The 67,129-nt window shown below is 35.5% G+C and overlaps 11 protein-coding genes across 20 annotated transcripts in view; 4 read left to right on the top strand and 7 right to left on the bottom strand.

Moving 5' to 3' along the window:
* Positions 1 to 13: 13 nt before the first annotated feature.
* LOC117931272 (trafficking protein particle complex subunit 4-like) lies at positions 14 to 3,331 on the bottom strand. Its single transcript, XM_034852214.1, has 3 exons — positions 3,230 to 3,331; positions 2,816 to 2,984; positions 14 to 381 (listed from the first exon to the last, which is right to left on the bottom strand). Exons 1-3 carry the CDS (start codon positions 3,287 to 3,289, stop codon positions 185 to 187), a joined length of 426 nt encoding a protein of 141 aa, XP_034708105.1. The 5' UTR covers positions 3,290 to 3,331; the 3' UTR covers positions 14 to 184.
* Positions 3,332 to 5,223: 1,892 nt separating this feature from the next.
* LOC117930647 lies at positions 5,224 to 5,730 on the top strand. The gene has a single exon (XM_034851279.1). The coding sequence runs from the start codon at positions 5,224 to 5,226 to the stop codon at positions 5,728 to 5,730; it is 507 nt and encodes a 168-aa protein (XP_034707170.1).
* Positions 5,731 to 10,845: 5,115 nt separating this feature from the next.
* On the bottom strand, positions 10,846 to 14,476 carry LOC117931269 (ADP-ribosylation factor-like). The gene is made up of 7 exons (XM_034852211.1): positions 14,396 to 14,476; positions 13,466 to 13,622; positions 12,968 to 13,038; positions 11,930 to 12,049; positions 11,515 to 11,633; positions 11,313 to 11,394; positions 10,846 to 11,217 (listed from the first exon to the last, which is right to left on the bottom strand). Exons 2-7 carry the CDS (start codon positions 13,611 to 13,613, stop codon positions 11,212 to 11,214), a joined length of 546 nt encoding a protein of 181 aa, XP_034708102.1. The 5' UTR covers positions 13,614 to 13,622; positions 14,396 to 14,476; the 3' UTR covers positions 10,846 to 11,211.
* Positions 14,477 to 15,563: 1,087 nt separating this feature from the next.
* LOC117931259 (WAT1-related protein At1g09380-like) lies at positions 15,564 to 18,660 on the bottom strand. 3 transcript variants are annotated; one of them, XM_034852196.1, is made up of 8 exons: positions 18,548 to 18,660; positions 18,208 to 18,423; positions 17,660 to 17,722; positions 17,391 to 17,507; positions 17,047 to 17,296; positions 16,793 to 16,951; positions 16,048 to 16,199; positions 15,564 to 15,931 (listed from the first exon to the last, which is right to left on the bottom strand). In XM_034852196.1, the coding sequence occupies exons 2-8, from the start codon at positions 18,381 to 18,383 to the stop codon at positions 15,778 to 15,780; spliced, it is 1,071 nt and encodes a 356-aa protein (XP_034708087.1). In that variant the 5' UTR covers positions 18,384 to 18,423; positions 18,548 to 18,660; the 3' UTR covers positions 15,564 to 15,777. The 3 variants fall into 3 exon arrangements, with proteins under 3 accessions (XP_034708087.1, XP_034708086.1, XP_034708088.1); XM_034852195.1 differs by lacking the exon at positions 18,548 to 18,660 and having other exon boundaries at positions 18,208 to 18,523; XM_034852197.1 differs by lacking the exons at positions 18,208 to 18,423; positions 18,548 to 18,660 and having other exon boundaries at positions 17,391 to 17,517; positions 17,660 to 17,693.
* A 1,859-nt stretch (positions 18,661 to 20,519) lies between these two features.
* On the top strand, positions 20,520 to 23,753 carry LOC117931258 (GDSL esterase/lipase At1g09390-like). The gene is made up of 5 exons (XM_034852194.1): positions 20,520 to 20,811; positions 21,603 to 21,788; positions 22,358 to 22,518; positions 22,928 to 23,198; positions 23,281 to 23,753. The coding sequence occupies exons 1-5, from the start codon at positions 20,535 to 20,537 to the stop codon at positions 23,511 to 23,513; spliced, it is 1,128 nt and encodes a 375-aa protein (XP_034708085.1). The 5' UTR covers positions 20,520 to 20,534; the 3' UTR covers positions 23,514 to 23,753.
* A 725-nt stretch (positions 23,754 to 24,478) lies between these two features.
* On the top strand, positions 24,479 to 28,502 carry LOC117930108 (pentatricopeptide repeat-containing protein At1g56690, mitochondrial-like). 3 transcript variants are annotated; one of them, XM_034850575.1, is made up of 3 exons: positions 24,479 to 27,387; positions 27,473 to 27,507; positions 28,124 to 28,502. In XM_034850575.1, exon 1 carries the CDS (start codon positions 24,758 to 24,760, stop codon positions 26,894 to 26,896), a length of 2,139 nt encoding a protein of 712 aa, XP_034706466.1. In that variant the 5' UTR covers positions 24,479 to 24,757; the 3' UTR covers positions 26,897 to 27,387; positions 27,473 to 27,507; positions 28,124 to 28,502. The 3 variants fall into 3 exon arrangements, with proteins under 3 accessions (XP_034706466.1, XP_034706467.1, XP_034706465.1); XM_034850576.1 differs by lacking the exon at positions 28,124 to 28,502 and having other exon boundaries at positions 24,479 to 27,114; positions 27,223 to 27,387; positions 27,473 to 27,874; XM_034850574.1 differs by lacking the exon at positions 28,124 to 28,502 and having other exon boundaries at positions 27,473 to 27,874.
* A 3,197-nt stretch (positions 28,503 to 31,699) lies between these two features.
* Positions 31,700 to 37,398, bottom strand: LOC117930109 (inactive glucose-6-phosphate 1-dehydrogenase 4, chloroplastic-like). Its single transcript, XM_034850577.1, has 12 exons — positions 37,159 to 37,398; positions 36,086 to 36,353; positions 35,648 to 35,910; positions 35,035 to 35,129; positions 34,629 to 34,743; positions 34,283 to 34,488; positions 34,097 to 34,205; positions 33,971 to 34,008; positions 33,755 to 33,875; positions 33,471 to 33,673; positions 32,444 to 32,644; positions 31,700 to 32,351 (listed from the first exon to the last, which is right to left on the bottom strand). The coding sequence occupies exons 1-12, from the start codon at positions 37,279 to 37,281 to the stop codon at positions 32,114 to 32,116; spliced, it is 1,980 nt and encodes a 659-aa protein (XP_034706468.1). The 5' UTR covers positions 37,282 to 37,398; the 3' UTR covers positions 31,700 to 32,113.
* A 1,571-nt stretch (positions 37,399 to 38,969) lies between these two features.
* LOC117930907 (pyrrolidone-carboxylate peptidase-like) lies at positions 38,970 to 43,283 on the top strand. Of its 3 annotated transcripts, XM_034851695.1 has the most exons (6): positions 39,076 to 39,169; positions 40,037 to 40,367; positions 41,464 to 41,568; positions 41,669 to 41,716; positions 42,400 to 42,618; positions 42,895 to 43,283. In XM_034851695.1, exons 2-6 carry the CDS (start codon positions 40,101 to 40,103, stop codon positions 42,913 to 42,915), a joined length of 660 nt encoding a protein of 219 aa, XP_034707586.1. In that variant the 5' UTR covers positions 39,076 to 39,169; positions 40,037 to 40,100; the 3' UTR covers positions 42,916 to 43,283. The 3 variants fall into 3 exon arrangements, with proteins under 3 accessions (XP_034707585.1, XP_034707586.1, XP_034707584.1); XM_034851694.1 differs by lacking the exons at positions 39,076 to 39,169; positions 42,895 to 43,283 and adding an exon at positions 38,970 to 39,069 and having other exon boundaries at positions 42,400 to 42,887; XM_034851693.1 differs by lacking the exon at positions 42,895 to 43,283 and having other exon boundaries at positions 42,400 to 42,887.
* A 2,268-nt stretch (positions 43,284 to 45,551) lies between these two features.
* LOC117929844 (polygalacturonase At1g48100-like) lies at positions 45,552 to 48,314 on the bottom strand. Its single transcript, XM_034850265.1, has 6 exons — positions 47,364 to 48,314; positions 47,080 to 47,247; positions 46,959 to 47,003; positions 46,654 to 46,861; positions 46,483 to 46,564; positions 45,552 to 46,397 (listed from the first exon to the last, which is right to left on the bottom strand). The coding sequence occupies exons 1-6, from the start codon at positions 47,751 to 47,753 to the stop codon at positions 45,896 to 45,898; spliced, it is 1,395 nt and encodes a 464-aa protein (XP_034706156.1). The 5' UTR covers positions 47,754 to 48,314; the 3' UTR covers positions 45,552 to 45,895.
* A 6,289-nt stretch (positions 48,315 to 54,603) lies between these two features.
* Positions 54,604 to 63,228, bottom strand: LOC117929478 (zinc finger CCCH domain-containing protein 3). 3 transcript variants are annotated; one of them, XR_004653769.1, is made up of 7 exons: positions 63,000 to 63,228; positions 62,566 to 62,627; positions 62,362 to 62,443; positions 62,047 to 62,121; positions 61,652 to 61,779; positions 56,511 to 56,608; positions 54,604 to 54,938 (listed from the first exon to the last, which is right to left on the bottom strand). XR_004653769.1 is itself a non-coding variant. In XM_034849772.1 (6 exons), exons 1-5 carry the CDS (start codon positions 63,127 to 63,129, stop codon positions 61,670 to 61,672), a joined length of 459 nt encoding a protein of 152 aa, XP_034705663.1. In that variant the 5' UTR covers positions 63,130 to 63,228; the 3' UTR covers positions 54,604 to 54,938; positions 61,652 to 61,669. The 3 variants fall into 3 exon arrangements, 2 of the variants coding, with proteins under 2 accessions (XP_034705663.1, XP_034705665.1); XM_034849772.1 differs by lacking the exon at positions 56,511 to 56,608; XM_034849774.1 differs by lacking the exons at positions 56,511 to 56,608; positions 61,652 to 61,779.
* A 1,397-nt stretch (positions 63,229 to 64,625) lies between these two features.
* LOC117929477 (shaggy-related protein kinase alpha) overlaps positions 64,626 to 67,129 on the bottom strand; it is a 6,333-nt gene continuing 3,829 nt past the window's right edge. For both annotated transcript variants that reach the window (XM_034849770.1, XM_034849771.1), the window contains 5 exons: positions 67,096 to 67,129; positions 66,309 to 66,404; positions 66,140 to 66,223; positions 65,256 to 65,358; positions 64,626 to 65,157 (listed from right to left, as the gene is read on the bottom strand). The exon at positions 67,096 to 67,129 is cut by the window's right edge and continues 17 nt beyond it. In XM_034849770.1, the coding sequence (XP_034705661.1) occupies positions 65,075 to 65,157; positions 65,256 to 65,358; positions 66,140 to 66,223; positions 66,309 to 66,404; positions 67,096 to 67,129 (400 nt within the window). In that variant the 3' untranslated portion in view covers positions 64,626 to 65,074. The remainder of the gene's footprint in view (positions 65,158 to 65,255; positions 65,359 to 66,139; positions 66,224 to 66,308; positions 66,405 to 67,095) is intronic.

Consider the following 67,129-nt stretch of genomic DNA (forward strand, 5'->3'; position numbering starts at 1 on the left):
GAATAAATGAATATGAAATAAGTCAAGCCCCAAGAAAGCCATATCTCTTAAAGTTGTTAATAGCTGTAGTATTTCAATCATCCATAAAACTAGAATTAACAGATATCAAGTTTGAACAAACTTGGCAAAGGGATTGTTCTAAAAATTTACAGACAAAAATAACACATAGTAAGACAAGGGTGGGTCATCGCCCCAACAAGGCAACACGATCCTTCTGTACGGCTTGGGATAGGTTGATATCAAAAAGCTCACATCGTATGGGCATCTCCATTTCGTAGAAGGGATTCTTTAGTACATAATCAGTGTACAATTCATAGATGACTTTCAAAAGACCCTCCATGTGCTGTGTTCCAGGCTCACATACCACAAAGAACTTTGTCCCTGCACGAAAACCAATGGTTCTGGAATTTAGTGAGACAGTTCTTGTTGGGGGACTATTTGAACCCAATGGAAAAGATAATATATTCATATGGAAATAAGTTTCCTGGAAAATTCTGAGAGCAAAGCAACCAATGATTACATGAAAGCCAAACAGATTGATATATCAGCCTTTTAGTGGTTCAAACTTCACATCAACCAGCTGGTCTACACTAAAATATTTGTGGGCATGCACAACATACTTGGGATATACCACTGAATACTCAAATTCTAACTAGGTAAAAATCCATAGCCCAAGACAAATTCCACAATTTACACCAGTATCAATGCCATTAAGATCAGCATACATTAAAGAACTACAAAAGAAATTCAGAAGGGATGACCCATGTGTTGGAGTCGTTGAGTGTGGAGGGGAGAGATTTGCAAGTAAACTTTTAACATCTGAACTTGCAGAATCTGGGTTGCTAGTAAATTTCCAGCATTCTATTTAGTCAAATGTACTTACAAATGATAGTCATCTAATAGGTTACAATTAGACAACTTAGTGACAGATCTAGCAAATTTTTCAATAAGCATGAAATAGTTTAAAGGAGTTATAACATAACTCTAGAATGGTGTAAGAGTTTCGGAATCAGACATGCTTATAATAATCAGAAATTCAGCTTCAAAAGTCACCTACTGTACTCCTCTACCAAGAAATGCTATGTTACTAAGCAAAGACAACTCATAGTGACAAGATATTCTAATGTTTGTGCTCCTAGAGATAAGCTGTTTCGTGTGTATAGGTGTGCAGCAGAGGATATAGGCAATGGAAAGAAATTTATCGACAGACAAATAATAGTCCAACAGGAGGTTGGGATATCCCACTTTAATAAAAAATAAAACAATAAGAATAAACCATCCAACTTGCACAATTCTTGGGGGTTTATAATTTTATAGTTATCCTTGTACTAAACCAACCTACTAATTCCCAAATCTCATGGTCCGCCCAAGGCTTGCCTAATTTTCTTCATCCAAATCTTCTTGCTCTTTTCTTTCTTCCTTTGCCCATTCTACCACCTCTGCAATCCTTTGCAAGCACGTGGAACCCTTTCCTCAGACCCTCAAGCACACTCAAACAACTCCCTTCTAATAAAAAAGGATAGACCACCTTCTTTCATGGTCTATGAAAATACCTCCCGCTCCAATCTACACAAGGTTTCTTTTTTTTTCTTTTTTGATAGGTAAATGCAAATTATATTAAAACACCAAAAGAGGCGCACCAAAGTACACACGGTGTATACAAACAGCCGCCAAAAAGCGCTAAAAAGGATAGGGAAAACAAAAATACTCCCTCCCTCAATCCGACCCCAACCAATCAATGAAATCAACTAAGGACATAGATGGATGTTCTATAAACAAGTTAGCCCAAGATAATAAGTTGCACAAAAACAAAGACTTTAGCCAATCCGCCTAGTTTCTTGGGCAACCTGTTTGTATACTTCATGTGTATTGTTTTCACCGCTTCTAGGCACTTCTAATACAAGCTCTTATTTACCTATCAAAAAAGAAAAGACTTCAGCCAATGCACACAAGGTTTCTTAACAAGAACCCATAGGTTTTCAATGAATGATTTCTTTTCGGGTTATCACCTCTTTGGGCTTTGAATCTAGACCTCCACTTGATTTTATTAGCTTTCTAGGAAGGGATTAGGAAGTCAATTAGCTTGTGGTCTCCCTCTTTTCTTGCCCTTAGCACACTTTGTGTGTCTACTGTGTACTTGGTCTATTTATCTCAGGTGCCTATTTAGAAAATTATGTAGAAATCAATTTGAAGGTAAGAGACTGTAAGACATTACATCCAATCAAACTATCGAGTTGGATTTTGAATTTAAGAACATTGATCTAATTTCCATCTAAATACAAGTACTGCTATCCAGAAACCAAAAACAATCTATCCACACTACCAACTGAAGCCAAAAACACAACAGAGTCAACCAACATTTATTTTGGTCAGTCAGAAATTAAAATTTTGAACTTCAAACTTTCACTATTTATCACCTGAGGAAACTAACACTCAGCATTCTCTCCAACCAAACTACAACTAACAAAAGAATTCTCTCCATTAATATCTAATTAATGGAAAATGAAAAGCATAATTTAATCAAAGGAATTAAGCTCTTATCATCTGATTCCACTCGGTCACTGAGAAACAACAATCCCTAAGATTAGATCGACACTATTCAGAAACTGTTTCTCACTAAGAAAAAAAAAAGGAATGAAAACTCCATCGAATTAAACCTTATTACACAATCATTTCCTCTAGCTTAGTTGAGCTATTAATTCTCTTTCCTTCAGGTCTCTACTTTATCTCTGGATCCAAACAGAAAACCAAAAAAAAAACCTTCAATTTCAGTTTTCTTTTATTCTCATCAATTTAGGATAAAATCGTGATATACCAGTGAGCGATTGGAAGCAATGGAGGTCGAATGTATCAGCTTCAAGGAGCTCGATCCCCGAGCAACCCAAAGTTGGAGATAACTGCTGAGAAATCGCATGCATCGAATGCCACAAACTCGCTAATCGCAAGCTATCATTCGTGTCCATCCGTCCCGCCGATCCATAATCCTAAAATCCCCATACACAAGGTCAGACCCCGTTAGTTTACCTAGAAAAACAGCCTCCAAATTTTTTTTTCCAAATTGAACTCCAGATGTGAAGGCGTATTTTCATAAGCAAAAATCTCCCAGGGACTATCGATTTACTCTGAATAGTTTCCAAAAAAAAAAAAAGAATCTTTTCCCCCTTTTCATTTTCTCGATCAAAATTTTGGCGGAAAATGATTTCCGTAGAAATGGAAAGGAGATTCTCACCTTGTAGAAGATTAAGCCCCCGGATTTGTTGATAATGTAGAGACTGTAGATCGCGGCCATCGGAATTTGTTTTCCGGAAATTCCCAGAAATGAAGAAGAGAAACAAACCGTAATATGTACAATGGTTTATCTCGGTTCAAGAAAATGGGTCTAGATGTGTGGGCAGGCCCAAATTCTACTGGCCTTACCGAATTGGGCTGTCCAAATTGCTACTGTAGCCAAAGACAAAAAACCCACCCTAACTGGGCCTTTTATCAGAGTCCGCTTGCCCGGTGCTTTTGGAAAGTAATTGTATAAAAAGCATTTTTGAAGAAAAATATTCAGAAAACACTTTAAAAAAAGGTAAAAAATTATTTATAATGCTTCATAAAACACACTTGTTAGGTGATTTTCCAAAACACGCTACACTTTTAGTACAAGTGATTTGAATAAAAACATTGTGAAAAACACTTTTATTATAGTCTAATAAGCAATTCTTTTAAAAGACTCTTTATCAAAATTATTTTTAATGAAAGTGTTTTTTTTTTCTGATTATATTTTTAGAAAAATCATTTATTAAGTATTTTTTTCAAGAAGTACTATAAGTAATTTTTCAATTTTTTAAAAATTGTTTTCTAAATTTTATCAATTACCTTTTTTTTTTTAAAAAAAATACTTTTTATATCAAAAGTGCTTTTTAAAAACATTAACTCTTTAACTTTTCATTTATACCGTATTTTTCCCTTTGAGGTAAATTATTCCTCTTTGATCTTTATTAAGATTTACTTTGCCGAATTCCTCCCTCTTCTAAGGTAAAGATGATACATGAATATATTTTGAATGATAAAAATTTTGTATAGCAAAAATAAATAATTATAATTATTAATTATTATTAATAAGTACAAAAGTGCTTCTTATGTTAATTTTTCAATTTCAAATGTAAGAAAATTTGATAAATAAATTTTATTTTGCTCTATGTTCATTATTATAGCAAGATCATTTTCTTCCCACTATTCATGCCTAGTGGTTAAATTTATTTTTTTAAAAAAATCAAACAATAAGTAGGGAACACCAACAAATTAATTTAAATCAATCAAAATTGATCATATTGGTTTAATTTTTAATAATCATAAAGTTTGATTTGGTTTGAGATTTTAAAAATTGACCTTATCAGATTGGTTTTTGATTTCTTTGTCTTCTAATCCATAGAAAATACAAATCTATAATTGGGTTGAGAATTGAAAAAGATCATTTAGTTTACTCAAAACCAATTCACAAAAACTAAACCAAAACTACCTTAAAAAACATTGGTTCGGTTTGATTTTTGACTATAAATATGATCGATTCGGTTTTTATCACCTATAAACCCATTAGGTTAGTTCAATTCATTTTTTACTTAAAAAAATAAATAAAAAAGACATATCACCAACAAAAATGAATATGAACAAAAAAACATTTATCATCAATAAAAGGTTTGTATATGATGCAGGGTATATACTAATTGGATGATTCAAATTTTATCATACATAAAAAAAGAAGAAAAAGAATAGAATTGATATTGTAATATATATATAGGTAGTGTTTGTTATTTGGCTAAATAAAAAAATCAAAATATTTGAACATTTTTTATTCAGATAGAAATGATTTATTAGTATCAACAAATATAATTAAAGTTAATTTATTGATAATAAGTTTATTTTAATTATGTTGGTTGCTGTTAATAGGTCACTTTTATTTGGAAAAAAAATTAAAAGGAAAAAAGAAAAAAGAAAAAAGAAAAAAGAAAAAAGAAAAAACACCACCTTAATTATTACAAAATTTATATTTAATACGGTTACATTTTCCCTTAAATATTAATTTGCAGGAATATATAGCAATTAATTCTTTATCGTATGATAGAACAAAACCAATTAATTTTCCTCATATATATATATATATATATATATCAAGCCTTTTACCATCTCCTCCATTCATCTGCAACCATGAAAATGATCTTCCCTTTCCTTGTTCCTTCAATGGCGGTCCTTCTCCTTTCCTTCTCGTTCTTCCTCCCGGGCTTCAGCGCCCACCCAGAAACCGAGCGACTGATCCAAGACATCTGCCACCGAGTGGATAATTTTCAGTTCTGCAACGCCACCATGAAGGCCAACCTCCCAGCCGACATCGGCGACCTGGCTAAGTTATCCATCTCGGTGGCTCTGGACTACGCCACCAACACGAAGGGGTACGCGGAGGAGCTGAGGCGACACGCGACTGACAAGGCGCTGAAATTCTATCTGACGATATGCTCGAACGCTTACGGTGTGGTGAAAGACTCCTTCACGGCGGCGGAGAAGCAGTTTGGTAAAGCGGATTTCGCTGGTGCGGAGGAGAGTGAGAAGAAGGCAGTGCAACCCATCAAGGACTGCGATTTTATCTTCACCAGGCCACCCCAGCGGTCGAACCCATTGCAGGAGAGGAATGAGCAGATGAGGGAGATCATTCAGACAGCCATCACTGCTCTGCAAAGCTTTCTTCCTTGATCATCAATGAGGTGTCTCTGAGAAAGAATAACTCCTTGGGTCGTCTTCAACATCTGGATTCACTTCCTTTATATATATATATAAATCTTAATTACTTGATAATGATTAAGAATAAAGATAAGTTATTTTCCATTCCGTGCATTTTTTTCTCCTTTAAAATTTACAAATAGAAGCTAGTAATAAATTCTACATAAAAAGTAATAGAAGAAAATTGATATTTGTTATGAAATATGGTAACTTTTAAATAATTATGTTTATGTGAATTTCTCATAATAATTCATATTGATGTAAATACTACCATGACACTTTCTTATAAATCTTTTTATGACTTTCTATAAATGATGAACTAATGAAATGATATTCAATCTTTTTTTTTTTAAACATACAAATTTCTTCCTTCTTCCGATCCTTTTATTATACAACATACTATCAACATAAAACTCTAACCAACAGTTTCAAAAATATTTCGAGTTTTTCTTTTAAGACTTTTACATCAAATATTAGGAGAAGCTATAGCTAAAAACTACTTAGTTTAAAAATACCTTATCTCGTAGCCATTGGTGTCATTGGTGCGTTAATTTATATAGCGAATTGTATGTGATTGGATATAGTATTTTGTCAACACTAGATATTGCTTTGCATCAAGTAGACATTGGAATACAATCAAACACGAATTGGATATCTTGAAGATAAATCAAACAACAATAGTGGTCACTTTTTTGGTGCTCATTTTTTTCAAGTCATTTAAAATTACTCTTAATTGATGAAACAAGTCATGAACGAGTATGATTAGGGTTAATGATCAAATATATATAGGAACTATGTGAGTATCTTCCATCAACGATAATGCTACTAAGTTACAAAAAAATAATTTGTTTGTAAAAAGAGGATTTATAAAAGGTGATAGAATTAAACATATCTTTCATAAATTATTTTATAATCATGAACTACAAGAAAATGGTGAAATTAATGTTCAAGAGATTTGGTCATGTGATAATCTAGTAAATCTATTCCCAAAAATTGTTACCATCAAATATATTAAAAAAATTAAGATACAACATTGGAATACAAAGATTGAAAGATCTATTAATGAAAATATTGAAGAAAAAATAATCATATTTACATGAGGGGGAATAATACTAATCTATATGTATTATACTCATTTTTTTTTTTCTTCTTTCAGGTTTTGTCTTATTAGGTGTTCTCGGCAAAGTTTTTAATAGGACAATTCTAATGGTTAAATAATTTAAAGAACATATATATATATATATATATATATATATATATATATATTTCACTAGAGTTTTTCCTATTAGGTTTTTTTCCTTTATCAAGGTTTTTCCTATTGGGTTTTTCATAGTAAGGTTGTAAGGAGTGTTATAAAATATAAAAATTTACTTAGAAATGATACTATATTTTTCTCTAAGCATACCAATTTTTTAACATATTTTTATAACTAATATTTTTTTGACTTAAACATTTAAGAGTTTTTGTATCTTATATAGTATAATTTATTTATTTTAAAAAGAAAAATAAAAAAGTGTACAAAAAAAAAATTAGGTATCTGTTAGCCCAAGGGTTCTCCTAATCGGGTTTTGATGATAACAAATCATGGTTAAGTGACTAATTGATTTGAATGGTAAAGAATCTCAGGTATAAATTTGGAAATTCATCAAATGACCATATTGATACAAGATCGAGACTTTTGGAAGACTTTTGATCATAGGAAACGAATGTAAGATGAATGCATGAGTGCACTTAAGATTTTCATACCTTTTCATGCAGCTTTGAAAACTTGGTTTATCCTTTAAAATTTTGATTTCATTAAAACCCGAGTTTTATAAAATGTACCTTAGGCAAAACGTTTTAAAATTGACATATTAATTCACCTAAAGACCTTGCCTAAATGTTAGAAAAGAAAAAAATTGAAAAAGATAAGTTTTCGAGACCAAAAGGCTGAACCGGTCGAGACTCTGGTCAACCGACTCAACCAGTTGGGGAATTAGTCAACCGGTTGCCCTTGTCCGATCGAGGAGTGCCAAAAACACTCTCTCTCATCCAGTAGCTTCCTCTGCCCAGTTGAGGTTCATCCCTTCCCGGTCGAGGTCCGGTCGACCTCCAGTCGAGGCAACGGTAACCTGTCAAAGCATTAAATGCTCTAACGGCTAGTAAACCGGTCGACCCCTAGCTCGACCAGTCAAGGCTGTCTTTTGCTGTTTTTGGCTCCTGAGCTTAGAAACCTATAAATTAAGAGTTCCACTTCATTTATGAGATAGAGAACACTTGCAATCAATTGTCTACCTACCTGTTCTTGGCCTAAAAACTCTCATTTCTTTCTTAGTGCATTAAATCATGACTTGCATATCCTTTAGTGTACTTTTGTGAGTCATCCTAGTTTTGTTTTGTATTTGAGCTATCTTTGAGTTAGGTTGAGGAATTCATTCTTGTAAAAATTGAGTGTTAAAGCCTTCAAGAGGATTGAATCTTGAAGAGATTGTGTAAGAGACAATTGGAGCCGGAATCCAAGTGTAAGAAGATTGGAAGCTTGGTTGAAGCTTCAAGTTAGTGGAACCCTCACTCGGTTAGGAGATCGAGGAGAGTGGACGTAGGCAAGGAAGTGCCGAACCACTATAAAACCCGAGTTTGAATTCTCTAATTCTATCTCTTTATTTTTTTTATTATATTATGCTTGAACTTGTTGTGTTGAAAAAGTTTTTTTAAAAACCCAATTCAACACCCCCTTTGGGTATTTTTCTTAATTAAGCATAGTATTTATTTTCTCAGTACCTTTAGAAGTTGTTATTAAAGACATTTTTTTTTGTTTACTTTTAAAAAACACCTTTATTAAGGTAGGGTTAATACACTTTCAAAAATAAAAAATATAAACATAACCTAGATTTTTGACTCACAACAATATTTTAAGAATTTGTTTTGAAATTATATTTTAAAACAAATATGATATATTTTTAATTATTTTTTATATAGCATTTAAAAAACCAACTAAAAGTATGAACTCCTAATAGTATTTTATTCTTAATAAAGATTGATAACTATTTGCAAGTTAATTTTTTCTTAAGAACTATTTTTAAAAATATTTTCAAACATAATTTTAGTATTTTATAATAGCTCAAAGCAAGAATAAAATTTCATTTGAACAATCAAAATATGAAATCAATTTCTTTACCAATTATCTATTAAGATAATTAAAATATGTTTGATAGTATTTTTATTTGAACTACCTTTAGTCAAAGTGATTTTTCTAATAGTATTTTTGGGAATCACATATATTATAAATACTTGAAATAATAAGGGGCATTTATGTTAGATTATTTCATCCTTTTTAACTAATTAATTATACTTTTTAAAATATATTTTTTTCTAAAAAATAGTTGGACATTCTAAATAGGCATTGGGTTGATTAAAATGGAAGTATATATTGAAATCAATCTTCCTTCCTTCATATATAGAATTAATTAATTAATTAATTTTCTTTTTAGATTATTCATCCTTTAGATAACAATAAGCAAATTCTTGTGAAAATTAAACTAATAATGTTTTTGGTATTAATTAGGAAAAATCCATTAGAATTTAAAAAATAAAAAATAGAAAGGACATGTATTACAAACAAAAATAAATACAAAAAAACATATATCATCAAAGAGGTTTGTATAAGAAACAACATGTCCAATAAAATGTTATTATTATTTAATTATCCAAAATTTATTCAAGATGATCCAAATTTGACCATCAAAGATAGAATAGAATTGATATTATAACATTTGGTTATTCAAAATTTACATATTCAATTTCAGGTGTTCACTGTGTAGTCTTTTACCAACATTTTTTCTCCAATATTAATTTGCTAGAATAGCAATCAATCATTCAAGGAAACAACCCTTGGATTTTCTTTATGATATCAAATATGATCACATCAAGCTAATTTTTCTTCCCATATATATTCAAGCTCCTCACCTTCTTCTCCATCCATCTGCAACCATGAAAATGATCTTCCCTTTCCTTGTTCCTTCAATGGTGGCCCTTATCCTTTCCTCCTCTTTCTTCCTCCCGGGCTTCAGCGTCCGAGCGACTAATCCAGGACATCTGCCACCGAGTGGATAATTTCCAGTTCTGCAACACCACCATGAACGCCAACCTCCGAGCCGACTTCGAAGGCATCGACGACCTGGCCCAACTAGCCATCTTGGTGGCCCTGGACAACGCCACCCACACGAAGGGGTACACGTAGGAGCTGACCCGGCAGGCGACTGACAAGGCCCTGAAATTCTATCTGTCGATATGCTCGAACGCTTACGCGGTGGTGAACGACTGCTTCACGGCGGCGAAGAAGCAGTTCGATGGAGGGGATATAGCCGCTGTGAATGAAAGTGAGAAGAAGGCAGTGCGACCCATCAAGGACTGTGATTTTATGTTCACCAGGCCACCCACGCGGACGAACCCATCGCTGGAGAGTAACAGGCAGATGAGTGACCTCACTCAGATAGCCCTCTCTGCTCTGCAAAACCTTCTTCCTTGATCATCAATGGGGTGCCTGTTAATAAAGAACAACTTCTTCGATTTCACTTCTTTTTGAGCGGGTTGTGTCTTTTAAATACATCTCTCTCGTTCTGAGGCGAAAGAAATCTTAATTACTTCGATCATCCAATCCTCAATTCAATCAAATTTACTTCTTATTATTTTTTTATTTTTTATATTACTTATTTAATAAAATAAAATTTGTATTAAATTCCCAGTAGAATTCTTTCAAGTGAAAACTTCTTGTTTAAAAGCATTTTCAAACACCAAGAAACCATAATCTAGATTCAAGACCCTTCTTCCAAAAGTGGCCAATAACCCGTTTAATACAAGTTCATATCTTGATATTCCTGACTAGGAATTGGGTTGAATAGAAGAAACTCAGGAGGCACCAACATTTTTGTAATAATTCCCACAAGAAATGGTTCCACACAAACTATGAAACGCTTGGGAGCCATGGGAACATGGTCATCGATTATAAGTTTATTACCATCACTGTGACTTGACCTTTGAAACAGTGGGCCAAGATATCAAGTTAAACCACCCTCTGGATCAGCTTTAATCATATGGCTGAACACCCCCTGCTAGAAACTATGATGTAGATTTGAATGAAAATGTGAGTGCTACAATTGGGCAAAAAGCAGTTTTTCAAGGAGAATTTCTCTACCTCTCTTTGCTTTTCCCTTCAACTAACCCAAACAAGGAAGAACACTCAAGAATAATATCAACTGAGAAAACAGCAAATTACACAAATTATTCTGAATCTACAGGACAGATTCCAAATTTCTACTATAATAACAAGGAACTAAGTAAAACAAGCAGATGATACTCGCAACACGCAGTAGCAACAGTAAACCATAAATCTCAAAACGCCAGAACAACATGGTAACATCTCTCCATTACGACAAAGATGGCAATGCAAAATGTTGATGGCAATCACCACGGCTTCTAAGCCTGACACAGATTAAAAGGGAATGTTAATTTTAAATAGAATGAAGCCAGCATAACTTATGTGGGATTTTTCTAATATGATGTCATTAGGGGCCTACCTTGTTAGCAATGTTGTTGGAGAGCCAGTCAAGCCCCTCGTACAGCCCTTCTCCAGAAGTGGCACATGTGCTCTGGATATACCTGAAAGAAACACGCAATGACCAGATCCCATCAGAGGATTTAGGGTTTCTATGTAGAGGGTAAATTCATTGGTGAGTAGGTAGACGGGGGAGAGGAATAAAGAGTATTAACCAAACTTACCAATGGCGTTGACGGAGAGAGTGGAGACCGAGCTTATCAGTAATCTCAGCAGCATTCATGGCATTTGGAAGATCTTGCTTGTTCGCAAAAACAAGCAGCACTGCATCCCTCAATTCATCCTATGCATACAAGCAAGCAACATCTTAAGTGAAAATATATAAATCTCAAAACATCCAAACATGGATAAAGAGCTTTGTACTTGTACAACTATTTTTCTTTTCAGTTGTGGCAGAAAATAAGATCAGGAAACTGGTAGATAAATGTTGCTAGAAGTAATAGAATAATATAGAATGAAATGTGGCTTGTAGGACCAGGCCATTTGCCACAACCAATTTCATTAATTTTAGAGAATTTCTTTTACTGAAAAGATGGAAATCAACTCGGAGAAAATGTAGGTAACTTCTAGCTTTTCATCCTCATTCAACATCCTGTGTAGCTCGTCCCTAGCCTCGACTACACGGTCACGATCATTGCTATCAACCACGAAGATGAGACCCTGAGTGTTCTGGAAGTAGTGTCTCCACAAAGGACGAATCTTGTCCTGGATGTGCAAAACAATGAGAGAATACATAATGCACAAGAGATACCATTCCCAATTTAAAACTGATAAACTCATTTACATTTCACAAAAACAGTGATGATTTTGACCAGTACAGAACAACCTAAGGATAACTCAAGATATACCTTGCCAATTAATTTAATATAGGCACTCTGGGTGGATTACCAACCAAAACAGTAATTATTTTCCAAGAGGATTCATTGTGATCATCAATCCAATCACAAAGACAACTGTATATTAGCAATAGTTTTGCTGCCTTCACTGATACAATAGGCGCAAAAATTGACCAGAAAAAAGAAAAAACATAGCTTAAGCTGATTTAGTTTCTGACAATCTTAGAGCCAATGGAAGCATATATAAATGAGTGTAAGACTATAAGCTCGCATTTTAAGGATATTCAAATTACATAGGCATGGCATACATGAGGAACTAAAAATAGGTGCGCACACATATCTCATTCCAACAGATCACTAGATAAACATACATCCCATTCCAACAGAAACAAGCATATGGGAATCATTTTTTCAGAGAGGTTTTCTTTTCCTTGTTGGTTTGGTTTGGAGTTCAAGGGTAAAGGAAATGTTCAAAGTTGACACGGCCATATATTCTCCAAAAGTTAGCCTGAACAAACAAAATTAAAAACCGGAAGAAATGTGATCACAAAAGTCAATTGTGCACATGTAACAAGATGTCTGCCACGGCATGGATAGTTTTCCTCCTATGGCCAAATAAAACCAAAAGAAAAGGCAGCATAGTATAGTTCATGCTTATGTTACATGCTGATGGAGCAAAGTTCAATTCAACAAAAACACCCAGAAAAAAGCTCATCATGTCACCCAAATATATAGCCAAGAAAATGCCTTGTAAAGCACTGGTACAAAAAATATAACATACCTTGTCCTGGCCACCAACATCCCAGACAGTAAAGCTAATGTTCTTATATTCCACAGTCTCCACATTAAATCCAATTGTGGGAATGGTGGTAAAACCATGAATGAGTTCTACTTTCCAAAACCAAATCAATGACAATTCAGTATAAACCCTCCATCAAAACCACTTAAAAAAGAAAGAGACAATTTTTTTTTTTTATAAGTAAAGAGAAGTATATATATTAAAAATAGAAAGAGACGCAAGTCACACTATGAAGTGATTGATTTACTATAAGGAAATATCAATTAAGGTTAGGTTGATGAAACATAAACATATAATCCTTGGTCAAAAACCATTTAAACTGGATGAAGAAAAGAAAAACCTAAGTCCTAAAACTATTGGAGGATGGGAAAGTTTCTCATAATAATTTGTGATTTTTTTTTACATTCTCTTTATCCCTGTTCAAAAAAATATGAGGACAATCTAGCATATGGGTCAATGACTACAAGGTGCAAAACATACCAATTGTGGGAATGGTGGTAACGATCTCTCCCAGCTTGAGCTTGTACAAAATGGTGGTCTTACCAGCAGCATCAAGACCCACCATAAGAATTCGCATCTCTTTCTTAGCAAAGAGCCGGCTGAAAAGCTTGGTGAAAGACAACCCCATGTTTGGCGTCTATAGATAAAAAAATACCCGTAAACGGAGGTTCAATACATATCTAAGGAAAATACCTTAAAAAAATAAAAAAATACATATCTAGGGAAAACATACACAAAACAGAATAATCAACAAATCCATGTTTTCCTACAACAATTGGAGCCTTGGAATTGGAATCTCCTCCATATCCGAAATTCCCAGAATCACAGAAACCCAAATCCAACCACGCCCCAAAAAATAAATAATAAATAATAATTATAAAATGCCCTAGTATCGTTATTTATTTATTTATTTTTCTACAATAGCAAATAGTTTACCCAAAAATGTTTCAAAGAAATGTTTCTTAAGGCTCCTTAGATCTCTTCGGAAACTCTATCATTACCAAAACTCGCCATATATTGAATAAACACCGAGGAAAATCTTTTTACACCCAAAACTTATTTATCTCCAAAAAAATTCCATTAAAATTTTTTTATTCCACAAAATTGGAACCCCAAACCAAATCCAATTCTGAACAAGCAAACCCAACACATCCAAATCCACGAAGGCAATTCCGAACTAAATCAAGATTCTCAATCAACTTCATAAATAAGCCAAAAAAAAAAGCGCACAGATTTAACATCGAATCTTCATTTTCGCAGAGCTAAATCTCTATACAAAAAAATCAAATCGCCAAAAAAATAAAATGGAAATTCAAACACAAACCCTAGACGAACAATCAAATCAACAAGGAAAACGATCAGATCTGTACCAGAATCTGAATCAAGATCTACTCATCGAAGAGGAATTACCTGGTAAGGACAGAATAGTAATTTTGGGAAACTTAGAGGGCAGATCTCGAGAAGCTGCCCAAACGAGAGGAGAAGGAATTGAATGGAGACTCTAGCATTTATAGATGGTCGAATGTGACGGACGTTTAGACGCCGTTGGTCTGGGTTAGGATCCTCTGCGATCCAGTCTACTATAGTCATCTGGGGGCTTTGTCTACTTTTTGCCACGTCGTCTTAAATGTAGGATTTGGTAGGAAAAGATAATAGGATCATGATTATAATTATCATTTTTAGAAATGAATTAGCTTTTTTTTTAATAAATAATAAATTAAAATAACATTTCTATAAAAAATAATATTTTAACAATATATTAAATTTCTTTTTTAAGTAAATAACCAATTTTAATAAAATTAATAAAAATGTGTTTTTATCTTCTTTAGAAGCCTATCCAAATTAAATCCTACTTTTAGGACAAGTGAAGGATAGAATGAAAATTATTTAAAAATCATACATTTTAAGGTTGTCATTTTTCATATTGGAAGAGGAAAAAATTCTAATTATTTGGTTTCTCTATTAAAAATATAAAAGAAATTCAGGTATAATTAAAATTTTATATATTTTTAAATTATTTAATTTTTACATATAAAAAAATATATATATAAAATGAGTTTAAAGTAATATATAAAAATAATTTACTTATTTTAAATCAATTTTTTTAACATTTATTTATTTAGTTTTATATTTCCTTTTTATTTTCTTTCTCTCATATCTTTCCTTAATTCTTTAATAAATTTTTGGGATTTTTACATTTACTTTAGGGTTATTAATTTATTAGGCTTTTCAACACAATAGAGACACTTCGTGGTCTATACTTCATGGTCTATAAGGTTTACAAAAAGTCAAACTTTTGATGTTTTCAACTAAGGTTGACTTTGATATAATGTGTTGAAAATTATATGAATGTTATCAACTTTGAAACCATTAATCTAATAACTCAATACCAATTTACACACTATGACATTTTTCGATATAAAAAGAATATCTAAAGTACTGATAACACTCACTAACCTTTAGGACCGTTCTTAAATGTTCTTCTTTTAGAATGAAACAATTAGAATTAGATTCGTCCAATTAAAATACATATCATTCATACAAGGATCTTCATGACGATGCCAATAGAAGCGACCATTTCATCATATAGGGTAGTTTTTATTTTCTAAATGGGATTTTTTTTTTCTTTTCTTTTTGGTGACATGTAGTGAGTAATAGGCTCATTGTTTTATGGTTCCCAAATTATAAGCTACTTTTCTCATTCACTTCAGGATTTCAACCCAACAACAAACATTAGAGATTAGAGCATTTAACATAGAATTAGTTCTAAGTTTTTGGAGCTGAATCCTCATTCAACTTCTGATGTAAAGCTTCCCATCTATCTGCAACTCCAAGTCTTCCTTCCCCTCTCCTGCCTCTTCCCTGCTGCCCTTCTGGTTCTCCTCCTTACCCTTTCCCCATAGAACAGCATAGAGCCCCAAAACAACAAACAGAGACCCTACAACACTGAGTCAAACCACACAGATTGGGATCAGAAATGGAGAGCTAGTCTCCAAACATAAGGTGAAGATGGAAATGGAAATGGGGTATGAAAATTTTAGAGTAAAGGGTCAAGCACTTACGTTCCAAAGTGTAGTTTGTCGCGAAGAAGGGCCCAGCTGAGAATGGCCACAATGACAAGGAGCAAGGGGCTGAAGACTGACACGTAGAGAGGACCTTTCCTTTGTATAGTCCAGGACATGAGGCAAAATGCTAGTGCAGTACACACAATTGCCTGAGAAAATGATGCCAAACTTTGAGTATAGAATCTATAGATTGAAGTCTCTGACAAATTCCTCAAAAAGTATTTATTAGCATTGTTTGATCATGTATTATCCCACATCAGTTATGGGAATAAGTGTTCTTCCATTAATTGGATAGGACGGGTTTTAAAGCCTTGGCTCCAAAATGGATATTATCCACATAAGAGGGAGTAAGTTGTTACAAATAGTAGTGAGCATTTTATTTGTATAAAGGGTAATTTTGATATTTCATATCAATCGGGGAAAAAACTAGTAGTATTATGATAATTGACTATACACCTTTCAAAGCTATAAGGATATATTCTATGAGACATGATGTAAATCTTGTGTTTGCATCAATGATTATGAGATCTCACATTGAGTAGAAGAAAAAAATAGTAGTAGACTCCTCATAACTAATAGACACGAACTAAAGGGCTTGAAATGGACAATATCTACATAGAAAATGTTTGTAATAGGTTCTTTATAACTAGTTGACATGTTTTAAGTTATGACCATCTATTTAGCTTAAAGCAAGTAATATTTACATGGAAATAAGAGAGATATATTTGATAAAGTATAATACCGAGTAAAGAGCTGCAATAAGCCTGATGGAATCATTTAATGACCATGCTGAAGGTTGGTGGTCAACAAACAAGCCAATGACTCCACACTCAATGCTGGCCATGAAGCACATCAGAGTGGAACTTGTGTAAGGAGCTGCAAACTTCACACACATTCTTCCCTGAAATCACCATTGGTAGTACTTTCACAAATCAATCAACTTGAATTCAAAACTATAGAACTAATTACTTTCCTAGAAAGAAGTTAGGTACTCACTTGAATTATGAACCATATGGCCCAAGAAATACAGCTAGTGATCAGAAGAAAAGGTCCCAAGATGAAGTTGGCCCCACTCTGAGAATCTCTAGTTTTTAGCTGCTCTGCATACTTCCAATGGATGCCGGATTCACCGATATTGATGGCGTGTCCTCTGTAAAATGTCAGTATCATGGCCCCTCCTATACATACTACTGTTCCCAGCACCTTTGCCTGTCCAGGCCTTGTCTTAATTCCCACTGTTTCAAGCCTAATAAGCATACAAATTGAAAAGAAGATTGTCAGAAAAGCAATAAAATTTTTGAAAAACTCGTCTTTTAGGCTTTGAGGGTGGTGGCAAGCACCTGAAGGGGACAGCAAGGAGGAAAGTCATGGCTGGGAGAAGGTTGTTAAATGCGCAGCCTAGTGTCGGGTTGGAATGTTTTAGCCCAATGAAGTAAAGGATCTGATTCAAGGTTGCCCTGAAAGTCTCTGAAAATTAGAGACCGAAAGATGATTGTGACCAAGTGAAAAACAGCAAAAAAATAAGATGTAGTTTACCATGTTTGTTTGGCAAGAAAAAGGCTACAAGCATTGAAATCTAGAAATGAAAATTTGGAAATTGGAAACTTACCCGAAAATGGAAGACAAGAAGGCTTGGAATAGAACAATTCTTGTAATCTTGGGTCTTGTTTTCCTGGAAAAAAAATGGGATAGATTAAAGCCTACATGCTTCTGAACTATTTGAACAGGTATATATATATATATGCATAGAATAATCTGTAAAGAATAATATTGCATTGCCATGGAAGCTAAATCATTTTTTCTTTTTGATTAAGAGAAAGAAGGAAGATGATAAAAGAAAATTCAAGAGTTTTTCTCTAACCCCATCAGGATATGATCAGTTTGGAGATTTTCAGGGAGTTTTTGATTCATGGAAGTTCAGAAATGAAGAAGCTTCTTTAAGGAGACATCAAGGAAATCAATAAGATGAAAAACAGAGTAAAAGGAAACATGTTCCTGTGTTTTCTCATCAACCAAACAAAGCCTAAAGAAAAAACTACTCAAGAAACCAAAAGATGGACTCAACTTCAGAAACTAAAGCCTGTAAAGAAAGAAAGACATTAAAGCCAAAGCCATGCATGGAATCCAATCAATTGTAACAAAGTCTCTGTCCATCACCTCTCAAGAAAATAAGCAAAAGGAATCATGGCCACAGTGGCAAAGATTTGCCTATAAGCGACGAGGATGAAGGGGTTCATCCCAGAATCCATGGCCAGCTTCACAAAGATATTCATTCCTGCATAGCCCATTTGGACAAGAAACATGGCCAGAAATGGCAGATAATCACCACCCATATTTTCTTTTTCTCTTTAGTTGCAGGCCAGCTCAATTAACCTGACTCAGATAGAAAAAGGGGAGATGTGATGAAGAGAAAAAGAGAGGAGGAGCATTACATTTATATTGATGGAGGCAGCAACAGAAAGTTGGAAAGAAAATCTTCAAGAAAAAGAGAGAAAACCGTAAGATTTGTTGCAACACTTGGGAAGGTAGAGGGAAAATAAAGGTGCTTTCTGGTTATCTGGGATTTTTTGGAAGCATTGGCTGAGTTCAGGAGTTTGAAGCAACCACATTGCATTCTGGCAAATGAAGCATACGTGTGGGGGTCCTGATTTTTGGGCATTGGTTTGAACCGACTAAGCTCCTTTATATGATTTTTCTTTTGTTTATGTTTGTAACGTAAGGATGTGATGTGGGCTGGGTGAGCTGGGCCATGTGAGTGAGGGTCGGAGTGGGTAACCCCAAACCCAAGCCCAAGAGTCAGACCTTACATGGGTTTAGGGTTTCTTACTTGGACCATGTCCAACCAATGTCATCTTTGGAGATAGATTGTATATAAGGATGAAAAGTAGGTCGGGTTGGGCTAGGATGAGTTGCGAGTATAGGTTGGTATCGATTAGTGATTTTGGATCCACCATGCTAGGGTTTCAAGTTTTGTGACTATACTTGGCATTCAATTCAATGTCAACTTTAGTTGAAGAGCGAATGTTATATTACATTATAGAGATGTAATGTTAGGTTAGACTAGGTTAAGTTGAGATGGAATGAGTCTAATTAGAGTGTGTTTGACAGTGATTTTAAAAAGTGTTTTTAGTCTTTTTTTAACGCTTTAAAATTTTTATTTTTTAAATATTAAAAAGATTAGAAATACTTTTCAAAATTATTGTTAAACGCACACTTAAAGTGCATTTGATAGTGATTTTAGGAAGTGTTTTTAATCTTTCTAACACTTAAAATTTTTTATCTTTCATATATTAGAGATGCTATAAATATTTTCTAAAATCACTACCAAACACGCTCTTAATATGGGTCGGTATCAAGTAAGTGATTTGGGACCTCTCGAGAGATGAGGCCCGAGCTCAAGTTCAACATTATATGGATCCTATTGCAAGTCTAATCTAATTTCATTTTTAGTTGAATATTTCACCTGCGATGCTAAGAGCATCTCTAATACAAAATGTTAAGCAACATGTTTTTACTTTTGAAATTGATAACTTGTCTTTAATGCAAATGCTAAAATTAAAAGTGTGAAATTCTAATACAACATTCCAACATAGGATGCTAAACTTAGTGTGATTATTATTTTGATATATGAAATGACATTGCCAAAGTAGTACCAAATTTGACACATCAAATATGGTGTAGCTTCTATTCAAATAAAATCACATAAAAATATTATAAATATAAAGTCAATGAATACCAATAAATAATAATAATAATAAAATGTGAATAAAAATAATAATTAAATATTCAATTAGATATTATTTAATATGTCAATATCAAAGATAAAAATATGACATATTTAATTTTTAAATTATTTATATATAATATAAAGTTACAATTTCTTATAATTATTCATAATTTTAATAATATATATTTATGATATTTATTAGAAAATCCAAATAAGAACCAACTAATATTGGTAAGTGCACATGACATGGAAACGACCTATATGTCTAATGATCATTTTGGGAACTTCCCTAAAAATGTAAAACATAATTAACTTGCAAAAAGCAAAGTCAACCTCGTGACTTTGAAATCAATGTCATAATAGTCATGATTCTTCTTTAATTATGGAAGAAAAACTCACATGCCTATTTAAAAAGAAAAAAAAAAAAAAAAGGTAAAAACATGAAATGTGAGGTTTTTTTTTTTTTTTTTTAATTATTTATTTGTTAAAATAAATATTTAAAAATTCTTAAATTTATTCTAACAAACTACAATTTTATTTTTATTTATTTTGGAATAAATGCTCATTGCCAATTTTAATTATTTATTTGTTAAAAAAAGAATATTTAAAAATTCTTAAATTTATTCTAATAAACTACAATTTTATTTTTATTTATTTTGGAATAAATGATCATCGCCAAACGCGTCCTTCATATTTTATTTAAAGTGTTAGTAGGATAAAAGGGCAAAGCCTCTGAAAGGGACAAGAGTTCCCAGCAATGGCTTCTCACTCTCACTCTCTACTGCTCTCTCGTCTTCTTCCTCCTCCCCATTGCTTCTTCCTTCTTCTTCCATGGCTTCTCATTTCTCTCCCAAACCCAGTTCTCTCTCAGTGCCACCACACTCCCGTTATCTTCTCTTTCGGCGATTCCAACTCTGACACTGGCGGACTCGTCGCCGGGCTCGGCTTCCCAGTCAACTTCCCCAATGGCCGTACCTTCTTCCGCAGATCAACTGGCCGTCTCTCCGACGGACGCCTCATCATCGATCTTCTCTGTAAGTCACCGCACTCGACCACTACTCTATCCCTTTTCTTCATAGGTTACCGTGGGTGTGAGGTGGGATCGGATCTACCGTTCACCTGATTAGGGGTATCAGTCAAAGCACGCGCTTTGAACGGCATCTGGTGTGCCAGTTGGCTTTTCAACGGTGCTGATTTTGCATACGGGGCTTCGTTTTTTTTCCACCGCCGAGGTTCCGTGTTAATGGTACTACCGAGGGGGCGGCAGGCAGTGTGCACTTGTACCTTATTTTAAATGATCCGAGTTTACACGCATGTGCGCTTGTACCTAATTTTGAACTAAATTAAATTCTTGTTTTGTCATGGTTTTTTTTTTTTTTTTTTCAGAATTTGACAAGGGTATTATTGGAAAAAATATTATTAAATCGGTTAATATTTTATAAAATTAAAAATATTTATATATTAAACCATAGATTGAAAAAAATTAATTTAACAAAATGATTTGATTTAGGTAAAATATGTCTTAATTTGATATAACTTAAATTAAATACCATTAAATGTTGTCGGTGGTATACAGACTTTCTATTTTGGTTCACGAGTCAATTCTAAGGTATGGTCGACAAGAATGGATGGTTCATTATTGTGCTTGAACCATTGAATAATGGTTCAACCCTATGTGGACAGGATTGTATCTTTTCTTTATTTTATTTAAATTTTGGGTACCTATTAAATTTTTGTTGAGTTACCAATTTCCTAGAAGATAAATAGCCGGTTATTTTGGGTACCTGTTATTGTACCTATTTAAACGATTATATTATTTTTGCAGGCCAGAGCTTGAGAGCAAATTTTTTGAGCCCATATCTAGATTCTGTGAAGTCCAACTTCACCAATGGGGCCAATTTTGCAATTGTGGGGTCATCTACTCTCCCTAAATATATTCCTTTTGCTTTGAATATTCAAGTTATGCAGTTTCTTCATTTCAAGGCCAGCTCACTTGATCCTATGGTTGCAGGTACTATAGCCAATTTACTTCCAATTGTTGTGTTTTTTCGGGTTTAGATGATACTTATAGTAAAAGTTGGGAGACTTTGATGCAATGTTTGGTTTCCAAGATTGTTTGATACTATTGCATGCATTTGATCTATGTGAACGTATTAGATATTGATGTTAGAAGTTGAATTTGTCCCACATTTCCAAGTTAGTGGGCTGTTATGATGTTATTTGTGGATTGGACACTGTCATGACTCGCTCCTAACCGTGTAGATATTGTTCGATTTGGATTTAAAGAGGTCCTCAGGGCTTTAAAATGCCTCTACAGGGTTAAGAGAAGTTCATACTTATATAGCGTCAGATATGGGATGTCACACTCTCCTTTTAATCTAGCTTTTAGGGTATGAGGCCATGATGGGTTTGGACCCCGACCCATTATTATGTCTAGTTACTATGAAAAAAATAGTAAAGGAAAATGTTGAAAGATTTTCCTCCCCATTTTTAATGATGTTGAAAGCTCATTTAATTTCGAAATTTGAAAGTATGATATATGAATGAATTGATACCAATATTATCAAACTCTGCTTTTAGGTCCAAGACATTTGATCAATGATGAAGGGTTCCGGAATGCACTCTACCTGTTCGATATCGGGCAAAACGACCTTGCTGATTCATTCTCCAAAAACCTATCATATGCACAAGTTGTGAAGAGAATCCCATTCATACTTGCTGAAATCAAGTCTGCCATTCAGGTGAGTTCAGTCATTCTGATAAGATTATTGGGAAATACATGATATTGAGAAAAAATATAAAATTATTGAGTCCTCAAAACATCTTATATATATTTAAGCCTAGTATTTAAGCCTTAAACTACGAGCCCTTGCTCTACTATATATATTTCACTCTTCCTTGCTTCTTTATTCACTCATTATAGGTTATGTATACACTATCTCCATCTTATAGCTTTTCCCCTACGAAACAATACTTTTGGAAGATTTGTTTGGATTATCTTAGAGGCGAAAGGGTGATATGGGGTTAGTTAATCATAAAAAATAATCATTAAATCTTTGGAATAATAAAATACTCGTTAGGTATATCAATGCGTAGCGTAGATTGGGATTAAGGCCTTGTTAATTGTTACCATTGTTGTACCGCTTGTAGACTATGTATGATCAAGGAGGCAGGAAATTTTGGATACACAACACTGGGCCATTGGGTTGTCTCCCTCAGAAACTCTCATTAGTACCTAAGAAACCGGGCGATCTTGATCCATATGGATGTCTCTCTGCATACAATGATGTTGCAAGATTATTCAATGAAGGACTGCGCCACTTGTGCCAAGAGATGAGATCCCGATTGAAGGATTCTACCATTGTGTACGTAGATATATTTGCTATCAAGTATGATCTCATTGCCAACTCTACCAAACACGGTAAGCTTGAATCAAGTCTACATGAACTTGGTGAATTGCCTGTGACCCAGAATCACCTTGACACAACTGTTTTGCCTTGCAGGTTTTTCAAGCCCATTAATGGCGTGTTGTGGCTATGGTGGACCGCCATACAACTACAACATCAGGGTTACATGTGGGCAGCCTGGGCACCAGGTCTGCAAAGAAGGGTCTCAATTTGTAAGTTGGGATGGAATTCACTTTACTGAAGCTGCCAACACCATTGTTGCTTCGAAAATCCTTTCAATGGACTACTCTACACCTCGTATACCATTTGATTTCTTTTGCAACAGATGATCAGACCATTTGGAGAGGTGTTTGCTTCTCTTGCTTGTATGACAAAAGGGTCATACCGGTCCAGAATGCCCAGACTGGCTCAAGGTTAGAGGTTATGTGCTCTAGGGAGTGAGGTTTTGTTGTGTTTCTTCACTGAAGCGGTAATGCTTTCTGTATTGTTGTAACTTGTAAGTACTTATTGATTGTTGCCTAAGAAGCCTGATTTTGATTGCTTATAAAGTGGTTTAGAAGTTGTATTAATGGCCTGTTGTTACAGAGGATTTTGGTGGGTAGTAAAATGAATTTCTTTTGAAATTTTCGTAGTAAAACCAACGTAAGAAAATCATTTTTTAAAATATTTTTTTTCTTAATAATTTTTTAGAATAAAAAATAACCTAAAAAATAATACGAATTGAGCTCATTGGTAAGCATTGTACTAAATAAAAATGAAAAGGTTTTAAATTATTTTTTAATCTACCCATTAAAATATAATTATTTTAGTATATGTCACATCATTTTTGTTTATTTTAAAGATAGTTAAGATATACTATATTTATTAAAACTAAAAAGAAAAAAAAATCTCAAATTTTAAAGTAGAAATATATTTTTCTTTTACCTTAATACTATAGTACCTCAATTTGATTTCTTGATCATAGAAAAGTGATATACTTTATAATAATTTATGTTATATTTTGTTTTTGAAAAATTGAAAGAAAAATACGATGAAAAATGAAAATTTAAAAATAGATTTAATATTAATAAATTATTTTTAAATCATATTTCAAGTTTATGATACTCATTTAATTTTTTAATATAAAGATTAAATATTTTAAAAATATATAAATTTTTATTAATTTTAATTATATTTGAGAACATTAGGGACTCATTTATCAACATAATATGTATTTAGATACGCTCAAATCTCTTTGGGATAACGTGTATAACCCTATTCCACTGTGATCTGATATGGAATCAACTTAGAATTATTAAATTATAAGTTTATAACCCTAGCCCCCATTTCTACTCCCAAAGGAACAGATCTAGTATTTTTTTTTTTTTTGATTCCGGTCAATGGGAAGGATCTTGAACTAAGAAATAGTTCCTGAATACTCAGAAATGGATATCTTTTTGCCATATTTCAGATTGTATGAGTCGTATTAATGATAATACGAATCATTATGTTAATTCATTGTTCTTACCATTCATTTCTACCAAATTTGATTAATGGGTATTTGAAAAACCTTTAATTTATCCATCAAAATCTCATGGGCAATTCAGTTTCGTGTTCATCAATGCAGTCTTTGCTGATGCCATGTCGTAGATATTGCACAAGTGTTGCAATTGCCTATAATTCTCAAATTGCTCGCTATGCTAGAATCGGGCAAATCGAGAGTGCTAGAAGGGTGTTTGATGAAATGCCTGATAAGGGTATTGTTTCTTGGAACTCGATGGTTGCTGGGTATTTCCAAAATAATCGGCCTCGTGAAGCTCGGTATCTGTTTGATAAAATGCCTGAGAGGAACACTGTTTCTTGGAATGGGTTGATATCTGGGTATGTAAAAAATAGAATGGTTAGTGAAGCTCGTAAAGCTTTTGATACAATGCCTGAAAGGAATGTCGTTTCGTGGACTGCCATGGTTAGGGGATATGTGCAAGAGGGTTTGGTTTCAGAGGCCGAAACTCTTTTTTGGCAAATGCCTGAAAAGAATGTTGTGTCATGGACAGTGATGTTGGGTGGTTTAATTCAAGTGCGGCGGATTGATGAGGCCCGGGGGCTTTTTGATATTATGCCAGTTAAAGATGTGGTTGCTAGGACTAATATGATATCTGGGTATTGTCAGGAAGGTCGATTGGCGGAAGCTAGAGAGCTCTTTGATGAAATGCCTCGTCGGAATGTGATTTCTTGGACTACTATGATATCTGGGTATGTCCAGAATGGGCAGGTGGATGTTGCGAGGAAACTTTTTGAGGTGATGCCAGAGAAGAACGAGGTGTCATGGACAGCAATGTTGATGGGTTACACCCAGGGTGGGAGGATTGAAGAGGCTTCTGAGCTTTTTGATGCAATGCCTGTGAAGGCTGTTGTTGCTTGTAACGCCATGATCCTCGGGTTTGGCCAGAATGGGGAGGTAGCTAAAGCAAGGCAAGTGTTTGATCAAATTAGGGAAAAGGATGATGGAACATGGAGTGCAATGATTAAGGTTTATGAGCGGAAGGGGTTTGAAGTAGAAGCACTTAATTTGTTTGCGTTAATGCAAAGAGAAGGAGTTCAATCAAATTTCCCTTCTTTGATCAGTGTTCTTTCTGTTTGTGCTAGCCTAGCAAGTCTTGATCATGGTAGACAGGTGCATGCGGAGTTGGTGAAATCTCAATTTGATTCCGATGTATTTGTTGCCTCAGTTCTGATCACAATGTATGTTAAGTGTGGTGATCTTGTGAAGGCAAGACAGATTTTTGACCGGTTTTCTCCCAAGGATATTGTCATGTGGAATTCTATTATCACAGGTTATGCTCAGCATGGCTTGGTAGAAGAAGCCTTGCAAGTTTTCCATGAAATGTGTTCTTCCGGCATGGCAACTGATGGTGTTACCTTTGTTGGAGTTCTGTCAGCATGTAGCTACACCGGGAAAGTAAAAGAAGGCCTTGAAATTTTTGAGTCAATGAAATCTAAGTACCTGGTGGAGCCAAAAACTGAACATTATGCTTGCATGGTTGATCTGCTTGGCCGAGCAGGCCTTGTAAATGATGCAATGGATTTAATACAAAAGATGCCAGTAGAAGCAGATGCCATTATTTGGGGTGCCTTACTAGGTGCATGTAGAACCCACATGAACATGAATTTGGCTGAAGTGGCAGCAAAGAAACTTCTACAGCTTGAGCCCAAAAATGCTGGGCCTTATATACTGTTATCAAATATTTATGCATCAAAAGGTAGATGGGGCGATGTTGCAGAGCTGAGGAGAAATATGAGGGTGAAGAAGGTGAGCAAATCACCTGGATGTAGTTGGATTGAGGTGGAGAAAAGAGTGCATATGTTTACTGGGGGTGTGAGTACGAAGCATCCTGAGCTTTCAAGTATCATGAAAATGCTGGAGAAATTAGATGGGATGTTGAGAGAAGCTGGATATTATCCTGATAGCAGTTTTGTGCTGCATGATGTGGATGAGGAAGAGAAAGTGCGTAGCTTGGGGTATCACAGTGAGAGGCTGGCCGTGGCATTTGGACTTTTGAAGGTACCTGAAGGGATGCCCATTCGGGTAATGAAGAATCTTCGGGTTTGTGGAGATTGCCATTCTGCAATTAAATTAATAGCAAAAATAACAGGCCGAGAGATCATTGTGAGGGATGCTAACAGATTCCATCACTTTAAGGATGGCTTCTGTTCTTGCAGGGACTATTGGTGATTGCATGGCTCCTAATGTTGTCCATTAGATCCTACAAGGTTGCTGTCTTGACGTAAAGATCATGCGCAGCCTCCTAACATGGCCATCATCGGATCTTCAGTGCCAAATACATGGCCAGATGACAATATGTTCAGTTTCTAGAAAGACCTTCCATGACAAGAAAAATATTGTAAAATTGAGTTAGATTCATGTTTTGCCATTCAGCTATGAGATTGAAGGTATACATGGTTCACCTCAAGACAGTTAAGAGAGAAAATTGAACGTAACACCATTCTGACAGTCTTCATACTCTTATTCATGATTGTTTTTCATGTATGAGTTTGAAGGTTGGATTATGATGGTCTACATGCGGGAAGACATCCAAAATAAACATGTTTGCAGTATTATCCATTGGAAAAAGCATAGCATACAGCTCGTGGAAGGCAATTCCTTCTCAAAGAGTTCTGCAAACCATTCTTAAAGGCAAACAATCATACTGCATTCGTGTTTGGGTATGTTCCATCTCCATTCAAGTATACATCTTTTCTCATGCTGCTTCCTCTGTTGAGATGCTAACATCATCTATTACTCTTTTAGGCAATATTTGGATCCAAAGACTCGTGAAATCCAAGGTAACCTTTGAAACCTGTTCTTACCTCAAGCTTTTGATAATATGGCCATGATCTGTCATTACGTGCAATTATCCCCACTTCCCAGGATATCTACATTCTACAATCCACAAATATAGTCCCTCAGTGCAAATCCACTCACACCCACCTCCATCCCAGGGCCGGTTTAAACAGAGACAGGAGTGAACCTATTAACCCTTTGTTTGCAACTTATATTTGCCTCTATGCTATATAATTGAGGGTTGTAAGTGAGAAGAATTTCTGGAATGCATCTCTCATCAATGCATTAAGCTATACGACTTTCATGTTTAAAAGTATGAAAACCTAATATATGTATAATTTAATTCATTAAAAATTTGATTCCTTGCAACTAAACCTGTTCTTCTCACCTAGTTATTATTATTATTATTATTTTTTGCTTCTACATGCTCTTGATGGATGGTACTTTAGTCAAACAGATAACCCACTATATGAAGTTCAACTTTACATTGTGTAAGTAGGTTTTTGCAAGTCTATTTAGTATGAGTAAGCATATAGTTAATAGTATTTGGCATTTTTTATGTTAGTGTGATCTAGGTTTTCCTTCAAACTGAAATGATTTCCTGCCACATTTTTGTAGTGGACAAATAAATGAATGCAGAAAATAAATGCATCCTGCACTATGGATGGTGCTTTCTTTGTGGAAATAGTAAGAAAACACAATTTGTGTCAAGAACAATGGATTCTGTGTCAAACTGTGTACAAACAGTGTAATGCTTCAATCTACATAGCACATTAAAATGGTGGGAGCGCATTAAGGAAAAAAAGGGATCTGTTTCTTTCCTGATAGGTTATCCCATACAATGGCAAGAGTGAATGTGAAGCTCCTAAAAATGATTTGACTGACACTTGTGTGATTATGATCATAATGCAGTTTTCTTTTCATGCTTTCCTGTCATGATTCTGGGGTTTTTAACTGATGTAGTCCCCTTCCCCTTTTTGAAGTTGTTTGAATTTTTTGTCTTGTTCAAGGATTTTAATTAGAATGCTGGATTTCTACATGGTAATAAACTTTAACATTAGATATCCCTCATGTATCCTGGCTTCCAAGCAGCCCCACTTGAAACCCGGAGATGCTTAGCATCCTCAGGAATGTGTTTATTTTCAACTTTCAATCCAAGATTAGACAAGAAAGAAAATGTTTCTTACAGAGAGATTATTGCTCTTGGTTTGGTTTGACTAGGAATTACATGGTAGATTGAGGTCCAACCCTTTCCATTCTTCATTCTTCTCTTTCTCTTTCTTCACAGGTTCATTTGTGGTGATGCTTGAGTAGGTTATGCAGGCATTTTTTAACTCGAGCCCTGCAAAATCTTCCCATTCAAATGAAGGAGTCCAAACAGATTCATGTTGAATCTTCAGCTTCTTTCTCACCTGTTGTGCATTTGTTGTCTCCTTAGGTTCATGCAAACTGTTCATTGATTGGCCGCAAGCATCATGGAACCTTCTGATTATTGTGAAGAACATCTCAATCTTCTCCTCCTCATCCTGTCCTTGTTCTTCTTCCAGACAGGCTGGTCTCTTCTTTCTGTCCATTTCCATTTTGCTGATGAGAGTGCTTGTTTCACCTGCTACTTGGAGTTTGTGGGTTGTTCAAACATAATTGAATTTGATTGCATATCTGTGTAATGTTGGTCCCAAGTCTGTTGAAAAATTTGGCATCCAAGTGGGATGTGGTTATTCTTTACTTTGGTGACAACTCTTTAAATTTAGACCAAGGAAATTGATGGAGGTGAATCAACTAAAAATGCCCCTTTTCAAACTCAATCACCAATAATTGGTGGGTCTCTGATGCCATGCCATTACATCACCCAACCCAAAACTCCTCTTAATTTTGTAGTGGCCTAAATCTAACTAAAATCTCAACGTCTGAAACCACTCCAAATTGATTTGCTCTGGCTTGGATTTGGATTATCATCTTTGGGCATCTGCAGCATAGTTTCTCAGCATGTACCCTCTTCCTGCAATTGCTGTCTGCTCTGCTGCTTCGGAGAAATATTCGTATTAGGAACTTCAATATACTATTTATTACATTAGAACATTTCAAAATTAGTGAGGTATTGACTTTTGGAATAGGGAAAAAGATGCTCGAATAACTTGAATTTGGGTCATTGATTAGCTTGAATGAACCGGAGCATGGTTATAGCCAATGTCTTTTCCTAGGGAATCTTTGACATTTTTTTATTCCCTTATGTTGTAACTTTAATGTTTCTTCTTTTCTTTTTATACGCCTTGATTGAATAGGCATGTGGATATGTTCCAAATGGGATTTATGTGATTGGTTTCAAACCCCTTCATGAATCAGAGGTCCAAGTACGAGTCTTCCTGGTATTTAAGTGGTGTAAGATAGAGGCACAGACCCATATCACCTGGGTTTGCTTCAAAGTAAAACCTCGATATTCTGGTGATGTCTATGGACACGAGAGACCCTAGAATATCAACAAAGAAGATGGAGATCTGCAAGGTAGAAGGCTTCCAAAATGACTTGGAAGTCTTGGAAGTCTCGTCCTCAGTAGTAAAATTTAAAGCCTACTGACTCAATAAATTTGAATATAAGTCACCCTCTAAGCTTCTGAAAAGCCCTTCAATGCCCATCTTACCTTAACAGTTACTCAAAGAACACTAGTCAAAATTGAGCTGAAGAAATCTAAAAGATGAATGGTGGGTGGGAGATGTATTTAAAACAAGGCAGATGAGAATGCTGTGCACCACAATTTTAATGGGATATGCTGTGCAGTCAACCAAGTATTCATCATCAACAGTTGGATACATTTCTCTCTACAAAGAAAGGTTCAAGTCTAAGCCACTCCCTCCTCCATTTCCTTCTTTGCTTTCTTCTTTTTCTTCTTCTTTTCTCTCCGAAGGGCCTGCTTGGATCCCGGGAAAGTCTTTAGCACCTTTAGCCTGTGAGCCACCCATGAAATCCTCCAGCCGAAACGTGGGGGTCCATGTACCCATCGCCTTCTCCTTCCCCTCCTCCTCACCTTGCTTCTTCTCTTGCTGCTTTGAAGCATCTCCATGGCCCAGAAGCCGATCACGAGCCTCTCGTGTGCTCCTTATAAGTGCAAAGAACTTCTCTACACTCTTCTCTTCATCATCTTCCTGCTCTTCGTCTTTCTCCATCTTCCTTTTCTTCCTTTCTCCGTCCATAGAAATATGAATGATAGTGAAACAATGAAAAGGACACGGAATAGCGACTCTATTGCTTTGATGAGTAATGAGATAACCTTGATGTGAGCTGACTATATATAGACATGGTCTGTAAATGGAAGTTATCTTTTTGGGGCTGAATTGACAACAATGTCCATTGTGGGTGTTGGGTTGACTTGACCTGGGGAGATGGGGGGAAAGGGTGGGTAGAATGGTAAATTGGGGGAGGTGTTTGGTTGGGAAGATAAATGTGAATGCATCACTGCCCATAACGCAATGCCTTGAACGCAGAAGTGTGACGCCCATGGGGTGACATGTGAAAATGTGGCGGCTTGCTGGTGGCATATTTCATTGGCTGGGAATCATCCTATCACTCGTCTCCACCTTGGTGGGCGCCACCAGTTTTGTATTTGTGCATAACCCATTTGTTAGTTTATAATATCATACATGTTCCTCCACCTAATACACCACTGCAATTCCAACACCATAATTAAACAAATCATATCTATAATATTAACTTGTTTTTAATGTCGGAGTCTTTTAGAATCCTTCCTTTTAATCATTGTAGTTAAGAATTACATCCTACCCGTTAAAGTTTCGTCTGGATATATTTTATATTTATTTAATTTTAAAAATAGAAAATACTAGTAACTCTTCTATAAAATGTATAAACTCTTATATATATGTTATTATTATTTTTTGTTTTAAAAAGCACAAGAAATATGTTCAAACAATACCCTTCATTAGACTTTGAATTGAATTTGGCTTCTCGATCCATCCTTTTCACTCCTTTCATCATACACCTTCCATTGCTTCTCTTGTTTCATTCACTTTATTCTCAACCTCCAACCTCATCCTTCCCCATCAGCTTTTGGCCCATTGGAATAACTTTCTAGTTTTAGCTTTTGTTGGAAGTTTGAATTGAATTTCAAAGGGCAATACTAGTATTCCAAAGAGACTCTTCCTATCCCATCTACCTCATTCTTAGGCACTAATACAAGGTGCCTGCTAACAAGCTATCACATAAATAAATAAAATACTTCATTAGGGAATGGTAACTTCTTCACATATCAAGACCCTAGTAAAATATTCCTTAACATCTACACAAGTGAAGACATCAGCAACAAGGCTGGCATTGCTGTGCAGCCATGACATAGAGCAGGCAAGTCAACTGTGTAGCATTTGCTGCAGAGCCTTTGGGGCCTACTCTAATGTCATGTCACATTGAAGGAGATGATCTGGTAAGGATACTATGCAGTATGGGAGAGGAAGAAATGCCATAAAGACATTGTACATGATGAAGAGGTGTATGAGTTTCGTTTATTTCAGCCCATCTAGGGGACTGATTGGTAGCTTTATCAAAAGATCATGTACCTGGTTTTTCATCAACAGTAAGCTTTGAGATGAGAAGCCTTGCTTGTCACTCATCTGCCCACCGAACCCCATGTTTTGCACAAAGATAATAGGCTCCAACTGGTCCTCTACCCCCCAATTCATACAGCTCTGGTGCTATATTGTTCTTGTCCATTTCATGTAGAATCGGGGTTAGGATATTCCATGCAGCTGCAAGCTCATCACTTCTCATAAAGAGATGATTGTCTCCATCAATGACATCGAGAAGAAGATGCTCATATGAATCAGGTACTTCCACATTGTACCTACAGCATTAGCACAAGGAGGCCATCAAATGATGCGTATATTCTGAAATATGTACATAGCTTAAGCGGTTTCCTAGCATCCCAGAGCTTACTTGTCCTTGTAGAGCAGATTCAGCTCTGAAGCATCCAGCTGCAACCCTAATCCTGGAATCTTGTTGTTGACTTTCACAAGGATGGCTTCATCGGGCGCATCACGTAGAATCAGCTCATTAGTGGCAAGGTCAATATTATGCCCAATACGTTCTCGATAAACATTTCCAGGAACATTATGAAACTGTATGCGGATCTCCACTCTGCATTACATAGGTAATTTGGGTGAGAAAATTACATATCCTAAAATTATTATGACTTTATGCCAAATCCATGGTGTCAACCAATAATGATCACACCAATACAATAAAGCAACAGGAAATACCAGAGGAAGCACCAGGAATTATTTGGTGGAATGATGAACCATATCACATCCATGACTCAAAACCATATAATACCACCCTCAGATTCACATTTTCCATGAAACCACAACTTGAAAATTTAATCACCTAGACCTTCATTTAGAAATGACAAGGATATAGAGCAGAGTACACGCATACATACAAATAACAAGTAATTTTATTTGTCTCTTCATCCTACCCTTGCTTTGTGATCTAAGCATGCCATCATACAGTTTCAAACATTTCCAGTAAAATCACTCCAATAGTTTAATGTCTTCAAAATCTTTCCAGACAGCAAAATAATATGCCAAGTTCTGATACAAATGTCAGTGGAAGTTCCTATTCCCAAAAAATATAAATTTCCAGAGATATTGAGATGCAGGACCTTTTTTCTGGTGGAATCCAGATTTTGCAAGAAAATCACCAATGGCGAAACTTAAAATGGGGAAGAAGCCAAAAATGTGCATCATGTGTTCCATCTAAAATTTGAGAAACCTTTTGAAACTTTATGAAGCCATGTGGAAAATCTAAAAAATTAACCAAGATTAACATGAGAATAATGCTTTTGAATAGCTGTTTTGCTGCTTCACTGGAAATTCAAGTGGCTTAGCAGGATGGCTGCATGTTAAAAGCCATCAAGGAAACAGAAACAGCCTTTCACACACTAGAATACTGCAATAGGTCCTACCTGTGTTGGATGAGTCCCATGCCGGCTTTTATCAAGAAAGGCACGCCATCCCAGCGTGCATTGTCAATGTACAAAGCAGCAGCAAAGAATGTGGGAGTAAGATTGTTCAAATAGACATCAACATGGTCTTCAGAACTAGCTTTAAACTGGCCAAGAATGACATTGCTAAGTTCCAATTTCCGGATTGATCTAAGAACCTTGACCTGAGGAAAAGCTTCTCGACAAAATTATTACATGCATTGACAGTGTACAACATACATGCATCTTGCAGGAAGATCATATACCTTTTCATTCCGAATATCTTCACCATCAAGACTAATAGGCGGTTCCATGGCAAGCAATGCAATTGTCTGGAGTATGTGGCTGTGTACTATGTCACGGATGATCCCATAACCATCAAAATACCTGTGTAAAAGAACATCAAATATAATATCATTTCAAATTTATTACCTGTAATGATGTGGTTTACTAAATTCACGTGAAATAATCAATATATTTACCTTCCAATCTGCATACCCAAGTCTTCTGATAAAATAATCTGAAAAAATTATTTAACAAAATAGTAAGGGTACAGATATTTTCTTTAAGCCACATGTAGGGTTCTCATTTGCTGAAAGAAAATATACCTGTACATTGCGTATGTATTTTCGACTCCACAATGGCTCAAAAACTAGATTAGAGAACCTTAGAACAGTGAGGTTTTCAATAATGTTCCTTCCCAATAGATGATCTATCCTGAAATAAAATTGAAGAGACTATGAAAAATGTGGAGATAAACCCGCATGAAGAGAGTATAAGTAATGTGCATTAACCTATATATTTGCTTCTCCTCAAACTTGGAAAGAAGAGACCGTGTCAGTTGATGAGATGATAGAGCATCAAAGCCAAACGGTTTCTCAATTATTATACGATTCCAGCCCTTTCTGGTTTGGGCATGATCAGCAAGAGAGGATGCGACATCTAGAAGTGCTTCGTGTGGCACGGAAAGGTAAAATATCCTGTTTGCCACAGATTCCCCCTGAGGTAGGTAAGCTGTTACAGAATCAATAAACAAAGCATCCACCCTGTATATTGGAAAGACTACAAAGAGCCTAGTTAAGTACAAAGGAGTTCTTAGAAGTCAGAATTATCTAGGTAAACTATTTTTTGTAACTTTACCTCAATCATTTCCATCCAGGCATTGAGCTTAGCCATCCCTACTTTGTTGTCATAACCTCCATTAAGGTAGTATGTTCTATTGAGGAAAGCATGCATTTTGTCTCCACAGTTTGATCTGCAGAATATATTTATTTATATTGTTGGTGTTATGCAAAGTTTGAACTTCTCTGATATATGACTAAAAACAAGAAGTATGAACAGATGCCATGCTGTAAAGACCCAAAGTTCATCTCTCATTCAAACCATTTCATCTGTAAGTGCAAGATGCTTTCCACAAGCCATAAGCAAGAAAGCAACTTAAAGAATTTTGTATGCATTACCATTATAGAATCCTAAGAATTCAAAGATGTGAAATTGATGAAAGAAAAAATAAGGAGATATTTATAAGGAGATACTAAAACCATACTGATGATCAATGCGGCAAGTCAATGTTGCAGCTATAATCGATCTCAGGCCTTCATCTGTCAAATCCTTTCTTGAATAACCAAAAATACCTACATTCTGCAGTCACAGGAAAACATTAAAGAGAACAAAAAGTCATAATTAAAATTTAGAACATGTTCTGATTTCATTCTAATACTGAGAAAAGAGAGAGTTGCTTCAAATTAAAGAGGGCATTCAAGCTCTTCTTTCAGTACTTAGCTTTTAGCCAATAGCAATTATCAAACAAATATATTTTTCTTTCATCTCTTTGTTAAAATTCTAGACATTATATGCTGATGACTCATGCTGATCTTCGGAGTTGTTAGAGAGATCTGTTTTCAGGTTCCAAAAAGAATTTTAAAGTAATCAAGTGGACAAAGTGGCAGATCAAAATCGGGAGCCTTCCTGTCACAACTCTACTTGACCACAAGTGCTCAGCATGATTGAATCTCAAACAAACAAAGTTAAAAACACTTATCTAAAACAATTTTAGACAGAAGATAGTGAGATACATTAAGAAATATATTTGTCTTGCACAAATAAATATTTCAATGCATAAAGCCTCAATCAAAACAAAGATATAAAAGCAGTTCTACCTCAGGAAGAAAGCCACTATAATATAGAGCAAATAATGCTGGAAAGATCTTCTTCCTTGCCAGCTCACCGGTAGCTCCTATGACAGCAATGCAAAGTGATGGGGCTCCATCACTCTGAACAGAAAACTTGGAGGAATGTGTTTGCAGCAAGGATGAAGGAGATTCCATGGAAGTGGCCACTTCTGTAGAAACATCAGGATGAAGATTAGGTAAAGAACTCTGTCCAGGAGGTGAAGTTGTTCTTGTTGTTTCATCAATGGAATCTGCATATTCCAACATTTCAGAAATTCCAAGTTCTTAATCACAAAAATATAAGAAATATATTTACTTATTTTTAGAGTTGAAAAAAGAAACAAAACATTAATGGTATCAGCTTACACCGATAAAGAAAACAATGGTGTTAACCAACATATTTAAAATTCAGAAGCTATTACTAACCATTTGACAGATTTATTGCTGATGTTCCTCCAGAAACTTGTCCTTCATTTGATGAATAGGTTCCAAAGTGATCTGCCGACTGATCTTTATGTTGATTTTTGAAACTATTAAACTCACTTGCCAGCCGGCATCTCCTATTTTGATGCCGCAGGTTTAGACTCTCAAGTATACACAGTTTTAAGCCGCAAATCCTTCTGCAAAAATTGCCAGCACTTCCATGGAGCACAAGACGACCATCTGCCACTGCAGGAAAGTTGTTTCTTGCAACCTATCCACACCATAAAATGCACTGGAATTTCCTTATACTGTTGGAAAATGATGGCCGGTTTATCTATACCATGGATTAGGATATGAATTCAAATGAAAGAGTAGAGTCGTTAAAATTGATAGCAAAAGCCTCCCTCCCTCTCTGTATGCGGATGGAAGAGCCGCTTACAGAGAACTACAACCATAAGCCCACCACTGCCCACATCTCTCCTCCTCATTACCCCATAATGCCAAAACATTTATTCAGTTTTAGCTATAGCGAACATATCAATAAAATTTTCCCTCAGAAAATCAAACACTACACCAATGTTTTATACCCTATTTCCACATTGTACATGCACCCTGTAGTGCACATAACAGCAACCCACATCAAATTATCTTCACATAATCTTCTGCTCAATAGACAAAAATTTCCCAACTGGAAGTGGGTGTACTTCTCTCTCTTGCCCAGACTCCAGAGCCGCTGGCTACTTACAAGCAAAATTAGCTTCAAATGAATGATGTAAAAATTTATCTTCAAATCAAGACATCAGCCACCACTTCCCACTTATGAACTAAACTATGACCACCCAAAAGAAACCACTTAACCTCTATCTGATTGCCGAGAAACCCCAAGAAAATGGAAACGGAAACGAAACGACTGGTTCAATTTCCAATACTTCAAATTCCTTCCCTTTTACTGCACTTCCCCAGCAACCAAACAGAGCCCTTCGAACAAAATCCCAACTCCAAATCACTACCCAACCCGCATAAAAACCAAAAAAACAACAAAAACAAACAGATAAAAGCAATGATCGGAAGCTGACCGGATAACGAGAAATGGCGGCTGATGGTACTGAGAGTGTGCGACTGTTTGGGCAGGCGGGAAACGGTTTTCTGACCGAGGATTCGGAGAAGGGTGCCGAGAAAGACGAATATGAGACCGACATCGGATTCAGGGTTTTAGGGCTCTAAGGCGCTGGGATCAAAATCAATGAATGGAGAGTGTTATAGGTGGAGAACACCGTAAAACCGTGGGCGGAGTCGCAGGTGATTTGCCTACGCTACAAAGAGTCGTTTGCGGGTCACTGTCGAGTGGGTGAAACTCCTGATAAGAATAGCGGGGCACACCATATGCTACACTCCACAGGAGTATGGTGTGAACACAAAATAGAATTTTTTTTTTTTTTTAATATGATTGTGTTCACACCATACTCATATGCTTTGGTCACACCCTAATCATTATTCCTAACTCGGTTAATTATTTATTTTATATATGATTCACGAGCCCATAGTTTGGTATAGAAAAGTGTCTTTTGATATTAAAAATTAACCTTGGAGAGTCAAAATTATAGCATAATTCAATAACAAGAACGTGTTTCTCAATACTAACTTATGTCATGTTTCTTATTTTATCCAAGTTCAAACAAGCTTGAAAAACAAATGTGGGTTGAAACTCAAAATTAAGTGGTAAATAAATACTCGGACTTTTAATCATTGGTATCAAAAAATGTTTTTGATTTTAAAAGCTAGTTCAAAGGGAGTAATCAACTTACACATTTGTTTTTAATAAATTGGTCAAATTTTTATTTCATATATATGCAAATAAAATTGAACAACGACAAAATGCAGTATCAAAAATGCTTTTTTCTACTATAAATTAATCCTAAGAAGTCATCAACTTGTACCATGTTTCTCATAATCCGGTCAAATTCTTATTTTGTACATATCTAAATAAAATTGAGTTAGAGGATGATTTAGTAACAAAAAAGTGCTTCTTGGTATTAAAATTTAGACACCAAGAGTGATGAACTTATATAGTATTATTCTATACATGTTGAAGTAAAATTGAACTAGGGTATAATACAATGCCAAAAAATGTTTTTCCAGTAAGAAAAATTAATCCTCAATCAACTTGTACAAATGGAGATGACTAATTTCATTTTGGATTTGAATTACAAGAAACATTCACTGAAAAATTTAATTTTCCCCATAGACACATTGAATGAGTGAAATGCAAGAGAGGGCAATTCAAAGGCAAGGGCATGGTCATGGGCATTGAACAAATAATAATAGTAAAGTCGAACAAGACATGGCCTAGAAGTCGCAACTCCAAAGCTGACAATGATCCAAATTTCTCTTTCAATCCCCCAATCAATCCTCCCTCGTGGCATCAAGGGGCGGCTATAAAGTTCGTCCTCATTCATTTCCCTACATATAGTATACAAACAAATACTATTCTCACATGCGGTCATCAACCTCCTCTACCCCATTATCTTAATCATCCCCAATCATCATCACTGGACTGTCCTCCTATGCCTGTGTCACGCCCAACTGTCACCCACATCCAAACCCAATGGAAATGAAGATTCTTTTTAATAGAGATCGAGTTGGGCACAGTGAGATAAAGAAGACAAGTCATCATTGGATGAGTGGAAAAGGAAAAACAACCTTTTACTGTTCCTAAAGTCTATATTATATTATAGGATGTTCAATGTATGCAAGTCCATCACTGATGTATGTGCATGAGGGTATGGCTTTCGTTCTTTTTTTTTCTTTTTTTTTTTTGAAAGTGACCCACCACTACCACCTTGTCTATAATTCTTTCTTTCTCTTCTGTAAGGGTATAAATAAATAATCTAATCTCAGTCTATATCAAATTGTCAAGTTTTTAATCAGGGTTGAACAGATAAGACTAGTGGTTGGGCCATTTCTTTTTCCATCTTTGAGAATTATAGGTAAGGAAAGGCTCATGTTCTTGTTGTTATTTCTTTCTTTCTTTCTCTCTCTCGTCTTTTTTTGAGGACACATGCTTCAATTTTAACCCCTTTTTTTCAGGTAGATTTTCTGGGTTTTTGATGTCTGTGATCATTTGGGTGTCTGATCAGTTCAATCCCAATTGGGGTTTTGGTTTCTTGTGCTTTGACTTTGTTGCAGTGACGAATTGGGTTGGGTTTTTGGTTTAATCTCGCTTTGGCGTCTCTGCGTTTTTTTTTTCATTTTTTGGATCGGATTATCAGTTTGTGTTTTGCTTTAATCTGAATGGGTTTTATGTTTCACGGTCTGTCTCTTCTAATCTATCTTCTTTTTGCAAATATGTTGTTCATTCCTTCTGGTGTTATACTTTATCTGCTACTGAAGCTATTGGGCTTTTCGATTGTGTTTTTGTTTAACATTTTTTAATATAATCACATGAAAGTTTAGATTTTTGGGTGTTATTTCTCTGTTTCAGAATTTGTTAAAGGTATTACAACAAGGAATACAGAATTTTCTGCTGTTACTTTTTCATGGATAGTGGAGAAAACAGAGGAAAAGAAAAGAAAAGAAAATTTTGAATCACAAGTTTTACACTGTCTCAATTTTGAAAAAAATGGAAAAAAAACCCACCTCAGCAGAATCAAATAGTCAATCAGGCGTAGTTGACTGGAAATAATTGCTTTCTCAAGTCCCAAATGATGAGAAATCTTGGATTCAAAACTTATTCTTATCTTTTCCCACATTTTCAAGGAACCAAACACGAGCACCAATAGTTGATCTGAATCTGCTGATATGACTATTAAATTACATCTTGGAGAGCATTGGAATCAATATTAAGAGTGCCGTAACATGAATTTTGTGGGGGCTGCATTGATGTTAGATGTAACATTTTACTACTTGATCATGCTTACGCTGACTGCTGAACTCATTCGATTTCATTTGTTACAGGTATTGAGGCATTTGGTTCCAATTTGATGCTATAGTTTGTTGGTTTCATCTCAATTGTTGGTAAATGGGATCGGAAGGGCCTCCTGCAGTAACAATCCATGTGACAGGTTTTAAGAAATTCCATGGAGTTTCAGAGAATCCGACAGAGACAATTGTCAGTAATTTGCAAGAGTATATGAAGAAAAACGGTTTGCCAAAAGGCCTGATTCTTGGGAGCTGCAACATTCTTGAGACTGCGGGGCAGGGCGCGCTTGTCCCCCTATACCAGACATTGCAATCCGCTATAAGTGGTCAGGATTCAGAATCTTCAAATTCCAAGAGAATTATTTGGGTCAGTTGCTCACATGTTTCTTACTTCAATACATATTAAAAGACTACTTCTTTGATTATAAATCACTTAGGGTCAAGCTGGCCAAACAGAAAAGCATGTTTCACAACACTACGGCTCCATTTGGCATTTAGCTAAATGGATTCAGGAAATGTTATCGGAAAACCTCCATTTCTGATGTAGTTGCAGCACAAAAACATGGATTCTTTGGCAATGGCATTTCTTAACTTCCTCAAAATGCAGGAAACTGGTTTCACATAGTTTCATCTCCCCCATGCCTCTCTTAAAAAGAAAAAAGAAAAAGAAAAGAAGACAAACGTGACAAGCAATTAAAATAGCTAGTTCAATAACTTGGAATCATTTCTGTTCTTGCTCACTTTCCACCAACAAGTGGAGCCTATGGGACTAGTAATCATAATTCCCCGCTTTTTGATGACTCCTCTATAATTTATATGGCATAGTTGCAAACAGTGAAGGTCCCCGTAGAACATTAGAACAAAGTTCAAATTTATAGACTACATACCTTGGGCATTAAACCCAATTTTAAGATGCTTCCTTGCATTTTTTATATTTGAGATCTGTTGTTAATGTGTGAAATGATTGCCCTAGACTCTTCCTGTTATTCTTTTAATGTTTAGTATCGTGGTAAATGTTTCTTGATCTAAAGATTGAGCCTCACATTAAGGGAAGCCTGTTACATGACATAGCAAATCTCACAGTTCCTTCAATTCCCAAGCTCTAACTCTAGAGATTTGTAATCGTCAAGTTTAAGAATTTATGGATCTGTCTTTGTGCAATTACACATTGACTTTTCATGTTCATGGATATCATATTTCTTGCCTTTCCAAACTTATCAAAAAAGAAAAAAAAAAATTTATGGATCTGTCTTTGTGCAATTACACATTGACTTTTCATGTTCATGGATATCATATTTCTTGCCTTTCCAAACTTATCAAAAAAGAAAAAACAATTTATGGATCTGTCTTTGTGCAATTACACATTGACTTTTCGTGTTCATAGATATCATATTTCTTGCCTTTCCAAACTTATCAAAAAAAAAAAAAAAAAATTTCTTGCCTTTTCAAAAACATTTCTTCAGGTGCATTTTGGAGTTAACAGTGGTGCAACAAGGTTTGCTATTGAGCATCAAGCTGTCAATGAAGCTACTTTTCGTTGTCCCGATGAGATGGGATGGAAGCCTCAGGTTCGAATACCCGTCCCAAAAAACGGGAGTTAAAAACACTCAGCTCTACCTACCAATTTCTTTTTATGTAGTTGAGTGTTTCTTGTTTCATTATTTGCAGAAAGTCCCCATTATTCCTGCAGATGGTGGAATTTCACGAACACGAGAGGTAGAATGATTATGATGATTCTTTTATTTGTTTTCTTATATATAATCAAAATTGTTGCCCTAGACCTTATATTTAATGCCAAGAATGATGAAAGCTGAATTCAACTCCTCATTTCTATTCCAGGAACCATTTCTAAAAAAGAGTTGTATTTTTATTCATACTCTCAACTTTAGAGCATATATTAATTAAAATTTCCTCTTTTTGTTCATCTCAGTGGTAATTAAAATTCATTTGATATCCATATAAATCAATGAAATTGTAGGACTATTTGATTTGTTGTAAAACGGCATGTTAGGCTTGTTAGCTACTTCTCTTTTTCTTGTAAAGATATCATGGTTGGTCACTCTGTTGAATTTTTTCAGACATTTCCCTCCAAGTGTTAAATTTCCTTTCATGGAGCAAGATAAGGATATCAGTTCGATGGACTAGATCAGAATTATAAACTTAATTATGATTGTGGTGTTTGAGGTTACTTGTACTTCTGTTCTGTTGTCTTTTTTTGCTTGATGTTTCTTTTATCCTGGAGTACATTTATGGTTCATATGATTGGACCAATTTATAAGAAGAGCATTTTTGTTTAGCATGATCTTAATCCATATCATGGCAATAATCCATGTATGCTGTCATTTTGCCTAATCTGTTTGCCCATTCTTAGAAGGATTTCCTTTTCTAACTTTATGCAGACTTCTCTTCCTGTTGAGGAGATCACCAAGGCCTTGAAAAAGATGGGTTACGAGGTGATGCCATCTGATGATGCAGGCCGATTTGTATGCAATTATGTATACTATCATTCCCTTCGGTTTGCAGAGCAGAATGGTATTCAATCGCTCTTTGTACATGTGCCCCTCTTCTTGACTATAGATGAGGAAACCCAAATGCAGTTTGCAGCTTCCTTGTTGGAGGTACTTGCTTCTTTGAATTAGTGCTCTCCTCATGTTGGGAGCTTTTATGAATGTATTGTTATTTGCACAAGTATGTGATGGTGAATGGATGTGTGGTTATATAAATGGCATTAATAAACAGATAAGAGTATGTGAATGACAATTGCATTTGTCATACATCTGATGTACTTCCAGTGATGTGATTCAGAAGCTTTAGACCTTTCCTTGGAATTTAATTTCAAGCACTCTTTCATGTTAATTTGTGAATAAAGTCATGGTTTGATTCCATACTTGCAGTGCCTGCTTACATTTGGGTGATACTGATGACGTCTCTTCATCTTCCCCAGACTATTTGATGTCGATGGCATGCAGTTGAATTTATTTTCCCTTTGTAACACAACTGGTATCTGTGAAAGTAATGATAGCTTCAAACACAAACCCCTGTTTCAACTATTTTTCACATAGCCCCTTCAATAGATGGGATACCTTGGGTTTTTCCAGACTGTTACTATTAGTATCATAGAAAGATGTGGTCCATGTCTTCTGGAGTGAGGCTGGTAATTCATGTGGGTGGCTCCTTGATTGCATTGTATTGTTTACACTGAACTCATGTGAAAATGTCCTTCCTAGTTAGGAAGTCCAAATCAATAACTATATGAGTGGGCACTAGTAGGCAGACTTTATCATACATGTGGGTTCCTCTCTGTTACAGGTTTGTATCCAAGGTTGCAGCAATACATGTTTAGTTGGCATAAACTTCTAATCTTCCAATTTGCGAATCTCTTGTTGAGAGTTGTCTGTTACTCATTTCTATCACGTTTCTCATTCTAGGTAGTCCTTTGTGGAACATGGTTACCTTGGTTGTCTGCTTATGTGGATTTGTTTCCATTAGGAGGTGTAGTGTGAGACTCTCTGTCAGATTCCCTCACACTCCTTTTGGATTCCTTTTGGTTGTCTTTCATCTCAGGTCATATGGCATTCCTCCATTTGCAGACAAAAGCATGAATCTCTTCTCTCACCTTTGTTAGTTTCACTCTCAAATTCCCAACTTAGATGCCCTCAGTCTTGATCTGATCATGGGATGATAACGCTGCGAGTCCTCAAAGTAACTGCTCATAAGGGCCCCAAAACTATGGTTTACCAAAAATGAAAAGGAATCCCGGAGACCCCAATGCCCCCAATGCTGTTGCTTTTAAGTTCTGGCCTTTAGAGGCCCCAGTTGCCACCGAGTCTTCCTGAATGTTGCTCAAGGTGCCTCTCTGCCACGGGGGTTAGTGGTGTGGCTGTTCTGTTAATTGTATGATGATTTTAACTCTAGTTAGGACGGTTGTTGCTAGATGATTATGATAAGACAAGGTGTTGGAAAATGATCTAATACCCGATGCTCAAAAATGACTCTATTCACCCTTGGAAACATAGCTACCCTAGGCCATTGGTGTTAAACTTTGACACATTACTGATAAAAACAATCCAGCCATCATAACTGATGAAAATGAAGTGGCTGATCGCATCTCCTTTGGCTGCTACCTTTAGTTATGGCTATCATCATTATATTATTACCTGCAGAAGTCTTCTTGCTCATCCACCTACTTGGGTCTTTCTCTATAGAAGTCAGCCCCATTTCATATCCTCCAAGTTTCCAACTCCTTCAAACACATTCTATGGGTGAGTGGTGGCCTAGCTAGCCAGGTCCCCCATGGGGAATGTCCTTAACCGAGGTCCCCTACAAGAAATTGGACTCTCTCCAACTCTCTCTTGACAGGGAGAGATAGAAGAGAAGAAAATGGAGGAAAGTGGCATTTGGAAAATAGGCTTGTGCTCCCTTGCCTTTTCGGGGAGTCTGTAAGCCTAGTCTTCCATCCGTAATTGTAATAGCCTTGAGAGCCTGCGCATGCTCGAGAGAGAGACCCACAACTGTCCATGCAAGTGCAGTTCCATGCCTCACTTCCAGAGTCACTTTCATATGCTAAAACCTTCTCTCACCTCTACCCAGATTCTCTTCCTACCCCCATAACTACTTACGGACACTGCCCTCTCTCCTCCATTTCCCCCATAACTACCGCATCATTCTTCTATAACCATATGGTTTTCCACTGAATCATTACTGCGGCGCCTCTATGCTTTCTGCCCTCAAATGGGTTTGGTGGTTTTGGGATAAAAGTGATGAGAATCAACTGTGGGTAGTTCCCCAAATCATCATGCCATATTAAATGATATTGGACTTTATTGATACTGTGAAAAACCATATGGTTATAGAAGAATGATGCGGTAGAAATGAGCAGTTTGTCCACAACCTTTACAAATTTCCAAACTGTCATATCTTCTAAGCAGTTTGTTTAGAAAAGTGAAGCTAATATTGGGGCCTCCACTGTGAGGTTATGTGAAGGACATTCTAATATGTATACAGAAAAAGTTTGTTTTAGTAAAGCAACCTTTCTTTCTAAAGATTAAAGAAGCATGATGCACCCACCCAATTGTCACCTCATATTCATGAACAAACCTCCTCTTTCTTTCTACCACATTTAAAAACTTGTGACTTTTCCCCGAGCATGCGCTAGTCTCCCTGATTAGTAATGATTTAACCATCTCATTTGAAAATCAATTTATTTATTAACGCCCATTATTTAAAACTATTCCTAAGACTTATATTAGGGCCTCACTCACCCTTCTTGGGGTCTTTTCTCTTCTCGAGGCCTTTTACAAAATCCAACCATTTCAAGGCTTACACACGTATTTTAAGGTCATTTCTTGAATTATCATATTTAAATAGTGACGTTATTGCATATCTAACGGTAATTTTACATTCTCCTCGAGGATAATCAATTGCGTAATTGCTTGAGTTAAAACGTATTTAAAAGGGTGATACACCATAATACTCATGAGATTACCAACTTGAGACACATATTTAACATGGATGTAGCCTGCAGAAACCTCTTTTTCTCAACACATGAATATCAAAAACATCCCAAGAAAACTTGGAAGAAGCTTTTCCTATTAGGTTCATGACTTACAAACTTCAAAACCTTCTGAAGGGAACATGCACGAAAACAGAGCCCCTAGATCATAGAAAAGATATAGGTATTCCATTGCAAAAGGGAAGAACTTTTCATGGAGTTATCTGTACTCTACCTGCAACAACTTAGTAGATAGGAACCCATGTTTATAACACATGTTCTCAATTAGTACATTAGATAAATGACAGAAGCTTTTACACTTCAAGTCAAATTAATTTTCGTGAACTCAGCTTGTAATCTGATACAACTTTGTATATATGCTTTGCTTAGAATGTGAACTTTGATCAGCACTTGTCGACTTCTCTCTGTGGTAATGGCTGTGAAGTGCCCTCCAACAAGCAGAAAAGCGGTGGAATGGTGAGTGTCTGTGAAGCTCCATAAGCATTCCAGCAAAATGGATTCATCATAATCTGTCCTTTGGAGGGAAGCAGCTCTACTTCTGAAAGAGTAAGGTTGGTGCAAGGGACCGAGTCACTGCAAGCAAAATGCATTGGCGAGCTTCTGACATCATAAGTACCTTTGATGTTTGTATACGAGATATGGGATATGAGAACTGCAGAAGTCTGGTTGACGCAGCCCTTGGTGAGGCAGTAGTACTGGTCGATGATGATCGGGTTTCGGACTGTGTCCATGTGAATGTTATTGAAGGTTACTTTAGATACAGAACCTGACCCTCCCTGCCATGTTTTGATCCGAACACCATTGGCAGAATGCTTGATGATTGAGTCTGTCACTGTGATGTTTGAAACACAAGCCCGGGAATTTCGAATGCCGAGACTGCCAATACTGCATCCAAAGAGGTAAGGACTAAGTTTTTGTTTGCAGAGCAGAGAGGAAAGAGCAGAAGTTTGGTTTCCATCCTTGAATTTACCTTATTCCATGGCTGGGGCCGCACGTTATGTTCCTGATGTCTACATTGTGACAACCAGCTCCAATCGATACACAGTCGTCGCCTAGAAGAGAATTCAAAGACCAGAAAACACAATCAGGTTATGAGAGTGATGGAGGCAAAGATGAGAGGATTTGGTGCTTTTGGGATTACCATTGGAGACAATTGAATTGTAGATTTTCACACCGTTTGTGTTCTCTATGTGAATTCCATCAGTATTGGGGCTCTCAGCAGGGGCTTTTATGTTGAGTAAATCTATGTGAACGTTCTGGCAGTTGTCAAACCGGAAATGGAACTGGGGACTGTTCTTGATTTTGAGTCCTTGCACTGTCAAATTGGAGCTTGTGAAGAACCTTATGGCCTGCAACAATGAGATGAGATTACAGACAAATTTTCAGTACTTTTCTTGCTGTAGAGATGAAACTTTAGGAGATATATGAATGGTGTTTGTGGCTTACAACTGGGCTGTCACAAGGACCAGGCAGCGTCTTTCCATTGATTCCCTGTTTCATTGGCATAGGATGTCAGTGAGAAGCTTCTGAAGTAACAGAGACATGGCAATGGAGATCGATGGCTTACTTTGTGAGGCTTGCAGGGAAGATCCCACCATTTTTCTCCTCTCCCATCGATGACTCCACCTCCCTGCATGGACATTTCATTGATTCTGTAGAAGACCAGCCATTGTCGCCTGCTGTTGCCTTGTGGCCATGAGCTTGGCCCGTCAGGTGCCATAATAGTTCCTTCAATCTTTTCATCATCCAGAGAAAAAAGAAAAAATCCGAGTTCAGAGCCTATTAGTTGTCTCCTTTACTCAGTAGAAACCTTACAGAAAATCTCATTCTTGAACAACACTGATCAAATACCTGAAATATAAGGCCAGTTTTACAAGGGCCAGTAAAGATTGTGGATTGAATCATGAAGGAATGCCCATGAGGAACCAGAAGAGTTGCTGATTCGGCTTGGCAGGCAGTGTCCCAAGCCATCTTGAACGCTTGTGTATCGTCTGTGACACCATCCCCAACAGCACCAAACGATCTTACATTGAAAACTGCAGTATAAATAGAGGAGTAGCCATTGTAACTTGGGCTAGCTGCCTCTGGTGCAGGAGAAGGTGGCAGTGAAATTCGGGAGAATGTATGCAAATGTTCATGCTCCTCATGATACGCATGATCCTGAAACCTACTGCAAAAGAAAACAAGGAGAAAACACAAGAAAATGGAGGCAACAACGACGAAAGCCCGAGAGAACTCCATGCTCAATGAGGACTGAATGGAACAAAAAGAGAGTTGAGCCAGGCTACACTTATAGACAAACTCAAACTCAAAAAAATTTCACTATCCTAGAGATGTTGTTTTCACTAGGCAGCCAAGTTGATGCTTCCAAAATTCAAAGAACCCGGCTCAGATTATGACTAGTTTCTGTCAGTGTCATCAACAGAGGATGGTAAAGGAGATAAAAGAATCAAACAACCCATGTCTCAGGAACACAAAAAAATGACTCCAGGACTTGGGGCTAGAGCTATGCTTGTGACCACTTGCAGCACTACAAGAAGGGATATTGTTGAAGATATTACAGGATATGTGAGGCCTGCGGCCTGAGGCTTGAAGGCAACTTTATACTAAGAATTCTGAGTGGGATATCCCTTTTTGGGGGCGGTTCACACCTCTCACTATAATAATGGTGGTGCAAAACCGACCAGTTCCATTAGAGCTTGGCTTTTTTGTGGGCATGCATGAATGTGGGGTTGTGTATTTGAGCATGGAGAAGGGAAAAAAAGGTGAAAAGGGGAAGAAGAAGAAGAGGGGGAGGAGGAGATGTGAGATGGGCAAATATAATAAGAAGTTAGGATCCCCATGTTCTTGCCATTTCTTCCACTCTCTTTGGTCCCAGCACTAGTTGTTTGATTCACACAATAGTTGTTTTGAATCCCCTTTTTGTTTTTGGGACTAGCTACCCTGATTAAACATCCATTTCAGAGGCTTTTGATTGCAGTTTCCATGGCCAAATGTGCACTGGCCTAATGCCAAGAAGGGAGCTCATATCAGTATAACTGTCATTATAGCCTGATGATCGTTTTTTATGAAACATGAGTTTGGAAAAACAAAAATGGGAAAATTGCAGGATTTTGAAATGAGAAAGAAATGCAAATGCAAAATAGTAAGCCATCAATTTAACCTAAAAATTCTAAGGGGATTTTTTTTTCATTTTTTTGGAGGGGGAACTCATAGACGTGCTCATTTTTTTTTTTCTTAAATTTTGTACATGGGATCATTAATATGAGAAGATAGACAAAAATCCGATACCACGTTAAACTATAAATTTGATCTAAAAATAAAGCTATTATACGATGATGTACTAACGGTTCATACCAAGTTCTTGATATGGGTTGGGCTTTTTAGTAACCGATCTAAATAAGTTTTATAGACTTGATTGAGGATAACTTTTTTTTTTTTTTATAACTTTAATTATATAACTAAAAGTTTATAGACTTCATTAACTTCTTGTTTCTAACTTTAATTATATAAAGAAAGACTCAAGTTGAAGTTAAAGCATACATAAAAAAAGCCCCTCAATAATGAAAATACTCACCAACTTTTTTGAAGAAGCCTAGTTTGGTTGTCCGAGATTATTCTATGTCAGATTCACTTTTGCTGACACCCCTTGATGCCCACTTTGGTTTTCCTTCTTGTCTGGTTAGGGTTTACTTGGTGTTGTTGCATTTTTAAAATTAGGGTTTCATCCATTGGAAAGTGAAGTTGGTGGGAGAGGGTGGCAAAGTTTTCTTCACCTTTTTTCTCAGGAAAATGTGGATAATGTTTTTTTTCCCCTTGGACAAACAAGATCAACTTTATTGTAAGCCAAAGTGGGGTTGGAAAGAAATAGTAAACCGTCTTCCATGTGTGCAAGAGCACTCAGCTTTAAAGTTTAGAGCCTTTTCTAAATGGGATTCATCATCATGGAGATGTCTTTCAAAGTTGAATTTTTTGATACCATACAATAATACAACTTAAAAATAATATGAATTTTAGTGGATTTTAGTTAAGCATAATCATATTTGTTTTATAAACACATTTAAAAAATATATCGGTTTTTAACACATTTACTTAACTGTCTTCAAATGATTCTAATTTTTAAAAATTATAAAAATTTAAAATATATTTTTTTATTATAAATATGATATAGCTAAAAAATTAAATAACTAATTAAGTAAAATTTTAAATATAAAAAATATAAATAATATAAATTTACCTTATATTAATGTTATAATTTGAGATAATAAATTTGTTAGTACATCAATTTTTTTTTTTTAAAAAAAAATTAAAAGTCATTATCTTTTTTATAATTTAAGCCTTTAAAAGATTTTATATTTTATATAAAAGTTGTAATTATTTTTATTTTTAAAAATAAAAAATAAAAAGTGTATTCAGATGGACATTAAATGATATGATCACTAAATCAATTATCCAACAACATTCTTTTAGTCGTTAGTGAATGGAGAGTTTTTATTTGACAATTGTCTTTAAAAATAGTTTTTTATTCTCCTAAACAAAAAAAAAAACTTATGAAAACATGTTTGTTAATCAAAAAATAAAAAATAGTTTTTTATTCTTAAAAACAAAAAATACGATGCTTTCAAATAACATATTTTAATTGTTTTTCTATTTCTTTTATATGGAAAATGAATAAAAATAAAACACAACATCAAAAAGTTTTCATAATCATTTAAAACACAACATATTTAAAAATATAAAAAATATATTAAAAACATTTTAATTTCCAAATAGACTTTTATTCTATAAAATATTAATAAAAAAATTATTTTTCATAATTGTTTTCTTAGAACACTTTTCAAACAAGACTAACTTTAATTTCTTTAATCATTTTATTGAAAATCAAGCAACTTTAAGTTCTTTAATCATTTTATTGAAGATCAAACAATGAAGGCTAACCATATTTGGTAACTCTTTTTCAAAACAATTTTTATCCTCCAAAAACAAAAGAAAAAAAAATAGAAAGCATGTTGATAACTAGAAAACATAAAGTAATTTTCTATTTTTTAAAAACAAAAAACATGATATTTTCAAAAAACATATATTTTGAAAGTTGTTTTTACTTATTTTTTAAAAGTTGATTTAAAAAATAATTATATAAATATAGAGAATAATTAAAAATAAAACACATATAAATTTTATTTTTAAAACATATTTAAAAACGTAGAAAACAAAATAAAAATATTTTAAGTTTCTTAAACAAATTTTTGTTTTACAAAATATTAAAAAATAATTTTCAAAAATTATTCTTTTCAAAATTGTTTTAAAAAATACTTCATAAATAGAGCCTTAGATGTGTCTAAAAACTATTATTAAAAATAATTTCCTATCTTAAAAATCACATTTCACAAATTTTAACTTAAAAAACAAATTTTTTGAGAATTGACCACAAGGCTTTGCAGAATAGTAGTTTAACTTTTAAGTAAATAAGTTAAGAAATGTTTTTTTATATTTAAATTTTTAAACAAAATTTGACTGTTTTTTTTAGAACTATTAACATTTGACATCATACCTATTGGAGCCTACATCACACTCCTTTGAAATTTGTGCAAATCCATAAAAAAAACATAGTCAATTGAACTAACACCATAATTGTTCCATCTCCTTCTCCTTGTCATCATTCAACCTCCACCCTCCACGTGTCGTATTGGGAGCCGGCTTCCACGATATGATTAATTAAGTCTAAGCCTCACTAATCTCGAATTAAATAGCTAATCAAAATAATTAAAAGTTTCATCAACTTAAATATATATAAACCATAAACCATATGCTAAAAAGCTAGCTCCCTCTCTCTTTTTGGCCATGCAAAAGCTACATACTAACGCTTTGTGAAAATACCGTCCAAGCAATTCTTCTAAGTTGATGGAGTTCATCACTTCCTTCAACAGTGACTACTCCATTAAAACCGGCGCCGATAGCGTGGTGACTCTGCAAAACCTCTCCGGTGGGGCTGAGGCGTCGCCGGAGGTTAGGTGTAAGATAGAGAATGCATCGCCGGAGACGGCGAGGCACGTGGCGTTGAGGATGTATGAGAGCATGAAGAGGCATGGATTGACGGGGGAAGCGAGTGAGGCGTTGAGAAGAGATGGCGGTGGTGGAGGGATGATGGAGGAGATAATGGTGGAAGGAGAGGGTGACGTTAGGAAGAAGAGTGAAGAGCTTATGGGGATGGATTATTTGTTGAAGGACGGTTTTGTTAGTTATCTTCGTGACGTGGCTCGAATCACACCGCCCATTCCCCAACAGGTATTTCCATCTCACCCTTGATGATGCCTACTTTCCTTTTATTATTTATTATCACCAATGGAAAAACCAGTCCTTTGGGGAAAATAAGGGTTTGTTTTGTCACTGTGAACTGTTTTTTTGTTCTTGAAAACAAAAAATAAAATAAAATAAAAAATGAAAAACTTGTTTGAAATAAGGGGGGTGTTTTTTTGTTTTTTGAGTTTTCTGTGTTCTTAAAAACCATTTTTTTTATAATAATAAAAAGATGTTTTTGTTGTTTTTTCACTGTTCAAAAAATAAATTATTCTCCGTGTTTTCTCTTATTTTCTTTTGTGTTTTCTTAGTTGTATTTTGTGTTTTTACAAAGGTGAGTCCTACCCAACCACCACATCCCACCCGCAAATCTTTTCTTATTCCTTAAATTATTGAAATTAATATACTTACACATAGTGACAAACTCATTGTTTGTTTAAAAAAATTATAATTAGTGTAAAAATTTCAAAATTATGCATATGAAAATTATTTATATATTTATAATATCAAGTTAATGGAAGAAAACACTTGATTAATTAAAAAAAATAAGTTTCAAATATGTTTTTTTTTTTTACTTATTCTATTTTTTTTTATTAACTCAACCAAACATGTTTTTTTTTTGTTTTTAGAATAAAAACTGTTTTTTAGAATTTAGTTCCCAAATGCAATTTTTTTTTTTTGAAAACATAAAAAACTATTTTCTGGAACAGTTTTTCACAAACAACAATCAAACAGACCTTAAGTTTTTTTTTTTCCTTATTTTTTAAATATAAAAGTAAGGTAATGTTTGTTGATTAACCTAAATAAAAAAAATCAAAATATTTAATTTTTTTCTATTTAACTTAAAAATAATATTTTAATATCAACTAGCATAATAGGTTACTTAATGTTGAATAAAAAAAATCAAATATTTTGACTTTTTTCATTCAATAAAAAAAAACACCATCTAACTTTATTCATATTGAATATCACTAATTTACATTCTTTTTCAAATGAATATAATATAAATATTCTTAATTAAATTAAAGCCCTATTCTACAAAATAATTTAGAAATTAGAATGGGGAATCTTTATTTTGGGCCTTCCGGAGATGTTCCTTTTGTCTCTATCTACAATTGAATTTAAAGAATGTCACTTCTTCTATTTAAATTAGTTGACACACTCGTCCAAATCTTAATTCCCTGTGTAATAATGTTGATTTGTTAATTAATTTCTAATCATTAAGGATCTATTCACTATATTTTTAAAAATAAACAAAGGTTTTAACCATTTTTTTAAATATTCTTTTTTTTTAAATAACAGAAAACCGTTTTTAAAAATAAGTCACGGGCAGCCCTAATTATTCTTTTGAATATCTTGCAGGTAGTTCGATTTTCCAACATAAACTACACAAGAAAGTTTGAGGTTTGTAGTGATGGGTATGAGACGTTTGGTAACAAGCTGGTGGGGTTTTTTGCTGGGCCCCTTAAGACACTTCTGAAAAGGAAAAATTCAATAGAATTGCAGATTCTGAAAGGGGTAGATGGATATATCATGCCTGGATCTATGACACTTCTACTTGGTCCTCCAGGTTTGAACATAGCTTCTTCCTAAAAATAAGAAGAAATTGAGACATTAATATAATAACATAAATTTAGGTTTATACTTGAATCAAAACCAAACCAATACTTTAGTAATGAAAAGATTGAACCAAACCAAATTTGATTAAGGTGGTTGGCTCAGTCTAAATGATCGGTTGGATGTAAGTTAATTTAGGTCCTAAGTCTAATTTGTTTTTAAAACTAATTGAAACCAACTTGGATTTGATGTTCGAGATATATTTAAATTTTTTAGTCCAAAATATAATGAACACATTTATAAATTAATTCAATCATAATCGAATTACTTTAGCATAATATAATATAAAATAAAATAACTCATCAAACATCAAGCAAAGTATACATACAATTTAGAATGTCTGTTAGATTCAATTTTTAATGGTTAAGAGACAAGGAATTGAAAACCAAACCGATAAGATTGATTTTCAAAATTCTCAAACTTAACCAACCTTTATGGTTATTGAAAACCAAGCTGATATGAATCATATGATCAGTTTTGATTGATTTGGATCGGTTCATTGGTTCCCAGTTGTACTTACACCCCTAGTCTGATGGGGCATCCTACCACAAGCTTCAAAAAGGATTTTGAGCAATCTTGATTGCAGTTTCTTAAACCCCTTGTGACCACAGGTAGGGGCTGCAACTTGGATAGGTTAGAAGGTTAGCACGCATTAAACTCGGGCCAAACCCGATATGTGGGTTCGGATTTCGATAGGTTGTCAGCATATTCAGCTTGGGTCAATCCTAATATTTTCAAGTTGGTATGTTTCTAACCCAAATCTAACTATAGCCCAGTCAAGCCTTACCAAGGACAACTCGAACCTAGGTTGGGCATAGGTGTAAAAGAGCACCAAGCAAGAAACTTGCTCCACAGGAATACGAACTTAGTACTCAAAACTGAAGGAAAGTATGAAATGGATCAAACTCCTTTGTATAAATTGTCACTTTAAGATTCAAGAAATGGATGGAAACGAGCTTTAAAAAGAATAACTTCATTGCGGAAAGGCTATACACATGCATAAAAAAGGGTTTAGAATAGACCTGGGCATTAATACTCTTTACATGAATATGTGAATATGCATATGCATAATTAGATAAAAAGGGCAGCTTCCACAATAAACATACTTAACACCCACTGTTGTCTAAGATATAAAGAGTTTCCAGAATCACATTCTAACTCCTAACAATATGAGAAATGAATAGAAGAGAACTGGGATCATCCATTAGATTTTTAAGATTTTCACAATCAATTGTTCGACATAACTGATATTCTCAAGGTGGTTCGTACCAATTCATGATGATAAACAATTTGTTAGACAATATTTGTCCAATCTAATCATCCAACCATTTAAAACTTACAGGGAGCGGAAAAAGCAGTCTCTTACAAATTCTTGCAGGAAGAGTTGAACAAATAAAAGACTCAGTCTTCAAAGGCTTGGTGATGTACAATGACAAGGTGGCTTCTGAAATACATCTGAGTAGACTAATTGCATATGTAAGCGGCCAGCTTAACAAGTAAGTGCTCTGTGACCTGACAATCAACATAAGCATTCATGAATGAGCAAAAGATGCAGACACTACATCATCCCAAATAGATCAAAATTTTAACTTAAATCAGAACATAATATGCAGTAACTAAGCTAATAAGACGAATTAAGCTAGTGCTACACTAACTTCTATGTGCTTTCAATTATCATAATCTTGTCTAAGAAAAAGAAGAAAAAATGGTTTGCCAAAGCAATCTTGAAGATGACATACAAAAATTCAAAGGAAAAGAGTAGATATTATGGATTTTCTCAATGGATAGTGTTTCCCAATTTTGTGCCTACAGACCACCATCACCAATCTATGAAACTAAAAAAATTCTAGCTTAGCATTCTTATTTATCTTCTCGTAAACTTGCAGACACATTCCCTTTTTGTCAGTTCGAGAGACACTTGAGTTTGCAAGGGACTGCACCCAGGGGCTTCGGCCAGAGAACTTCACTCCTCAAATGAGGAAATTCTTTGCACATGCATTGGTAGAGGGACAAGACCCTTTTCTAGAGTATGTACTGGAAATTCTAAGCTTGAAGGAGATAGAGCAGAAACTTGTGGGAGAAACAATCTCTGACATTGATCGGCAGAAGCTCACAACTGCTGAGTTAGCGCTTGGAACATATTCTGTTATGCTTTATGATCAACCACTTTTGGGGTCTGATCCAGCAGCTACTTATGATCTAGTCGACACTATTAGGACCATCAGCAGGATTCAGCAATCATCTGCAATTATGTCACTGACCCAGCTCTCCCAGGAAGTGTTTGATCTCTTTGACAGGATCATACTTCTTGGTGATGGGCATGTTGTGTTCCAAGGCCCTCAACAAGATGCTGTTCCTTACTTCACCAACCTTGGGTTAGTAAGAAGTGATATGATATCGGCACTATCAGGACAACTAATTGCTGCTTATATGCTTATTCAATCCTTCTATTTCAATAACATAATTCAACATACCATTGACAATCAGCACAATTTTTTGAATATTCAGATACATGAAGCCATCATATGTAGAGTCTGCTGAATTTCTAGAAGATATTGTAACTGGCTATGGTTCTCAATATATGGTGCCAGGAGCAACTCCTTTAGGCCTAGATGAACTTGTAAAGTGCTACAAGGCTTCAGATCACTACAAAGACATCATGAGAATCGTCTCTGGAGATGATGTAAAGCACACTTACTGGGTGGAAAGTGAGCCTGGACTTGGGTTGTCTCTTAAAACACCATCCAAGTACCACTGCTCAGTTGATGCACAACTGAGACGAGAGACAGGTAAATAAGTTACCCACCATCAAAATTGCTAACTTTCAAGTATAACAAGGCCAATCTGTTAAGCACATTTGTTGTATGGTTTTAAAAATGAAATGTGTGATTCCTTGCATAAGGGATTCTAAACAATTAATGACCATTACAGTAATCCACATCCATGAGTTTCTTGATTGCAGAATTGGTAGTTGCTAAGCTCTCTACCAAAGTAGGGCATTCGGGAGGAATAGAGACCACAGGAAGAGTTCAGGTCGGTGATGTCGTCACAGCAATATCCATGAACAATGAAGAAATGCAATACCTCTCTGTCGGAACCCTGAAAATCCAGCATGGCCGTGCCTCACATGTGTACTCTATGTTGAAGCAGGCACAAGGTCAGATTCGACTCCAAGTTGACCGCTACAAAGAAGAGGTATATAAGACCTATTCAGACTAACAGAGAAGAAACACAGGGATATGGTTTGTGATTAGAATTCAAATACAAAATCAATCTAGGGGCTAACATTTAGAGCAAAAAACAAAAAACAAAATAAAATTGCTTTAACCACCAATAACATTGTTGTTTCTAGGAGGAAGAGTACCAATCTCAATGGGAGCAGTTCCAAAGGCCTTTTGTCCAGACATGGTGGAAGTCTACTAAAACTCTTATCAACAGACAAGTGAAGATCACTAAAAGGCTTCATGCTTTAATCAAGTTAAGGCTATTCCAGGTGAATACTACAACATGCTCCAAATCTTTCCCCTCTTCAATAGAAGTATAAGAGTCATCCAATGATGTGATTATCAAGATTTGGAGAAGGAAAGCTCCAAACATCCTTGACTCAAGTATGCCATGCCTCGGTGTATAATGAGTCCATTCTTGAACTTTGCAGGCAATTATACTTGGCATTTTTGGAGGGACATTGTTTTACAAACTTGGCGGTGAATACACCCAACAGCAAATGAATTCAGTGAGGGCCCTGGGGTTTGTTTCCACCATGAGCATAATGCTGATAAATCTGGTACAGCTTCCTCTCTACATGCTTCAGAGGCCAATCTTTTACAAGCACAGGGCACAGAGATTCTTCAGAGCTTCTTCATACATAGTTGCCCATTTCATTGTCAATCTTCCGCAGACCCTTGTAGAAGTACTTTTCCCAGTTATTTTCCTCTTATGGAATCACAGATTTCACGGAACTAAAATGTGTCTTATTTCTTGCAGACACTGGCGTATGCCCTTTGTGTTTATTTTTTAGCAGGGTTACCACTGGAAGGAAATGGGGCACCTTTCTTTGAGTATCTGGTCCTACTCTTCTTGGTAGCGAACTTTGGGTCATCGGTCTTCTTTTTTCTCAGTGCCATCTCTTCAATCCCAGAAATTGGGAATGCTTTGTCTGGTACTTTTGCTTCTCTTTACAAAATTTGTTTTCTTGCTTGCAGATAATCTCTCTTCACAATTCTTAATGCCTTATTTTGAATGACAAAAAATGAAGTGCATGCAAACCTGATCAACTTAGATTGCAGTTCAGAAAATCATATCTTCTTTATTCATCTGATAGCATCAAACATGATAACTAAATCCCCAAGGTTGGACCTTTTGAATGGAAAATCCTGGCATCCTGCACCTTTATGTACATTGCGTACATTCTTACGTTAGCCATAAACTAACTAAATCCCCAAGGTTGGACCTTTTGAATGGAAGATCCTGGCATCCTGCACCTTTATGTACATTGCATACATTCTTACACCAGCCATAAACAGATCAGCATCTACTATATTGACGTGTCCTTAGTTCTCCAGAAATGCATATAATATTTCCATTTTCACACTCCTCAAATCTCATTTTCTGAATAATCGCTTCACTGATCTAACAGAGATGGAGAGCAGTTGATACTACAAAACTCTCCAACTTCTATGTATGTTGGTTCTCGTTAATCTCACTGGCTAGATAACTAACACCATCATTTCACTTATTTCTTGCAGGTCTACTTATTTCAATCTCCCTACTCTTCAGTGGCTTTGTGATCTTCCCATCCAATGTTCCAGCGTACTGGAAATGGCTCATTTATGTGAACCCAATACACTCGGCTAACATTTTGTTCTGCAGGCTCCAGTTCAACAATGGCTACACTGACCCTTGCTCCAACTACCTTGGCCAACTTCCTTTCTGTGACCAGTTTCCAACAATGACAGTTGGAAAAGCCTACCTGAATTTCTATGAGCTCGCAGAAAATTCCAAAAGACCATGGCTTCCTTATGCCATTCTCCTGGGATGGACAGTAATTGCCAACTTGTTAGCATTATTGGGGCTAAAGAAGATAGAATTCACAGAAATGAGCCAGTCACTGCCCCATCTTAAAAGGACCCCAGTAATTGGCAATTTTGTGGAAGACACAGACACTGAATTCCAGTCATTCAATACTTACAGCGGACAATCATCAGATTATGCCACTTCCAGATATTCTAGGCCAAAAAATTCATGGTCAGGTCATGGAAAAATGAACAACAGTAGCGGAGATGAGAAATGGATTGAAGAATTCCATGTTGATCTGGAGAGGAAAGGGCTTGGCATTCCGGTGGAGCCAGTGACGCTTCTGTTTGAGAATCTATCATTCACAGGGTGAGTCTCTCCATCTTTGAATTAATCGAGATTTTAAAATAAAAACACTCTAATTTCACCCCTATATCCTTCTCTTAATTTCCCAAATGTTTCTTATTTTATCCTTAGGTTGTTCAAAAGTACATGTAATTACAGAAACAAAAGCCACTTCCTGCTAAACCACCTTACAAAAATTTATCATAAAAATGTCGACTAGAAAAGGCCTCATTGTTGATTAACTTTTAACACCAAAACAAGTTTTCACACTATATTTTCTATGCATCAGGTATGACAAGGGAACAAAAGAAAGCACATCAGTGTTTGACAACATCACAGGCTATGCTTTTCCTGGAAACATGCTAGCTTTATTAGGTGGTTCCAGAACAAGTAAGGCCACACTCCTCAAGTGCCTGGCTGGAAGGAAACCTTTAAATGGCTGCCTCACCGGCAACCTCATTGCAAATGGCATCAGTGCGGGTACCTTCTCTAGACTAATAGGTTATGTTGAGAAGCTGGACGCTCACCAACCTTACCTCTCTGTTCGTGAAACCCTTCAATTCAGTGCTGCACTGCGTCTAGGACAAGCAATTAGCCAAACAAACCGCTGCATCCACGTTGAGCTGGTCCTCAACCAACTTGGCTTGATGCCCTACTCAAACCAACTTGTAAGCTCCCTTTGTGATGCCACTGGCAGGACATTTGAAATAGCCAAGAAAATGACCATTGCAGTTGAGCTGGCTGCTAACCCGAGTATTCTCTTTCTTGAAGAACCAATATCAGGCCTTGATACTGCAGGAACTTTGAGCATTCTCAATATCCTCTCTCAAGTGTCAGATTCGGGTTGTGTCATTATTGCATCTCTTACACACCCTAATGTACGTGCATTATCCTTCTTTGACCAGGCTCTCATTCTGACACGAGAAGGGCATCAAGCATATTTTGGTTCCATAGGATCTAACTGCAATGAATTGCTAGATTACTTCATATCCATTCCAAATTCCCCATATTATACCATAAGCGAAAGTCCAATTAGTTTTGTCATGAGGACTCTTGGCTTAGGGATAAAAAATAGGGCCAATCCTCCACAAAATTTTGCAGAGATATACAAAGCTAGCTCCTCACATGATATCACCAAGAAGGAAATTAGCAGTATGAAGAAGTTGACCAAGACAAGAACACTCAAGGGTCTATCTTCTACTTATCCAACACCTTACTCACAGCAAGCCAGTTTGGTACTATTACGAACACAGAGGTTCTTGTGGAGGAATGTGCAATACACATTTGGAAGACTTACAGGGTGCATGGTGATTGCTATCCTGATGGGTTCCCTTTACTTTCAGATTGGATACAATGATGTTTACAGTCTGGCTTCACGTGCACTTTACATATACATGCAAGTTATACTCATTGGTGTGATCTCAGCAAATAATGTCATTCCGCAGATTGGCACAGACAGGTTGGTGTATTTCCGAGAGAGAAGGGCCAGAATGTATCATCCAATCTTTTATCCTATATCATGGGCAGTTGGTGAGATTCCGTACTTTTTAATTGCAACACTTGTTGTGGTAGGAATCGGGAACAGCATGGCAGGAATTGGAACAGGATCCGCTTCAGACTTTCTACTATATTGGCTAGTGCTCTTTGTGTTCACATTGGGTGTAACATACTTTGGGATGATGATTACCTTCCTAGCACCAGTGCCAACACTAGCAGCATTTTCCGTGTCAATTGTGACATCAATGTGGGTGTCAACTTCAGGTGTAGTTGTTGTGCTATCTGACATAAGGTTCTACAGGTGGATGTATTGGAGCAACCCATTCCAATTTGCAATAAATGTGATAACCACAATCAGTTTTTATTGCGATACAGAAAAGTGCACATCAGCTTGCAGTTGCCCACGGCTCCCAGATGGTTCTTATGTGTGGGATAGATTGGCAAATGCAAGGAGTTTGAGTCACAACAGGATAGGTACAGACATACTCATTTTGTCTATAATGTGTATGCTGTTTGCCAGCCTTGCCTTTGTCTTCTTCATTGTGTTGAAGCACAACTCACCGCCTCACATGTAAAGGGACATCATGAATCAGGTGGGATGGATCTCACATAGCATAGATGGAAGATGCTGATGAAACAAGGGAAAGAAAGGGCACAAGTGAACAAGGTAGTGAAACATCTATTGACATCATTCATATAAATAGCAATGAAATTCTATTTAAGTTGATGAAGACATTCCTCCTCTAAAACTAAGGCAGCTTTTGACATCATTCAGATATTCAGGTCTCCATTCATATTCTGTTATACTCAATTTCCAATTTCTGATAAGAACATAAAAAGAAAGGTGCTATCCTTAGGTAAACAACATCAAAATCCAACAACTGGACTTACACACACACACACACACACGAGAAAACAGTGAATGATATATACCAAAGATAGCAAGAAGAAACATATACAGAGCTTGTACAGCACATACAACATTAAAGGATAAAATAAACTAAATGTCCAGCTAATGAAATATACATGAGCTCCATTAGACTATAACAACCATATCCTCATGTTCAATGGAAATATGCCAACCATATTAAAGAAGCACACTAAGAAATATGAAAGAATTTACATTACATGAAAACAAACAACAAATGATATGTAACTGAGATAGCAACAAAATACGTATGGTAGAGCTTGTGCAGCAGAAAACAACATGAAAGTATAAAATAAACTACATGTCCAGCCATTGAAAATACATGAGCTCCGTGAGCCTATAGTAATCATATCCTTATGTTCAATGGAAACATGCCCAACATATTAAAGGAGCATGCTAAGAAATATGAAGGAATTTATATTACTAGCACAATTGAAGCAACCTGGATAAAATAGGCCTCTCATCCCCAATCCAAAAATGGAAGAGGTGGATATCCACCCTCTGGAGGAGGCTTTAATGATGGAGGTAGATTGCCCCAGGAATTTCCCATGCTATCTTTGACCACATTACCTGTGTATCGTGATGAGGACAAGTAGACAGTAGGTATTAAAAATAAATAAAAAAACTAAAAAAGGGACAAATATCCACAGTTCTCATACAATATATCATGAACAATGTGTACCAAACTTATGCAAGCATGCAGCATTTAACTAAGTAATGATGTTAAATAGTTGTGCCTTGGGAATGAGAGAAAAGGAATAAGCCTTAGTAGGTGGTTTCAGCAATGATAAAACTAGAAATTCCTGAAGTCTTAAGAAACAAATAATTTAAACTTGCCTGGCAATGGACCGCCTCCAACTAATTGGTTCCCTGGATTACTTAGTGACTGAATATTATCTGGGAAGCCTGTCACTGAAGATTGGACCAAATAGACATTAAACATCATTATCATTTGACTACATTTAAAACTAAGTATTCATGAATAACCTGATAAAATTGGGGAAAATCTAGTTACAAATGAGTCAATCTAAGAGGGTTCATATCCAACAGACACAACACTCCTCCGAGAGGGCATGGTATCATTAGAGAATAGAACCGAATTTCTTGTGTACAATGGAAAAAGGAAGACATGAATGAAGATGTGCAATTTACCTGGTACGGATTGAGTATTTGTATTTTGTAAGCTTTGCTTCGGATGAAAATATTTGCAAGAATCACCATACTGGCAAAATCCCTTCAGAGCATGACAAGGAAAAGAAATAAGCAGATAATCCTAGCCCAAGATTCATATCGAATTCTAATAATAGAAGCAAAATTTATTTAGAAAACATAGAATGGAGGTTCGAAGATAAGTACCGTTCTAACGAAGCGATTGCAGACTCCTTTCCCGTAGCCCTCTGCCTGAATCTGATTTGGATCTACATTCATATGCAAACCAGTAAGAACGTTGCTGAAAAACTCAAGAATCACTTCAATAAAGGCAGATTTTTGTAATTGGCTTAATTAGCCAGTGCCGTCAAAAGTAATTGAAAACAAAAGATTGAAATTTTAATCTTATTATTTTGGTCCCCCTACATTTTCTTAGCAACCATACGGAGCACACTTACCGTTTGGTTGCTGAGAAAGCTGAAGAAAATGAAAAGAAATTAAAATTTTGAAAATCTTTTTGTTTGTGTTACTACGATCAATCATGCGCGTTCCGTCGTGAGAATTGGAGATTCTGTCGTTTCGTTGGCAACCAAACAGAAAATAAGGGTTTGACGAAAAAGGAGAGAGAAAGAGAGAAGAACCTCTGAAGGAGTCGTACCAGAGAGCTTTGGCTCTTTGGTGCTGAAGACCTTGGAGATGGCGCTTTCTAGCAGAAGGCGTGTCTTGGAATTGCTTGTCGCAGTAGTCACAGTGATATTTTCCCAATGGCATATTTTGTTAATCCGAACCCGACTCTGCCTGTTTGTTTTCACGGAAAATACATAATTTTCCCGAGCAAATGTAAACTTGATGTTGAGAGCAATCGGAACTGTGCCCTCTGGAGTCTGGAGGCTTAGAGAAGGGCAAAACGCTGCGTTCAGGATGACGGTGTAGAAACAGCGAATCTCTGAGCTCCGTATTAAAAGGCAGTTGTATTTTTTCAAAATACTTGATTTTTTTTTTTTAAAAAAAATACATTATTAAAAAATACTAAAATACTTTAAAAAAAAAAAACAAAAAACGTGACTAGTCCTTTATTATTAAATAAAAAAATAAAACCGATAAATTACACTAAATTGGTCTTCAAAATTATGACTTATTAATTCAACAAAATTGGGACTTAATATGTGATAGGTCACATACATTGAACATGTGATTCATGACTTGTTAAGACCAAATTTTGTAGAGCTAAGGAGTCATAATTTGAAGACCAATTTAATAGTAATTTAATCCATTAAAATTTTTTATGTTAATAAATATTTTTAAGTCCTATAATGTTTTTAACTTATAACATGTTTGGATATAAATTAAAAAATTATTTTTTGTAAAAAGGAAAATCCATCCATGCTAACACCAAACATCATTTGTTAAGATTTTAAAATTTTATTAAAAGTGTATTTGATAGTGATGGTAGAAAGTGTTTTTAAGGAATTTTCAAGTATTAGAAATGATAGATTTTCAAGTATTAAAAATAATAGAAACACTTCCTAGAATCATCGTCAAATGCACTCTAAGAGTGTATTTGGTAATGTTTTTAATTATTTTAAGACTTGAATAATAAAAAATTTCAAGTATTACAAATATTAGAAACGCTTCCTAAATCACTATTAAACATGCTCTAAATGCTTAATTTTTATAAAGAAAACTCTTTCAAATATTCGAGAGCACAATTAAGTTTTAACCCTTTAAAAGTATATCTTTTAAAACTGTAAAAATGTATGTTTTGACATTTAAGAGTACTTATATATTTGAAATAATTTTAGTGAAAATGTTTCTAAAAGAATCACTTATTAAATGCTTTTCTAAAAAAACACTACAAATGATTTTTAAACTTTCTAAAAATGTTTTTAAAATTTTATTAAACACCCAATTTTTATTTCAAGATCGCTTTTTATGCTAAGCACTTTCTAAAAGCAGTATCAAACCAGCTCTAATGGGAGATTCCCATTAAAAAGGCTTTTTATAAAAATAACTAGTTTTAATGTCATCTTTAACTGAAAATAGGCCTTCAATGAAAAATTGATGACAACATGGTAAGCAAACAATGAATGTGAGAATGGTGAGGCAGTATCAAACTATCAATTTGTACCCAAATCCAATAAATGGAAAATAAATAAACGACAACCATTCTAATCCATCCTTAACACATACTTAAACCCATTTGAACAATGTCATTTGCCCTGAAAACCATTTACCAGCTTTCATAGAACAAGGAAACACATGTAAGATGCACAAGGGAACAAGGGAACAAATATGCTTTATTAAGATTAAACGGTCTTTGACATGGAATCACAACACTTGGGACACTGCCTTCATGTGCTCTCTCCTGAGACCTTGGCAATGGATTAAGCAGCCGATGCGGGTCTAAATCAGAAAAGAGAGCATCATTAGGACAATCCCAGATACGATTTTAGCTAAATTGCATCCAGCTACAAATAGAACATTGGGATAAAATGCTAATGTTTGTCTTCTATGTGATGTTACAATCTATTGTGATACAGAAACAGGGTAAACCGAATACCTACCCATTGAGGTTTGGGCATATGATTAAGTAGCATGTCTCTAAATCTGCTTTTACAAAATAGGGGAATACAAAGGGAAAGACATACACGAAAACGAACAAATAGCATATACGTAGAGAGAAGAAACACAGCTTCCAGTCACATTTCAGATGGAATCATAGCCCAAGGAAGGGGCATTGCTTTCTTGCATGTTCTGGGATCAATTTCACCAAAATCTCAACTGGCACTCCCTTCAATTCTGATTGACAGAAGCAGCAGCAATAACAATCAATAACAACTTTGCATGGGAAAACAAGACACTGGTGCTGATAAAATTGTTTCAGGATGATTGCATACCGTGAGGCTTAAAGTTGAATAGTGGTGGAAGAAATCGGCCATTTGGCAGGCGGGCGCTTGAGTCACGTAGCTCATCGAAGAAGGAATGGGTCAAGGCATCCATCTGCATTGAGAGTAAACAAATTATTGATGCACCTAAACGAAAAGAGAAGCATGGAGTAGAAAAATGATGGATCAAGTAAATGAGACCTAAGATCGATGACAATGATTAAAATGTTTTCACCCTGGGCAAATCGGACAATCTTAAGATGAGAAAAACAAGAGGAGATGTTAACATAAAATTTGTTTCACTGGTGGCATTCAATCAGGTCCCAATGGTAATGTGATCCCGTGACCAAAATCGAGTGATAAAAAGTGAAACAACCTAATATGTGGCAAGTATTGAGCCAAACAACAAGAAATATGACAAACAAAGCGTAGCTTATTTCTGAAACAGTTGCCCACTTAACCAGATGCACGATCCCTACCGATTACCACATCATTGTTCCATCTGATATGGGGAATATGTCCACAATTTCCATATGGTAAACAAGCAATCTAAATGGCCAAGACAAGCAATCTTGGGAATGATACATAGTACCCATTGTAAGCTTTTTATACACCATATGCATGATGATGACATTGCAGGAGTTTTTTCTAAAATCACCCACCTCAAACCCAACCAAAACCTCTTTTCCCCAACCCACAAAAAATGCAGCAAAATTGAAAATAAACACCCACCCTCCTCAGCCATTATGGACAACAATTAAGATTTGTTGTTTTCCATTCTCTTAATTAACTGATAGATTGTTAATCTTGAAGAAATTTTAAATGCAGGAAACAGCAACAAAAAGACAGAACACACAAGAATGGATTATGAGAAACCAAAAAATTAATGTACTCACAGCTGTGCACCGTAGATTAGGAGAGTACTGCAGTAGTCTTGAAACCAAATCAACAGCTTCTGGAGGCATGCGTTTATGGAATATCTGGCAACAAGGATATGAATAAATAAAAATTTATGATAAGATGAGAGAAACAAACTATATATGCATTTACTTTGATTTCTAGTACCTTGTGCCATGGGTGAGCTTTAATTTGGGGGAATTTGAACTCTGTATAGTTGGGGTTCATGCATTTAATTTCCTCCCTTGTTGGAGTGCCCAAAACCTGCAAAAACAACCATATTAGATTTGGCAAATGGACTGGATGATTACAAGAATTAGACAGGAGGAAGAATGAGTATCTATTATCAACCAAATTGGAATGATCCCCTCCATTCATTACCCACCAACTAGCAAGGCTTTGTATGAATTAGCCCCTGAGAAGGGGAAGGCTCCTTATTAAGCCCAATAAGAGCTTTTGAATATATTTTAGGTCAGAGCTTCAGGCTTCAAGAATAGCTGAAGCCAGAAAAAGGAATAATGTTGCTTCTTGTTAAAGCCCTTTTTTTAGCTGAGGCAACTGCCATTTAGTCGCTTTATGTTTAATGAATTTTTCATGTACTAAAATTGTCCCTTCAAAATAATGACTTCAGCTTCTAGCCAAAGCCAAGCAAAAAATCATTCCGAATGAGGCCTAGGGACATCTTCTGGAAAAATATCATCAACCCAGTCAGCTTGCACAGATTGCATTACATATAACTAGCAAGATTCTATATCAAAAAAATATGATGTCATGAATGCATTGATAGGTTAGTATCATGCAATCCATTTTGACCCAACAGCTATGCATTTGTAAAACTTATTGTAGACAATTTTGCCTCCCACCTCGATCCGGTAATTCCACTCAGAAAAGATGTATTTAATTTAATGCAATCGAGCTATATTTTGCATGATGTACTGAAATACAATATAGTTACCTTGATAATCTCAACAAGCTGATCGACTCCACTC

The sequence above is a fragment of the Vitis riparia genome, chromosome 14 (assembly GCF_004353265.1).
Source record: "Vitis riparia cultivar Riparia Gloire de Montpellier isolate 1030 chromosome 14, EGFV_Vit.rip_1.0, whole genome shotgun sequence".
NCBI lineage: Eukaryota > Viridiplantae > Streptophyta > Magnoliopsida > Vitales > Vitaceae > Vitis > Vitis riparia.

What these genes read in the sequence shown, in the direction of transcription:
- LOC117931272 (XM_034852214.1), bottom strand. Translation starts at nt 3,289, where the DNA reads ATGGCCGCGATCTACAGTCTCTACATTATCAACAAATCCGGGGGCTTA. An exon ending in GGGGCTTAATCTTCTACAAG is followed by an intron (nt 2,985 to 3,229) that starts GTGAGAATCTCC and finishes TGGGGATTTTAG; the next exon opens with GATTATGGATCGGCGGGACG. An exon ending in TTGCTTCCAATCGCTCACTG is followed by an intron (nt 382 to 2,815) that starts GTATATCACGAT and finishes GTTTTCGTGCAG; the next exon opens with GGACAAAGTTCTTTGTGGTA.
- LOC117930647 (XM_034851279.1), top strand. Translation starts at nt 5,224, where the DNA reads ATGGCGGTCCTTCTCCTTTCCTTCTCGTTCTTCCTCCCGGGCTTCAGC.
- LOC117931269 (XM_034852211.1), bottom strand. Translation starts at nt 13,613, where the DNA reads ATGGGGTTGTCTTTCACCAAGCTTTTCAGCCGGCTCTTTGCTAAGAAA. An exon ending in TACCACCATTCCCACAATTG is followed by an intron (nt 13,039 to 13,465) that starts GTATGTTTTGCA and finishes TTCCCACAATTG; the next exon opens with GATTTAATGTGGAGACTGTG. An exon ending in ATGTTGGTGGCCAGGACAAG is followed by an intron (nt 12,050 to 12,967) that starts GTATGTTATATT and finishes ATCCAGGACAAG; the next exon opens with ATTCGTCCTTTGTGGAGACA.
- LOC117931259 (XM_034852196.1), bottom strand. Translation starts at nt 18,383, where the DNA reads ATGGGTGGTGATTATCTGCCATTTCTGGCCATGTTTCTTGTCCAAATG. An exon ending in TTCTTGTCTTCCATTTTCGG is followed by an intron (nt 17,508 to 17,659) that starts GTAAGTTTCCAA and finishes AGAGACTTTCAG; the next exon opens with GGCAACCTTGAATCAGATCC. An exon ending in TTATTGCAGCTCTTTACTCG is followed by an intron (nt 16,200 to 16,792) that starts GTATTATACTTT and finishes TCATTTTCTCAG; the next exon opens with GCAATTGTGTGTACTGCACT.
- LOC117931258 (XM_034852194.1), top strand. Translation starts at nt 20,535, where the DNA reads ATGGCTTCTCACTCTCACTCTCTACTGCTCTCTCGTCTTCTTCCTCCT. An exon ending in CCTCATCATCGATCTTCTCT is followed by an intron (nt 20,812 to 21,602) that starts GTAAGTCACCGC and finishes TTATTTTTGCAG; the next exon opens with GCCAGAGCTTGAGAGCAAAT. An exon ending in ACTTGATCCTATGGTTGCAG is followed by an intron (nt 21,789 to 22,357) that starts GTACTATAGCCA and finishes CTCTGCTTTTAG; the next exon opens with GTCCAAGACATTTGATCAAT.
- LOC117930108 (XM_034850575.1), top strand. Translation starts at nt 24,758, where the DNA reads ATGGGCAATTCAGTTTCGTGTTCATCAATGCAGTCTTTGCTGATGCCA.
- LOC117930109 (XM_034850577.1), bottom strand. Translation starts at nt 37,281, where the DNA reads ATGTCGGTCTCATATTCGTCTTTCTCGGCACCCTTCTCCGAATCCTCG. An exon ending in ATAGTGGCTTTCTTCCTGAG is followed by an intron (nt 35,130 to 35,647) that starts GTAGAACTGCTT and finishes CTGTGACTGCAG; the next exon opens with AATGTAGGTATTTTTGGTTA. An exon ending in TTGGGTATGCAGATTGGAAG is followed by an intron (nt 33,876 to 33,970) that starts GTAAATATATTG and finishes TCTTTTACACAG; the next exon opens with GTATTTTGATGGTTATGGGA.
- LOC117930907 (XM_034851694.1), top strand. Translation starts at nt 40,101, where the DNA reads ATGGGATCGGAAGGGCCTCCTGCAGTAACAATCCATGTGACAGGTTTT. An exon ending in ATTCCAAGAGAATTATTTGG is followed by an intron (nt 40,368 to 41,463) that starts GTCAGTTGCTCA and finishes ACATTTCTTCAG; the next exon opens with GTGCATTTTGGAGTTAACAG. An exon ending in GAATTTCACGAACACGAGAG is followed by an intron (nt 41,717 to 42,399) that starts GTAGAATGATTA and finishes AACTTTATGCAG; the next exon opens with ACTTCTCTTCCTGTTGAGGA.
- LOC117929844 (XM_034850265.1), bottom strand. Translation starts at nt 47,753, where the DNA reads ATGGAGTTCTCTCGGGCTTTCGTCGTTGTTGCCTCCATTTTCTTGTGT. An exon ending in TTCCCTGCAAGCCTCACAAA is followed by an intron (nt 47,004 to 47,079) that starts GTAAGCCATCGA and finishes CCAATGAAACAG; the next exon opens with GGAATCAATGGAAAGACGCT. An exon ending in CAATTCAATTGTCTCCAATG is followed by an intron (nt 46,565 to 46,653) that starts GTAATCCCAAAA and finishes ATTCTCTTCTAG; the next exon opens with GCGACGACTGTGTATCGATT.
- LOC117929478 (XM_034849772.1), bottom strand. Translation starts at nt 63,129, where the DNA reads ATGCCATTGGGAAAATATCACTGTGACTACTGCGACAAGCAATTCCAA. An exon ending in GCAATCGCTTCGTTAGAACG is followed by an intron (nt 62,444 to 62,565) that starts GTACTTATCTTC and finishes CATGCTCTGAAG; the next exon opens with GGATTTTGCCAGTATGGTGA. An exon ending in TGGAGGCGGTCCATTGCCAG is followed by an intron (nt 61,780 to 62,046) that starts GCAAGTTTAAAT and finishes CACGATACACAG; the next exon opens with GTAATGTGGTCAAAGATAGC.